At 35.6% G+C, this 72,089-nt stretch overlaps 3 protein-coding genes and 1 long non-coding RNA gene across 6 annotated transcripts; 1 reads left to right on the plus strand and 3 right to left on the minus strand.

Annotated features, from left to right (window-relative positions):
* Window positions 1-13,770: 13,770 nt before the first annotated feature.
* Window positions 13,771-14,819, minus strand: LOC110935102. The gene is made up of 4 exons (XR_002588870.2): window positions 14,792-14,819; window positions 14,656-14,717; window positions 14,300-14,372; window positions 13,771-13,965 (listed from the first exon to the last, which is right to left on the minus strand). It is a non-coding gene; the product is annotated as an uncharacterized LOC110935102 (long non-coding RNA).
* Window positions 14,820-27,100: 12,281 nt separating this feature from the next.
* Window positions 27,101-28,256, minus strand: LOC110937356 (glutathione S-transferase). Its single transcript, XM_022179764.2, has 3 exons — window positions 28,021-28,256; window positions 27,883-27,931; window positions 27,101-27,716 (listed from the first exon to the last, which is right to left on the minus strand). Exons 1-3 carry the CDS (start codon window positions 28,165-28,167, stop codon window positions 27,283-27,285), a joined length of 630 nt encoding a protein of 209 aa, XP_022035456.1. The 5' UTR covers window positions 28,168-28,256; the 3' UTR covers window positions 27,101-27,282.
* An 18,071-nt stretch (window positions 28,257-46,327) lies between these two features.
* Window positions 46,328-49,767, plus strand: LOC110937357. 3 transcript variants are annotated; one of them, XM_022179767.2, is made up of 6 exons: window positions 46,328-46,977; window positions 47,064-47,107; window positions 47,192-47,259; window positions 48,579-48,675; window positions 48,816-48,875; window positions 49,547-49,767. In XM_022179767.2, the coding sequence occupies exons 1-6, from the start codon at window positions 46,956-46,958 to the stop codon at window positions 49,556-49,558; spliced, it is 303 nt and encodes a 100-aa protein (XP_022035459.1). In that variant the 5' UTR covers window positions 46,328-46,955; the 3' UTR covers window positions 49,559-49,767. The 3 variants fall into 3 exon arrangements, with proteins under 3 accessions (XP_022035459.1, XP_022035457.1, XP_022035458.1); XM_022179765.2 differs by lacking the exon at window positions 47,064-47,107; XM_022179766.2 differs by lacking the exon at window positions 47,064-47,107 and having other exon boundaries at window positions 48,816-48,863.
* A 1,884-nt stretch (window positions 49,768-51,651) lies between these two features.
* LOC110937358 (homeobox protein LUMINIDEPENDENS) lies at window positions 51,652-59,189 on the minus strand. The gene is made up of 13 exons (XM_022179768.2): window positions 58,825-59,189; window positions 58,282-58,309; window positions 57,857-57,987; window positions 57,366-57,709; window positions 57,191-57,284; window positions 57,005-57,098; window positions 56,716-56,845; window positions 56,573-56,624; window positions 56,108-56,148; window positions 55,850-55,926; window positions 54,648-55,097; window positions 53,222-53,778; window positions 51,652-52,765 (listed from the first exon to the last, which is right to left on the minus strand). The coding sequence occupies exons 1-13, from the start codon at window positions 59,002-59,004 to the stop codon at window positions 52,016-52,018; spliced, it is 2,928 nt and encodes a 975-aa protein (XP_022035460.1). The 5' UTR covers window positions 59,005-59,189; the 3' UTR covers window positions 51,652-52,015.
* Window positions 59,190-72,089: the final 12,900 nt, after the last annotated feature.

Genomic DNA, 72,089 nt, shown 5'->3' on the forward strand with positions numbered 1-72,089 from the left:
TGTTGTTTGTTTTTGCAGACATAAATTGTCTGCAAGCTGATTTTATCTGTTTTTATGTCTGCAACTGAAGATGTGGTCTGAAGATCTGCAAGCTGAAAATATAAGACTGTTTGTTTTTATAAGTTGATACCGGTCTGAAGCGCATCAAACAAAGACGAAACATTCACATTCCGCTTCGATCCAGTGGAGTAGAAGAGGGAGGTCGGAGAAGGAGTTGGTCACCGGAGGAGGAAGGAGGTCACCGGAGAAGGAGGTAGGTTGCCGGAGGAGGAGGGAGGTCGGAGAAGAGGTAGGTCGCCAGAGGAGGTAGGTCACCGGAGGAGAAGAGGGAGGTCGCCGGAGGAGGAGGTAGGTCGCCGGAGGAGAAGAGGGATGTCGGAGAAGGAGGAGGAGCGGCGGTGGGAGGGGCTGATGTTTGAGGGAGGAGAAGAGGGAGGTGTGAAGATGTTTTAAGAAAGGGGTCCATAGCTTATTTTTTAAGATGAAAAAAGCTGAGTTCAGATCTGTTTGAAAAAAAAAATCAAACAGTCTTCAAGGGTAACGTCTGCGCGCCTGCAGACATCAGCCCCCTTGAAGATGTTTGAAGAAAAAACAAACACCCCCTAAATGTTTAACTTGTTCACAAGTTAAAGCTGAACACCAGAAACCCTCAGGATTATTGCAACAGTTAGAAATGCCAGTGTGGAAATGGGAATTGATAACAATGGATTTTGTTACCAAATTACCCAAAACAAGAAAAGGTAATGATACAATCTGGGTGATTGTAGATAGGCTAACCAAGTCAGCTCATTTCCTACCAATGAAGGAAACTTTTAGTATGGAACAATTAGCCAAATTGTATGTAAATGAAATTGTTTCATTACATGGAATACCTTTATCAATTGTTTCTGATAGGGATAGCCGTTTTACCTCTCATTTTTGGACAAGTTTCCAAAAAGCAATGGGAACCAAGTTGAATCTAAGCACAGCTTACCATCCTCAAACGGACGGACAAAGTGAAAGGACAATTCAGACAATGGAAGACATGCTTAGAGCTTGTGTAATTGATTTCGGAGGTAATTGGGATGATCACTTTCCTTTAATAGAATTTTCTTATAGTAACAGTTATCACACAAGTATCAATGTTGCACCATTCGAAGCACTTTATGGACGAAAGTGCAGAACCCCGGTCTGTTGGGCAGAAATTGGGGAAAAGCAACTATCTGGACCTGAGATAGTGCAAGAAACAACCGATAAGATCATTCAAGTCAAGGAACGAATGAAAGCAGCACGTGATCGACAAAAGAGCTACGCTGATAACAGACGTAAGCCGTTAGAATTCCAGGTAGGTGACAAGGTGTTGTTAAAAGTATCTCCTTGGAAAGGAGTGGTAAGATTCATCAAAAGAGGAAAGCTAAGTCCCAGGTATATTGGACCTTTTAAGATTATTAAAATAATAGGACCTGTAGCCTATCAGCTACAACTGCCAGAGGAAATGGCAGGAATACATGATGTATTTCATGTATCTAATCTCAAAAAGTGCCTAGCTGATGAATCACTCGTAGTACCTCTTAAGGATATAGAGGTAAATGAGCAATTAAAGTTTGTAGAGAGGCCTCTACAAATTGAAGATAGGAAAATCAAGAATCTTAAGCATAAAAGATTAGTTATGGTCAAAGTGAAGTGGGACTCAAAAAGAGGACCTGAATACACATGGGAGCTTGAATCAGAAATGCAAAAGAAATATCCACACTTGTTCCAGTAGATCTCGAGGACGATCTCTAAAACAAGGTGGGAGGATATAACAGCCCTAACGTAAACCGACACCCTTATAACTTTTCCGACACCCTAATATATCTTAAAATGTCCCAATATGTCTTACATTACATCCCGTATGTGAAAACCGAGCCCAAAATAGATCATAAATATAAAATAAATTAAAAATAAGAAAAAATGGAGTTGAGGCGGGCCGCGTAGACCCACCCCAACCATTCACGCGGGCGGTATCAGGGTTGAACCTGATATCGTTGATTTCTTTAGTTCAAGCGGGTCGTGTAAGAGTTTATGTTGGTTAACGCGGGCCGCGTGAGATCATGAAACGCGGAGGCATCCTGAGCTGACACGTGTCGACATCGTGGCGAGTCTAGGCAATGACCCGGATCACCTAAACCCTACCCGGGCTAGTACGCGGGCCGCGTAAGCCTTGTCTGTTCTTTACGCGGGCCGCATGAGGACCAGATTTCAGCACTATATAAGAAGGCCATCGGGTTTCACGTTCCGTCGTTCATTTCTTTCTCTGAATTCTGAATAGTAGAAATAATACGCGGGTATTATACCCCCTAAATAGCGAGGTTCTGCTACGATGTAAGTATTATAACACCTGGAGATGTATTAGATACTCTGCCCGATTGATCTAGGGTTCCGTAACGGCTGTCGTGGTTCTGCCCGACGTAGTCGTTGGAATGCCGTCTCGGGGAGGGTATTGCTAATGTTAAAATGGGTTATTATACTAACACACGTGCATTTGTGTAATTTATAGATTATTCCCAGGAAATCCATACTGAAAACCCTAAAACAGCAATGTGAGTTGATCCACTTTTTGTAAATCTTTTTGTTAACTGTTTTTACAAAACCTCACTAAATTAAATATATACAAAGCAGTTATTGAGTATTTGTAAGAATACAATTATAGTGGGTATGTTGGGGTTTTGTATACAAAATTTGTTACTGGCGTGGTAACATTCCACAAGTTGAGTATGACAGTACCACTGATGTTATTGTTACTTCTTGGAAACAAATGTAATTGCGGATGTGCCCTCGATACTGTAAAATGATTGGTATTTTAACTTGATTAAACTGGGATTCACTCACCAGTATTTCCCACTGACAAAATGTTTTTAAAACGCGTTTCAGGTAACAAAATGTGAAAGCCAAATAGAAGCCAGCTGGACAGCACTGAAGGCTTGGAAAAGTGGCAATAAAGTTACCTAAAAAGAAATAGATGTTTTTCTTAAATAAAATAGAGTGTATCCCTATGAAATTATGTGTACTAAAAACTTGGGGCTTTACCCATGTGTTTAATATTATAAAATGTGGTGGTTTACTCTGATAAAATATTTCCTACCTACGGTCCTGATGAAAATTTCCACTGCCAAATTGAATAATTAACGTGATACCACCGAAACTAGCTCGCGACCGCCCATTCCCGGGGATTTGGGATCGGGGGCTGCGACAGAATTGGACATTCTTCTATAAATTTCTATTTTCTAGCCAACCGAGCTTTGTTCTTTCTAATCTATCTACAAGACTCGATACAAGACGAAGTCGACAGACATATGCACTAACAGACTCCCCCTTGGATGTTGATGAAGTCTTCAGTGTCGAGTCTTCAGTATGTCAACTCTTCAGTCTTTATCAGTCTTCATGCTCTCTCCGAAATATTCTCCATTGTAAGCATCCTCAAACTCTTTCTCTTCTTCTCTCTCTCTTTTCCAGGATCTCAACCTGACTCTATCTTCTCTTGATCAGATCTCTTGATTTCTTAAGTTCTTCAGCATCAGCAACTTCTATCTTGAACATAGTTCCATGATCAGAAACTGGCTCTTTACATCTTCAGACTCCCCCTTTCGACAAGCTGGGATCGCAGTCTGGAATAGCTCTCGATCTAGTATCGAAACCTGGCTCAAACTCTGCTCATCACACTTTGCAGCTTTCACAGGTTCAGGAACGTTTCCTGGCTCTCCGTAGCAACAGGATCTGGAACCTGACTTAAATCTGCATATCCTCATGCTGAAAGTCCACAGGAATCGGAACCTGGCTTTCGCATAGCTTTCAGGAGTCGAAACCTGGCTGCTTCTACCTGCATAAACTCTACCTCAAAATAAATTTCACAAATTTAACATTTGACAAATTTAGATACCACTTGTAGATATCGTCCAAAAATAATTTCACATTTAAAATCTCTGTTTCACCACTTGTAAAAATACCATCTTTCTTATTTCTAAACAGACTCTCCCAAACCTGTTGTTCATCATGTTTAGCACTTGGAATTTTGAAAATCAGCTTTTCAACATCAGTTGTCGAAAATAAGATGAAATAAAATCTTTTTGCTTTTTCAAAATTTTATGCTAAAACACAATCTTTTTGGATTTTTGTTTTTAGTGGAAAGCAGTAAAGAAATATTTACAGACAATATTTTTTTGTGAGTTTGTGTAAGAGGATCATATCAGTTTATGAGACAAATCCCTAACACCGTTAAGATTTAAACATTTTAAGATCTAAACGATTCACTTAGACTGTCAGTATACTGATCCACTTAAATTTTCACACAAAGTTCAATTGTTTCGAGATACGAATTTAATGTTTTAAGAACTTAAACTTATTCGCGTGTCCCACCTCAGAATATACTCCCGTATCCAGACTTCTATATTCAGTCTTACAGGTGAATGTACACTCATGATATCTGTAAACGGGTAAATGCGAGACCATGAGAGCTCAGGTTAGAACTTCCGTTCAGACAAAGAGATGATGGCTCATCTTTAGGTGTGTCCCATTTGGGGATCTTTTCTTCAACAGCACATGATTAGCATTTTTCAATGTTTCATCATTTTTTATGCTGAGGGTGAGCTTTAAGATTAAAGCAGTGCAGAGCATTATACGAGGACTAGGCTATTGCTCCCGCAATATCAGAAGTCCAGGTATAATACCCCAGATATCATCACGCACAAAGACCTAGTATGTCAGAAATAGAAAGCCCTTCAAACAAGATTTCGGGGGTTACCCATATATCCGAGAGATGTTCCCCACGATATAAGTAAGTAATGATATTTAGGTTTATATCTCGAAAACAATCTACTGAATGTATAAAAACCTACTGGTATATCATCAGTGAGATTGTTTATCACATTTGACTTTCCAAATCTTTAGCATGCTGTGATAGTCCACTAATGTACTATCATTTCCTCTTTTTCACAACAAAACTCGTTTTTTGATTTTTTCGATGTTTTTGGCTTTTTAGATTTTATCATGTTTTTTAATTTTTCAAATTTTTGAAATTTCTAAAATTTTTACTTCCCCTAAAATCAAAAATATGTTTCAATTTTTGATTTTCAAGGAAAATTTGAAAACAAACTGTACAAATAAAGTGACAAACTGATTTGAATTGCTTTAATTCGCCATCCACTTGGCATAAACAATCAGAACTCCCCCTGACAACAAACTATTTTCCCATTATGATTTCAAAACACTTAAGTTTGTTTTAATCAAAATGGTTTTTCCGGAAAATAAGTTTTGTTGTTACCACTTGTAAAATCGGGGATTAATTCATCACATTGTTTTTCTTTTTCAACCACTTGTATGATAGTTAAATCAAGTTCAACTTAATGACCTTGATTAACCACTTGTAGGTGAAAACCCCCTTTTCAACCACTTGTAGGTTCACTTATCAACCATACCACATGTAAGTTGAAATATGACAATTTTCAGTTTTGAGAAAGATGCCGATTCATGCTCCATGATTACCAACTTGGGAGCTCCGGCAGGTCCGGATTTTACTCTTGATAGGTTCTATCCCATGACGATACGAACATGGGTGAACCATCTTCATCTGGTTTACTCTTTTTCAATTGAAAAAATTCCTTTACCTCTTTTACCTTCCCGTCAATCATTTTTCCAAAAATATTTTGAACTGTAGGGTTAAAGGCTTTTTCAACATCAAATTCTTTCTTTTCAGAAAAGAATTGATTTGAAATTTCAACTTTTCCAACTTTTTGTTTAAAATTTTCAGTTCGCATGGTGGAAAGTTGACGTCATCCATTGGCGGAACTGAATTTTCACTTTTTAACTCAACTTGTGGCTCCTTTGATTTTGACGAATCAGTTTCATCGCCAGAAAATAGCTCCTCTGATTTTGACGAATCAGAATCATTGCCAGAACTATCATCTGATTTCTTAACAACCCACTTTTGGTTGTTAAGCTTCACTTTTCTTTTGAAAAAACTTTTTGAACACTCACCAACCTCAAATTTTGAATTTTTGAAAACTTTAAATTGCTTGGTTGGTGGTTCATTCTCAATCATTTTTTCTTTCAGTTTCTCAGAGACTCCTTGTTTTATGTTGATTTCCTTTGGATAGTTTAAGACAATGTAACCAACTGTTTTGCATTGAAAACAGGTTCTCGTCTCCTTCTTCTTCTGAGCAGCTTCATTCTTCATTTCCTCTTGCTTCTTAGCAAGGAATTCTTTGTTTGATTGCTTCCAGAATGAGCTCTTTTCCTCTTCTTCCGAACTTGATCCTGAAACAAATACAGTTTTTGGTTTATAAGTTTTCTCATTTTTATGATTTTCTGGTGGAATAAAACCTAGACCTTTCTTTTTGAAATTACCCTTATGGTTTGGTTTCTTTTGAAAACTCGAACTAGAACTGTAACCTTTTTTCTTGTTTACCCTTTGTTGAACTCTTGAGGTGTATTCTTTAGGTTTTTCAGAAAGATTTACATCTTTTATTTCAGAAATATTAATTTCTGTTAGTTTGAAAACCTTGTTAATCATTTCAGTTTTAACACCTCTTATTGGAAATTCTTCATCAGAATATAATTTGTCGGAATCATTCAAAGTATATGCTACTTTGAATGTTTCGTCATTCAAATTATTTTGTGATAATAGAAAATCTTTATTGTAAACCCTTTTGTCCTTTTTGACTGTTGAACTTGACGTGTTGGACTCAGACTTTGACTCTGACTTTGACTCCTCCGTTTCATCTTTATCCAACACCTGATTAACCACTTTCTTTATTAACTCGGACTCATGATCAGTGTCGGATGATGTGAAAGTGACATCAACGTTGTCTGGCAAGTTATCTGAATGTTCAGATTCCCACTTTAAGTTGGTTATTTTTTTGACTCTTTCTGAATTAGGATTTCGTGAAGAATATCCATTTTTGATCGGAGGTGGACACTTGTTATAACTGACACTTTGTTTTTTACCATAATTCTTTTCTTCAGACTTCTCTTCTTCGTACGCTTTCATACCTTCAACTGTCGGATAATCCTGTCAATCACAGAAGAAGAACATGAATAACTTTTCAATAACCTATTTACTCTCTCAGTTTCTATCCTCTGAGCTTCCAATTTCTGTTCAAGCTCAGCACATATCTTAATGTAATTATTGACGACTTTCTGCTTTGTCATGTACGCTCCTTGAAGTGTATTCATAGCTGTCGTTTGTTCACTGCTTGATTCGTTGTATTGATTCATAGCACTCTTTAGAACGTCATAAGATTCTTTCAGTCTGTTCATGTTATGAATCAACGTGTTGTTTTGCTTTTTCACAGTCTCACAATTTTCACATTTCTCGGGCATCTTTGTTGCATCAGCTTCCTCATCAACCTTGAAAGCTGGAATTTCTTTTACCTGCTTCTTTATCACACGAACATCTTCAATATCACTGTCATCTTTCTCATCTCGTAATTTTTCATATTCTTTCATTCTCCTTGCATAATACAAAGTATCATCATCACTATCATCTTGTTTTGTAACATTCTTCTTTGTCACTCGAACATTTACATCATCATAATTATCTCTCTCGGCTAGAAATCTTAAGTGCTCTTTCATTCTGCTTGCATAATAATCATCATCACTATCTTCAACGATTGGTACTTTTCTTGAAACCCTTTTTACTTCCTCGGCAGTTGAATCATCAAAGATTTGAGCAACAAATGCCTTAGGCTTTAAGAAATTTTCATCTGGACAGTATTTGTCCCAGCTAAAGCCTTCTGGCAATCTCTCATCATCTTGATCTATCAAACCAAAACAAGCTCTTTTTGATGATGACTCTTCGATCATTTCCTTCTTAGCATGTGAAATTTGTGGCGATTATTGTTGATACGGCTGTTGAGCAACTTGATGATAAATCGCTTTCCAATAATAATCATTGTTGCCAAATGGATTTTGAGCTCCACTTGCTTCGCGGTTTGTGCATTCTCGCTTGAAATGCCCTTTTTCCCTGCAACGAAAACAAGTAACTTTAGATTTATCAAAGCCTAAAGTAGAAACATTAGCATCACGGAAATCATCTCTTCCAGTGATCTGTTTAAACTTCTCAGCTCTCCTCAACACACTAGCCAAACACCACTTAATATCCATTAATTCCATCTCCTCAGCATCAATCTGATCGTAATCCTCTTTTGTCAACATTGGATTTCCGATCCTTCCTGCACTAAACTCTCATAAGATTTTAACACGGTAACCAACAAAGACATATAACCTTTGGCTACTTCTTCAGAGTAATTTTGATCATTCTCAAGATTTAATGCAATGTTGCATTGTAGTACTTTGCCATTCTTTGTTACTGAAAGATTTGGATCGAATGATGGATATGAAGAGAATCCAGTTTTGCTATTTGATCCTTGAGATGACCCTCCAGACGAACTTTTTGCATTGAATGCAGTCTCAATCTTTGGTGCAATGTGGGTCTTATCCCTAGTACCTCCTTTGTAATATAGACCAATGTCTTGTTCACCATTAAAGTCCTTCATTCTTGCTATCTTTCGTTGTTCCATCTCTTGAGCTTCGAGTTGTTCAATAAACGTGCTCAGCGTTAGATTGTCAAATTCAGGTTTGTTTTTCAACATCATAAGATATGTGCACCAAACATCTTATGGCAACGCATCGGCCAATTTTTCAATCCATTCTTCATTATCTTTATTGATGTTCAATCTCTTCATGTTCATCACCAAATTGCAATATCTTTCTATAATCTGCTTGGTGTTTTCAGTTTTTAATCCACGAAATAGATCAAATTCTTTCTTCAAAAGCGTCTCTTTACTTCCAACAAACTTCGATCTTAGTTCTTTCCATATTGAATGTGCACTTCCGTTGTGTTGTAGTAAAATCAAAATTTCTTCCTTAATAGCTTGCTGCAATAAACTAACCATCATCTTTTCACTTTTGTATTTCTTTTTCTCATCAACACTTGGATCTTTAATAGCAACCTTCTCTCCGTTGTCAGTAACTGGTCTAATATATCGATATTCGATACATTCCCATGCATCTAAGTAATTTGCTTGAACCCAATTTTCAAAACGTTCCTCCCATCTACTATACTCCTCAATACTCATGAGCTTAGGCGGTTTTTGCATGGTGCCCATTTCATTTTCTAGCATCTATTCCGAGTCACAGTGATCGGAGTAGCAAACGCGTTTTAGAATTCGTTCTCCATGATACAGTATCAAAAGTTCACAAACTAAACACTTTCAAACGAACTGGATTGGTGCGAACTGGTTCAAACGAAGTGGTTTGATGCGAACTGGCCCAAATCTCAATCCGTACGAACTGAACCTAACTCAATTGAACTGAATGAACTTCAAGCGAATTGGACCTTTCAAGCGAACTGACCACACTATTCAAATGAACTGGGATCAAATTGATGCGACCTGGACAACTTGATGCGAAATGGATGAAATTCCAAGCGAACTGGAGTCCAAATCGTGCGAAATGGACCAAAGACTTATCAAACCGTGCGAATTGATCCAATTCGTGTGAGCTGGACTTTATCAATTCGTGTGAATTGATGATGATATCACACGATTGGACGAATTTTTGACAAATTGATCAACTTTTAGTTCGATTTTAGGTCAGATTATTTCAAGGGTTTGTTAAAACAGTGTTCCGCATATTATGTGAGAAAATCAAGCCATTTTATCCGTAAAATCTTGTTTAATTTTGAAAAATGTGAAGAAAGTGAGTAGAAATCAGAAATTTTGATGAAATCAAGCTGAAAATGGTAAGAACTCTTCCTCCTGAGCTCTGATATCACTTGCAGGATCGTTGTGAGACCCAAACGAGTCATTCAGAAGAGATCTCGTCCAACATGAAAGGCGAAAACAGACGTATCAGAGTTATTTCAGCTGGATACACACTAGAATCATTTTAACTATCTCTTATATTGATTTCAGATCGATTTACAGCCTGGAGATACTTCGGCAGAGCTTCGCTACCGGAATCCAAACGCTACAAATGAAATGAACAAGTTCCCTATTTATAGAAGATCCAGTTCGTGTGAAGTGGACTCACACGACCTGACCATTTTCAGTTTGTACGAACTGGCCATGCCAGTTCGTGCGAATTGGACATTCTTCTATAAATTTCTATTTTCTAGCCAACCGAGCTTTGTTCTTTCTAATCTATCTACAAGACTCGATACAAGACGAAGTCGACAGACATATGCACCAACAATGACATGTAGACTATAGTCCATACAATCTTCAATGCCAAATCAGAAAATGAACACGAATAAGCTTTATGATGTCACTCATGCGGGAATGTGGAAACTAATGAGAATTCAAGAGTCAAACATACAAACAAACCTAGGAATGTTGAGCACTAACACCAGCAGCGGTCCAATTTGGTTCTATACACACAATGGGGACATTAATGTGCCCAGTAGACATGTAGTTTGACTTTGCTATAGAATTAATAACATTGTCAATCGCCTGCAAAAGATTACCAACAGTTCAAAATCATTTTCACTTTGCCTAAAAATGTAAGAAAATTAAGTAGTTTAAGAAGTTGATGTATTTAACTTAACTTTTTCATACCATATAATAGGGATGAGCAAATGGTACCGGGTACTGTTTGGAACCGGTACCGATCCTGAATTTCCCAAACATACTTGATTTTCAGTACCGATACGGACATTTTGTGTTTTCGGTACCGGATTTTACCTTCAAATACTGGTCCGTACCTGGATCGTACCGGGTATTTTCGATATCGGTACCCATTTTTTGGGATTTTCGGTACCGGTTTGGTATCGATTGGTACCGAGCTCATCCCTACCATAGAATATTAAACATATAAATTGAAATAACTACTAATAGTATGTAAATTAAGTAATAACAAAAATTGAAGATAAACCACAACTTCAAAATTTTAAAACACTTACTTTTTCTAAATGTCACATCATTTTATTTACCTGAGAGGATAAGCATTTGGCGCCCCCAACATTTCGCATTAGAATCCTCCACGTATTTTCAGCCTATTAAACCACAGCCTAAAAATAAAATAAAAACCAACATAATAAAAAAGAGTATGAATTGAATAAAAGATAAAATCGTAATACAATCTTTATAGCCTATAATGCATACTTATTTATGTCTTTAAACAGACTACCTTCTAATGGGTTGAGTTATAATACAAATGACTTTAAAATAAGAAGTGTAAGAAGCACCATAGAGTGACAAATGTCCAAAAAAGATCCAAGTGAGAAGGGTAATTTTGTCAAAAAGAGCATAAAGATTATGCAAATGCAAGTCAGATGCTATTTTCCCCTCATTATTTAAATGTCCGTAACTTTTTTATACGTAATTTGTTTTTTAAAAAAAAAATTATACCATAAAATCGAGCATTTTTTATCTTTAATATGAGTACCTTATTGTTATACTTTAAAAAAAAATTGAAAACTCAGTTGCGTATTACACAATGGACATAATATAAAACACAATGAGAAAAACCAGTTGCGTATTACACAATGGACATACCGTAAAACACAATAAGTATCAAAGTAAAAACACCATTGATAATAGATAAAAGACACAATGGACAGCAGGCTAAACACAATGAGTATCAAACTAAAAACACAATTGATGACATCAGATAAAAGACACAATGAACAAAAGAATAAAACACAATGAACAATGACTTAAAACACAATGCACAACATAACAAAAACACAATGGACAAAAGATTAAAACACAGTCGATAACATATTAAACACAATGTCTAGAAATTATAACACAATGTATAGAAAACCCAAATATAACACTATCTTCATTGTGTCATACATTGTGTTATAGGTTCTGATAAAAACATAATGGACATAACCCAAATTAACAGTGTGTTATAAGTTTTTATAATAACACAATGTATAGAAACCTTAGTTAAAAACGTAAGGACCAAAACCCAGTTGAAAGACACAATGACCAGAACCATTAACACAATACAAAGAAAACCCAGTAAAAATGAACTTTTTATTTTATTTTTATATAACAGTATCATACTCATATTATTGGACATAACATAAAACACAATGAGAAAAACCCATTTGCATATTACACAATGTACATAACATACAACACCACGAGTATCAAACTAAAAAAAAACACAATGGAAAGTAGACCAAAAAACAATCGATGACAACATATAAAATACACAATGGATAGCAAACTAAACACAATGAGTATCAAACTAAAAACACAACTGATGACAGCAGATAAAAGACATAATGGACAACAGACTAAAACACAATGGACAACAGACTAAAACACAATGAACAACGGATTAAAACACAATGCACAACAAAAACAAAAAACACAATGGACAACAGATTAAAACACAATCGATAGCATAAGAACGCAATGGACATAACCCATATTAACATTGTGTTAGAAGTTTTGATAATAACATAATGTATAGAAACCTTAGTAAAAAAGTAAAGACCAAAACCCGGTTGAAAGACACAGTGACCAGAACTTTTAATACAATACAAAGAAAACCCAGTAAAAATGAAATTTTTTCTTTTATTTTTATATAACAATATCATACTCATATTAAAGATAAAAAAACGCTCGTTATTATGGCGAATTGTTTTTAAAAACAAATGTTGTATGAAAAAGTTATGGACGTTTTAAATTGATGGGGGGGAATTGACATGTGCCTTGCATATGGAGAGAGAAAGTCAATAAATATTAGATTCCTTTTATGTCCTGTTCGTGCTGAATTGAAAATGCTTAATCTGTAATACAGTTTAACTATCTCTTGAATAATAATAATTTATTTAACTTTGTTGAAAAATTCTTATGGTTTCTCGAGATGTTTGTTTTATAGTATACAGATTGAAGCAGTATGTTGCTGAGAAGTTGCTGAGAAGATGAGAGTTTGATTGGATGCATGGTAGAACCTCCTTTCTACATTGCAAAACAAAGTTGAAGAGTTTGAAGATTGCTATGCAAATGCTAAACTGGAGTTTACTCAAGTGCTAACGTTTTGAAGATTTGGTGATTGGATGCATCAGTTTAGGGGGAGTCTGTTGCTGACAGAAGCTGTTAAAGCTGAAGTTATCCAAAGACCAAAGATAGTGCAAGACTATATGAAGAATGCAAGATGACTGAAGACAAAGTTATTTTATGAAGCTATTGTCAAGGGGGAGTTTGTTGGTGCATAATTGTGACAACAGCTTAGATTTGGTCTTTGGATATCTTGTAATTAGTTAAACGATAAACGGTTAGCGGGTTTGGCTTTGTAATAGTTAAATAATAGAGTTTAGGCTAAACAAAACCCAGTTTGGGTCTAGGGGGGACGATTTGGGCTTTGCCCATGTAGGAAATCCTAGCCCAAGTAGCAACCTTGTGTTATATAAACAAGGCTTTGCTTTAGGGTTTAGGTTAATCAGCCAAAACGTTTTTGAGAGAGGATTTTCATGAGAGCTCTAGCTTGGACGAAATTAGGGTTTGATTGATTATAATACTTGTGTTTGATAATCAATAGAAACCCGGTTGATTGTGAATTGTTGTTTCTACTCGTTTCTGTGACATTCTGATCAAGAGGATTTCGCACTCTTGATTGGATTGACAATTCTGTGACGATCCGTACGAACAAGGGGACCTACATGTCCTTCCATTTTTTTCTTTTCCCTGAAAATAATCTCAACCCTCCAAATCTAAAATCAATGGGCTAGAAACCTTCTTACCCTTCTTATTTATGTTGTCGTTTGTTTTTTATCCTAATCCCCTTCTAATATAAGGATTGATTACTTTGTATTTTCATGTAGTTGAGGTCTTGCTACGCAGGGTGAAACAAATTCATGAATAATTTTAACTCGTCTATTTGACTCTCAGTTGGTTTCTCAACTGTTTCCTCTTGTTTGGAATCATTATTCTTAACAGTTGGTTTCTCGACTTTTGGTTTTGGCTTCGGGATTTGATTTGTGCTTGCAACCTGGAAATTATTATATGACAGTCACTTGTCAGCAAAGAAAAAGGAAAAAAGGTGGAAAAAACAAAATAATTAATATAAAAACTAAAGGTGGCCAAATAGTCGAGTTATAAAAAGTAACTTTTTGTTACGGGTCAAAAGAGGTTGGTCAGGCCAGATCACCTCTATCAATAATTTATGAGGTTTCACATTGAAAATACACTTTGGCAACTTTCGAGCGATTATTCTTTTTACGCGTACCACTTTGGAGATAAAACAGGATGTTAGTCAACTCATTTGTAAGTATACCTCTGGTTGAGAGGAAAGATAAAGAAATATTCATAATATTCAAACATACCTTGTCTTTAAGATCTAGCAGCTTGTCGATAACCTTTTGAGAAGTATAAGCCGGGGTGTTGGATGCAGATAACCTGTTAAGGGAGTTTAGATTTTAAACAATTAGGGGTGTAGAAGCACGAATAACACTGTTTATGTAATGTTCACTGATACGAATACAGGTCTTTTCAAGCATATCTTGTAAGAAGAACGCTACATTTTATATAAAAAGAGCCTGATTTTTCTTACTATTATATTTCTAAATTAACATATGTTGTACCATTTGAGTTTTTTGTATAGATTGACACATTTAAGGTCAAAAAAGGAAAAGGAAAGTAAAACATACAAATATCATGTAAAGAATCATGTTGAACTCACTTTTGTTGCTCAGCCTCCTTGTCATCTAACCACCTTTTGAGATCATCTGCCTCGCGTAATACCTGAAAATGATTTCGTTGAGAATGATTAAAAAGGTCAACAACAGCAATGTTTGAAAAGTGTAAGAAATTCTCACCTGATCAATTTTCTCTTTTGAAATTCATTGGTTTTTCGATTCACACCCACTAACAATTTGCATAAAAATCAAGTGATAGGTCATATGTTTTGCACCCAAAAGTTCATAAATTATAGACATATATGAGACATAACAATACGGGGTTCCACAACTTGAAACAATGTGATTGGATCTTATTTACCTCTTGCAGCTCACTGACAAATTGTTTAGCAGTTTGTGATGCTTCTGGCCTTGTTGTGAGCTATTTGCATCTATAATATTTTGACAAATATAAGTTTTGTAATATGAAAATAGAAATAAAACTTGCGTTCATTGCACACCTGAAGAAAATAGGGTCACCAATAGCTTTCAATTGGTCCAAGCGTTCTTGAAACTGAGTAGCTGAAGCATCTTCCCCATCAGTGTACAGCTAGTCTTGTACCTAAAAGAGTATATACATTAGTTGCTAATGACCAATGAACATTAATTTCGCCAACAAAAAAAGTCAACACATACTATATTTATAAGGGGGTTTATCTAGTTATACTTGTAGTCTAGATAAGCATATATAATTACATACACGTGTGTATAGAACATAGTTATTGATAGCGAATAGCGAATGATAGCGACAAGCTACCTATACGCTACATAGCGACAATAATGAAATAGCGACGCTATTTTATGTTTATGAAATAAAAAAACCCAAAAAAATGTTGAATCTTTAAGGCAATAAATGTTAGATGATCAATATTGTAAACACCTCATTTAAATATCTTTGTTCAAGATTCAACATCACGAAACAAAAACTGAAAAAATGTCAAAATGTGATAAGAACAGGAAGTTATGAAAAAAATAATAAATAAAGATTTGGGACCGCCTTCCTTACCCTCCAAACTTGAGGTTAGGTAGTTCAAGCGTCGGAATTCTTGGTGTCACCCCTGAGTGCGGTGGGCGGCTATCATTCTCTATAGACTATCCTGTGTTTCCAACATTAATCATAATCTTACCAAGGTAGAAACGAATAGAAAAAAAATGAAAAAAAAAAAAACCTAATTGATCAACAAAACAATGGCTAATCATAAAGTTTCAAAGATATATGCAATCGAGGTATAAACATTCCAATCCTCATCTTCATCAGATTATAACCAACACAAGAGTTTCAGGAAAACAAAAACCCCAAAGTATCAAACGTTTCAAATAAACATATTACAATTTGAAAACCAACACATAGAGTACCTTCGAGATGAAAGGCATAACTTATTTAGCAACCACCACTTACCACCGGCACTGTTAAACCACCGCCACCTAGGGTTCCAAAAGAAGCCCTAGCTTTAACGTCGACCACTTCCATCGCCACCTAGGGTTCACTTCTAACAATTTTGTGGATTCGTTTCCGGATCGATTCCGTAACTCCGATGGTTACGTAGATCTCATATCACGTTCGGAATCCGTGTACGAGAGTAGATTAGACACAAGAATGCTAATTCAAAGTTGTTTCTATTGATTGATATGACAATTACAATACCTTGAAACGATATGCTCTCAAAAGTAGGAAAAGTTCTAAATGCCCAAGACTCCTCCCCTATTTATAGGGTGAGTCCATCCATACCAACAAGCACACCCATTTCATACAAATGAACTCCTCGTACTAATGGACTTTTATCTAAAGATTGACACTTAATCAAGGACGGACTTCTAAACAAAGTATGATCCTTATCTAAATATCTATAATTCTAAACCATGTCATGAACATTTCTCGGCTACGATACGTGATTGACGGAAGCGATAGACATATTGCACTCACAAATTTTGGGGTCGATCTCTCTGGTCTTCATAGCACAAAATACAATTATGAATCATCTATTCGAGCCCTAGATCAGGTAAGGGTTCGGATGTGCGTTGTGAAAGAATCTGTTGGCAGTAATTCCCGACTCATCATAAGTCGGTGATGTGAAAAGGGTGACAAAAGGAGTTCAAGTCATAAGTCGGTGAACTTGAGGGATCAATGTTGACAAGTTGGTCATAATTGGTTAAGTTTCCTAATCATATTATAATTATATTTGGTAATGTCTTGGTCACCAAGTTAGGGTTATATGGTAATGTCTTGGTCACCAAGTTAGGGGTAGCCTATATAAACCAAGGTAGGGTAGACATTATTAAGGGTCAAGTGAAGATAAACCGAGTTATGGTTTATGAGTTATTGTAATCAAGTTTTTTGAGTTATATTTTCTTGGTTATAATAAAAGTTCTTGGAGAGTTATTCCATTCGTTCTTGTTCTTGTGTTTGATTATTCGATTGGGACTTGAATTGGTATCAGAGCCAAGTTCAAGAACCCTAACAGAATACGCCGCCGCCGTCGGAAGAAGCCGTCGTTGCCGGAAGATCTTGCCATAGTCGCTGCTGGATTGTTTAAATCAAACAAGTTGCTTTGATTGTTATTTAATCAACTAAAGGGGTAGTTGATCAGTTGTCTGCGTTAGGTGATATTTGCTACTACTGTTGAACGAAGAAAGAGGGTTCAAGTGAAAGTTGCAAAAGGTCACATCGAATTCTTGAATAAAGGAGTAGTCATTTATTTTGATTAAAGTGGTTTTATCTCTATTTACTGCGGAGTCGTTCAAGAGGGATTCAAAGGAAAAATTCAATAAGTTGAATCCTCAAACAGTTGTGGTTGTCTCGAGATTCAGAGAAGTTCAAGTTGGTATTTTCTTTTCTAATTAAACAAGTTGGTTTAATTATGTTGTCTTACGTTTGAAAGAAAAAAATATCCAAGGAAAAATAATACCAAGTTTTTGTTTTTGTTAAACAAAAAAATCAAAGAAGTATTGTTTTTCTCTTACTGAAACAACGTTTTAAAAAAACAAACAAAAAATAAACAAGTTGGTTTATCTTATTTGTTGCTTTAACTATTAAACGCTGTTTGGGTTGGACAAGCGGGTTCAATTCAGGATTCTTTTTCTTTTATCCGGGTTTTTCGAGAGGTATTCGTGACCGGGTTTCTGCGAGCAAACGCGTTCGTTTCTGAAAAGTTGTTCAGAAATCAATGACGAATGGGGATAGACCACCACCGATTGTGGTTAAGGATCAAAGTACCACAACTTTACAATGTCCAATGTTAACCGAAACAAATTACAACATCTGCGCGATTCGTATCAAGGCAGTATTCAAGGTTCATGGAATACAGCAAGCTTTAGAACCAGGCGAAAAGGAGGTAGATGCCAAAAAGGATGACATGGCAGTTGCACTTCTACTTCAAGCAATACCCGAAGAGCTCGTGTTTCAAGTAGCTCAGTTTCAGACTGCAAAGGAAATTTGGGAAACGTTGAAGACACGGTATGTTGGGGTTGAACGGGTTCGGGAGGCAAAGCTTGAGCAACTGGAAAATGAGTTCGAATCCTTGAAGATGAAAGAAACAGAGACAGTTGATTCTTTCGCGGGCAGAATAAGGCAGTTGGTTACCAAGGCAGCCAGTTTGGGAACCACCTATGAAAACAGAAAACTTACGAGAAAATTGTTAGGTTCCGTTCCAGGGAAGTATGTTCCAATTGTAGCTTCAATTGAACAATTTGCGGATTTGAAGACTATGACGTTTCAGGAAGCGATTGGTAGACTGAAGACATTCGAAGACAGGATTAAGGGTATCGAGTCTTTAGCAGAAAATCAAGGTAATCTAATGTTTGCCAATGGTGAGTCATCCTCAAAATCCAAATCCTATGAAAATACGCGTGGGCGTGGGCGTGGGCGAGGCGGTTCAAATTACCGAGGTAGACGTCAAGACTGGGATGATGAGGACCAAGATGGAAGTCAAAGCCGAGATGGTCAAGATCATGGGTCAAAGCAAACGGGTCAAAGAAGAACCAATGATCGCCAAAAAGGAAGGAAAGATAGATCACAGGTTCAGTGTTACCGTTGTGATAAATTTGGTCACTTCGCGTCAGGATGTCCAGATCGTATGAAGAAACAAGATGAAGCTAACTTAGCTAAAAACGATGATTTTGATCCATCATTATTCATGATGAGATGTGATCAAGAGACGGTTTTTCTAAATGAAGAATGGGTGAATCCAAAGCGTTTCGAGACTGAGCCAATGGAGAAAGACACTTGGTATCTCGACAATGGAGCATCGAATCACATGACGGGTAATCGAACTTATTTCTTTGAATTTAATGAGCGTGTCACGGGAAAGGTGAAGTTTGGAGATGGATCTTGTATTGATATACGGGGAAAGGGATCGGTATTACTTGAAGGGAAAACGGGGGAGAAGCGCCTGTTAACCGATGTTTACTACATACCGAGTTTGCAAAGCAATATCATAAGTCTTGGTCAAGCAACGGAAGGTGGATGCGACATTCACATGAAACGTGATTTGCTAACCATTCATGATGATACAGGAAAACGTATGATGAAGGTGACAAGGACCAAGAACCGTTTGTACAAGATCAACCTCAAGATAGCAAGTCCCGGTACACAAGCTAACATGATTGGAATAAAGAATTTTGCGGGTAGGGATCTACAGAGAGTTGAACTGAAAGATGATACAGCAAGTACGAGTCAGAATCTTCTCAAAGATCCAAGTTTAATGAAGAAACCCAAAATTCAAAGTCCAAAGAAAAATGTTCAAGAATTCAAAGAAAAGGTTAAGCAAGAGATTCAAACCTAAGGAGGTACATTTAATGATCCAAGAAAGCGGGTGTTTGCTCAAGATCACAGCCGAGTCAATGGTGGTGCGAGTTCTTATGACCAAAGGACGAGTCTTGGAAAAAAGACTAGTCGAGTACAAGGTTGCAAGAATGTTCAAGCTAGGAAGGAGCCAAAAAACACAGCTAGAGATCAAGATGAGGTCTATGAGAATCAAGACAAAGAAGACATGTTGGAACCTACCTATTTCGAGTCGGAAATTAAGGGGGTGATTGTTGGCGGTAATTCCCGACTCATCACATGTCGGTGATGTGAAAAGGGTGACAAAAGGAGTTCAAGTCACAAGTCGGTGAATTGAGGGATCAATGTTGACAAGTTGGTCATAATTGGTTAAGTTTCCTAATTATTTTATAATTATATTTGGTAATGTCTTGGTCACCAAGTTAGGGTTATATGGTAATGTCTTGGTCACCAAGTTAGGGGTAGTCTATATAAACCAAGGTAGGGTAGACATTATTTAGGGTCAAGTGAAGATAAACCGAGTTATGGTTTATGAGTTATTGTAATCAAGTTTTTTGAGTTATATTTTCTTGGTTATAATAAAAGTTCTTGGAGAGTTATTCCATTTGTTCTTGTTCTTGTTCTTGTGTTTGATTATTCGATTGGGACTTGAGAATCTGTGGCCAATGGATTGTGTAAACAGATGCCAGATCTTCAAGCGTCAACAAAGAACAATTATTTCTGGGGTTTGAAGAAAATAACTGAAGATTTATGATTGTGATATTCAATCAGGGCTTTCATCTAATCGATAAAAGAAAGGGTCGCGAAGATTATGAAGGCAACATATTTCATAGAGGAGAAAGAAAGCGGCGGAAGATGAATGTGAATAATGGCAGTAGAAAGATGATTCTAAATAAGCGCGTGTGAGAGAATAAGATAATCAGATAAAGGAGGATAGAGGAAAAGAGCAGGGCCGGCCCTAAGAATTCATGTACCCTGTTCGAGCTCGAAAAAACGTGCCCTTAGGTCTTAACTAAATAAAAAATTTAAACTAGTTTTTCATACAACTTTGAACCGGATGAAAGAGTTGCCGCCCATAATTCTTTTTTTTTATTAGTTTTTTAGAAAATATTTGGGTATTGGGCTCACTAACCTAATGGGCTAAATAGTTTAAACAATATGATTTTTTTTAAGTGGGCCTATGTTAATATTTTTTTGGTTATACCCTATTAAATTTTTTTTTTACATATATAATATCTGATTTTTTTAAAAAATTACGTGCCCTACGAAATCACGGGCCCTGTTCGGTTGTCCTCCCCGCCCTCCTTCAGGGCCGGCTCTGGAAAAGAGTTTGGCGCCCAGAGGTGAATTCTCTTGATTAAGAGGATGTCCACATCATCAAAATGGTTGGCTAAGAATATACCATGTGGCTAAGATGTATTCTTTTGGTACAGTAGATAGATAACATAGGAGTTGTAGAATTCTTAAACATTTTTGTGTGCTTCTTTCTCTATAATTTCATATTTTAAATGAAATACTCTACAAACAGCTATTGAGAGAATATGAAGATCTTATTTTATATTTAGAATATAGCTTGTGAGTAAGTTTGTACATAATTCAATATGGTGTATCCATATACTAATAATAAATTATTTCAGTAATACCCCGCAAGCCCTATCCTAACATGTTTACAAACACATCTTATTGAATTAATCACAACGTATTCAAATGATAATTTTTTCATTAGATATATGGAATTGTGATTTATAACCTGCCCAACAAAATGACATTTATCTATACTATATAATAAAAGAAACTTGTTTTGGGACACTTGTCATTCTCTCATTTAATTGATTAAAATTATTAATAATACTAATAATAATAATATTTAATCTAATCTAATCTAATACAAATAATAATAATAATATTTAATCTAATCTAATACAAATTCTTATTATTAATTCAATAACTAAAACTTCAATAGAATCTTAAATCCTAGCTAAACAAGTTTCGAAATTCATAATAATATACTAATAATAATAATAATAATAATATTTAATCTAATCTAATACAAATAATAATAATATTTAATCTAATCTAATACAAATTCTTATTATTAATTCAATAACTAAAACTTTAATAGAATCTTAAATCCTAGCTAAACAAGTTTCGAAATTCATAATAATATTAATATGTTATACTAAATATATTCAGGGGCGGACCTACATGTGAGGTTGGGTGGGCGGGCGCGCTAAAATCCGAATCGCACCCCTTAAACGTTTGCAATCGCACCCCTTAAACATTTGCAATCGCACCCCTTAATTGCAAAAACTGATATGTGACCGGAATTTTTCTACGGAAAGTGACGCCGGCCGTCGGGAGTAGCTGCAAATGAAATGAAGAATTGATGGGTTGCATTTATATTAACTCATTTATGTCAATATGGTATGTAAATGTCTATGTCTTTGTTTTGCATTTACAGAAAATATCTATACTATATAGTTTAAATTATTCAACCCGTGTAACACACGGGGAACTAATCTAGTATTACTTTAAAGAGAATGCTATTTAGATTAACGTTATATTAAATTGTTTTATATAATGGCACTTGAAATATAATTATTTTATATGTAGCTCTTTCCAAATAGTGCTTTATAGTATGATAGAATCAATTTTTAAGTTTTTTTGTTTGACAAAATAAAATAAATCTTTTCCAAATATGTGACTGTTTTGTATACTATTAATCCTTTTAATATATTTATTTAGTGTGTCATATTTTATAAATGTGTAGGGTGAAAGGAACATAACAGATTTGAAGGGTGTTTAGGAAAGAACTCTACCATGGGAAAGAATTACAAGCTCCTTGAAGATGTGCAAGTTCATCTTCTATCATCCCTGAAATTCAATTTAGACAGGTTATTTTTGTTTTCTTTTAGCTGCTTTCAAAACACATATTGTACAGTGATGATATTTTATTAGTTTTGTTCAACTATTGTAGGACAACCTTGTGTCTTGAATATTTCTCCTTTCTCCTTAAGCACATGACTGATCCACTAATGACACTTACAAAGGTTTGTATAATTATTTATTTTTACTCGTGACGAATAGTAGTTTTCAAATTATAAATTAATATTGTTATTATCTTAAGACAAGATGAAGTTTTTGAGTTTATGGATGAGTTCTTCATTAGCCAGGAGAACTTTGAGTTGCTAATGATCGTATCTAAATTTCAGGTATGACTACTATTAGGTCAAGATAATAATCATTTGTTTCTTAAGATGTAGTTATAGTTTTCATTAATAAGGTGTAATTTTATGTGTGAGTTGTGTTTTTTTTTTTTTTTTTTGAAAGTTAACTTTTATTCACAAGCAACCCTCAATCAAGGGCAACCAAACAAACAAAAAACCAATTACATCAGATTAAACGAGCATCAATCTCTCCATAGAATACCTTTATTTTTCGACCTATTACGATACCAAAGGAAACCTAACACTTTAATATCTTGAAAAATATCAACAATATCTTTTCTTTTATTGTTGAATCTTCTCTCGTTTCTGACCAACCAAATACACCAGCAAGCAACTATGATGATACCGTGGAGAGCATCACGGGCTGATTTCTCGAGGCCTGCATACTCGTGAACCATAAGCAAATCGTGTATAGAGAAAGCGAAAATAGGACCGATATTGCACCAGTGACGATCATGTTCCAGATATTAGAAGCGATAATGCACGAGCAGAAAAGATGAGCGGCCGATTCCTCACTATCTTCACAAAGAGGACATAAAGGATCTCCGTTGAAACAATGGTGTTTAATAAGAGCATCGGACGTAGCAATCCTATTCATTTCAGCTCTCCATACTAAGATATTGCACTTCTTCGGAACCCACTTTAACCATTTAAAAATAAATTTTCCATTGAAATCAATCTCGCTTCTAAGAAAAGATTTGACGTTTTTGACTGAGAATTCACCGGGATTACCGTCGGCCCACACCAAGAGTCACGAGAAGCTCCTAAAGACAAGCCGGATAGGAGAGACTCTAACGAAGACAGATCCGCAGATTCGGATCCGGAATCGGGTGATCTTGACCAATACCATTTACCATAAAAGGAATTTGAGTTGCCATTAAATCTTTCATTAACCCAGCATCTTTTGTCAACTTCTAACCGAAATAGAGAAAGATACCTGTCATTGAGAGGAAGACTGCCAGCCCATCGATCCAACCAGAAATAGATAGATTTACCGTCGCTGATCTTACCCACAAAATTCTGAGATAAAGAAGTGGATCCGACCTTAGTTTTTTCCACCAAAGAGATAATATTCTTCCATATGCCATTGATGCTATTGTTATACAGCACCGAGTTCCAGCAATATCTTTTAGAGTGAATAGAGGCGATAACTTTCCTCCACAACCCATTTTGGTCCGATTTGAACCTCCAAAACCATTTAGAAAGCAAAGCAACGTTCACCTCAGCCACTTTAGAGATGCCAATACCTCCCTTGTCAATAGGAAGCGAGATCCGGTTCCAGGTGACCCAAGGGATTTTGAAGACCTCGTTGTTACCCCCCCCCCCCACAGAAATTTCCTAATAATCTTTTCCATCCATTAACCACACCCACAGGGGCTTTGAACAAAGAAAAATAGTAGTTCGGAATACTTTCGAGCACCGATTTTATTAGAGTCAACCTTCCACCAATGGAGAGAACAGAGGCTTTCCACATTGCGAGTCTGGATTCGAAAAAATCGAACACCGCTTTCCAGCTGTCAATTTTATGCATCTTTGCTCCCACTAAATTCCCGAGGTGAATGAAATGAGGCTCTCCGGAATTACAAGAGAAAAACTCTGCCATTCTTCTAACCTCCGAAGGATCGACTCCCATGCCAAAAAGGTGGGACTTATTTAAGTTAATTTTGAGGCCAGCGCACAAATAAAAACACCTTAGAAGCTTAAGCACAACTTTCAAATTATTATCAGACCATTCTCCAAGGAAAACACAGTCATCAGCATATAATAAATGAGAAAGAATCGGGCCGTTATTCGAGATAATGATCCCTTTAAAAGCCCCAATGAGCCAGGTGCATCTTATAGCTTATTTTAGCAATTCAAGATAAAACATCACCTAAATTATTTTATTCATAGGTAAATGAGTAAAAATTACCAACTTTACAAACTACATAGTCATTATAGTAGATGATAAATAAAAAATATTTGTGGGGTTCAACATTATGCTGGTATTTGCTTTATATCTTGAGAATTGAGAGTATACTTAAATTATTGTTTGTATCTAAGCCTAGAAAATGGGTCAGTCGAGTTTCAACCGGGCCATTTTAAAAATTAATATGAACTTTGTTCAGGTCAAAACAGATTTTAACCAAAAAAAAGTGTTTGCCTTGAAATGAGTCATATTAAGTGTAGTTGTACTAATGGGCTTGTATAATTTAGTCTTTATCCAATAATATTGACTGATGTCTTATTTTTAATTTGATTTAGCGTTCGGGATGGACATGCTTAAGAGGATTCTCAAAACGAGGCATTCTACAATGCTCAACTGATTGCTTCTTGCTGCTTGCTTTTCTACAACTTATGGATGGGAAGTGGTACATGTATCCCATGTAACATGGTAGTATAATGTTATATACTAGATGTTGTTTAATTAGTAACATTTGGTAGTATGTCAAACAATGTGTAGGTTTATAAATTAAAGATACTAGATTTTAGGAGTATATAGTGTACACCAAAATGTTTTGTTTTTCAAGCGCTGAACATATTTGTTGAGTTTGAATATTGTTAAAGTCAATCAAATGTTACTAAACAGCAACATTTAGAATAAATGATAAATAATTGTAATTATACCATTAATTAACCCGTCCGTACAGGTATGGAAATACTTTATATAGTACACAAAGAGTTGCCATGTTTGACCACACATGTTTAAAAAATAATCCCATTAAAATAATAGATTTAAAAAAACAGCCTTAAAACATGCTTAAAGAAATAAGGTTAAATTACACTTTGCGTCCTTTATGTTTGTACCGGGTTGCAACGGATAGCTTTTAACTTCAATAATAATTACGGTCACAGTCCTTTATTTGTAAAACTCTTTACACTCTACGTCCTTTATCACTAACCATATTAAAATTTTCAAGTAAGTTTATTTACTTAAGGGCATTCTGGTCAATTCATGCTTTTATTTAAAGGTCTAATAAATAAAACAAAAAAAAATTGCATATACATATCATCTTCCCCAATTTCTTAAACCTAACCAACACATCTTGCACCACCACCTCATCCTGCCGCCACCACTTTATCCCGCCGCCATCACCTCATCTTGCCAAGCCACACAAATACTCCATCCACTTCATCAAAAACAAACCCTTAATGCTACTCAAATGGACAAATAAAAAACGCAAGTCCGTAACCTCCCTTCAATCCTCAACTCCCACACCAACTTTGTCCGTGTTGATCACACAACTTTGTCATCCAAATTTAGATATTTCTCTAATTTCCACCATTAATGGCGTCAATCATCATCCCTTGCTTTACATTCATCATCATCTTCTCTCTAATTTCAGGCAACTTATCTCAAAGTAAGCATACTCTCTCTCTCTCTCTCTCTCTACTTTCACTTCATTTCTGTAAATTTCTTCATAAATTCTTCTCATTTCAAGTTGTTATACTACCAGATCCGACGTACATGGCATGCCGATTGGGATCTAGATCTGATCGAACGGACGTATCAGTGGATCGAAAATCTAATCGTGTTGGTCAGAGTGGTTAATTTGTGATGGTACTGGTGGGTTTTCGTAGTGGTGTTGGGATGGTCCTAGTAGGCCATGGCAGTAGTGTTGGGATAAGAGGGATAGATGATGGGGTGGTGGTGTTGACAGTTGTATGGTGGTGGTGGGTGTTATAAATGAGGGATGGTTTTTATAATATTTTTTTGTTGCGTAAAATGACTAAATTGTCCTCATGTGCAAGACACATGTCATACTTAACTGAAAATTTTAACTTAGTTAGGGACAAAGGACGTAGAGTGTAATGGGTTTTGCAAATAAAAGATTATGACTGTAATTATTTAAGTTAAAGACTATCCGTTGCAATCCGATATAAATATAAAGTACGAAAAGTGTAATTTACCTACGAAATAAAATAGTTTGGCAACGTTAGATTCTAGTTCTAGATGCTTTCTGGAAAGATGACGCAACTCCAACGTCACCCAGCCCTAACCCACCTTTTCAGTCTTGACGGTATTTGTCAATATTCAGTGCTAGTTGAAATTAGGCTATTTTAACTACAAATTCTTTCCACACGTAAAAAGTCTATTTATTAATATAATAAATAACACCGAATTGAATTCAATTTCAAAAGATATGTTGCATTGTCATTGCCTTTAACTTAAATTTTTTTCTATACGTAATTTATAATTTACAATGTATTCGATGAGCTATCTATCTAAAATGATAGATGAAGGTGATAACTCTGACTTGACTTAGATCCTACACAAAAAAAATAGTCAGGTTTGATTTAACCGGTTTAACTCATTTAAAATATTGTTACAACCAAATTCAATCCACCGGTCCATTTTATGGTCAGAGTTTGCAAACTTGGTCACGTCTCATTTATAACTTGTCAACTAGCTATATCTGTCAATCGAATTGACCTATTTACATCGGTCGTATGCAAATTATATGACTTTAATTGTGTTCGAGTTATGATTGATGTTTTTCACAAGGATAAATATATATGTCGTGTTCAAGGTTCATCCATTTAAACTCGTCGACCCAAACCTAACAACCTGATACGTTTATCATCCGTAACTAATATAAAACCGGCTGATTCTTTAAGGATAAATTACAACAATTAAGCACAATTCACCAAGGAGACATAGCAGCAACCTTGACCCAAGCAGGCCTGGAAAGAATATCAGCGGCCCAAGCGCGCACGTGTGGCCGCCCCTGAAACCATCCCTTGGCCTTGGTGGATCGTAAGTAATGCATCCCGGGTAGGTGGTGTAGATCCGCCAGTGTGAAGCTATCTCCGCCCAAATACTTGCTCTCCTTGAGCCGTTGTTCGTACACATCAAGCACACTCTCCAGCTTCCTTTGGTACTCGCGCACATCTTTATTACCGCCTTCATTCCCCTCTATAGCAGCTTCAATTAGCTTCGAGAACGGTTGATCAAATCTCTGATTCTCCGTATCCATCCAGACTGTTTGTATCGCCAGCTTAATCGGATCCTTCATTATCAGATCCGTTCCTTTACCGTCGTATTTGTTTGCTATGTACTGTGTGATTGCTCTTGATTCTGTAACAAACAAAGAAACGGATCCTGAGCTACTATCAGAAACAAAATAAACTCTCTTAGTCTCTTGTATTTCATTTGTAATATATATATATACAAAATTACCTAATTTATACAACAAATTGTGAAATCTAAAGTAATAGATGTAGATTTTATAGTGTTGAATTACCGAAAAGTGTGACGTCACCGTCTTCTAAGGCTGGAAGTTCACCAAACGGCTGTGCATCATGTACACAACACATATAATATAAACATCAGATGTAGAGAAATTTGAATACACAATGTGTAAAATACATGTTATACGTACGTTCCGTGCGAGGAAACGAGGCGTTTTGTGTTCTCCGGCGGCTGTGTTGACTGTGATGAACTCAAAATGGACTTCTTTCTCGTAGAGACAAGCTTGAACACGTTGTGTGGTGTCTGAAGCGACGGTTCCGTACAGTTTTAGTGCCATATTGTTGTAGTGATGATTTCTTTTGAACAAAAATTAGTTGATGAAATTGTGAGATGTACAATGAAACGATGATTAACAGCTGAATTGGGGATGATGATTTTTGTAATGAAAGATGTGTTTGAAGCAGATCATATATAGATGCATTAAATTACAATACTAGTCCTTGGATTCTTTCCCATTGTTCATTTTCGGTTATTTGAGTTTTGAAGTTTCTCCTTAATTTGAACAACCAAAAGAAAACTTTTAAATTTGACACTGAAACGCTTAATTTGAACAACCAAAAGAAAACTTTTAAAAAGTCTCTTAAGTTAGTTTAATCAATTCAAATATAAACTTCAATAAATAATAGAGTAGAATTTTCGTCGCAGTGATTTACACTTATTCTCACATACTAATCCTATTTGAAAAAAAAAAAAAAAGTCATTCCAATCTCTGTGATTATCAATTGGAATCAATCACGTCCCTGTTAAGATAAAGTGTTAGTCAATGGTTAGTTGACGAGGGCAGGAATGTCTTCAACCTTATAATTTCAAGGGTAATATGGTCATTTCACTCTTTACAACCCTAAATGCACCAATAAACCCATATCTTCATCCAGATCTCCCAATCTTCTTCTCCTCTTTGCATCTACCATTTCCGTTAATTTGCATCTTTGTTTTTCTTTTGAAGACCCGTTACAAATTCAATTGCATAAGGTTTGTTATTCTTGGTAGAAGATGGTTCCCCTCTCTCTCTCTCTCTCTCTCTCTCTCTCTCTCTCTCTCTCTCTCTCTCTCTCTCTCTCTCTCTCTCTCTCTCTCTCTCTCTCTCTCTCTCTCTCTCTCTCAAGAAATTACTAAAGAGGTTTTGTATATAGCTAATTTTATTGTGAACATCGTAATTAACTTTACATATTTATTGGAGATATAAAAGTAATAGCTCAGAATGTTTGTATGGTTGTTAGAGAGTTCTAACGAGTTATAAAGAAGAAGATGAACTTTCGCACTTGCACTTTTGGTCCATGGAAGGTATTATAGTCATTTAATCAGTTCAGTAATGTTCAACTAACGGATGTTTCTAACAGAGACGTGATGGATTCCAATTGACAACCACAGGGACTGGAATGACCTTTTTTTTTCAAATAGGTTGTATGTGAGAACAAATGTAAACCATAAGGACAAAAATTGTACTTTACTCTAAATAATATTTTTCAAACAATTTTTCATAGTTATACATTTCTTACAAAAATAACTATTGTTTATATTTGTGACACTTTTTACGCATGTTTTCAAAACATTTTTTTATTCATTTTTTTACATAGTGGTGTTCTCATACTCAGTTCGTGTAAATGTTTACGCACGTTGTCAAACTTTTTTTACGCACGTTGTCAAACTTTTTTTACGCACGTTATCAAAATTGTTTCTACGCACGTTACCGGGTGTTTTTTTAAAAAGTTGTAGTGCAAAGTCATCAAACGTTAACTAATGAAATAGAAATTCTCAATAAACATATAAGACAAATGTAGCTTGCATTTTATAAAGAACATTATGTCGGAATTAGAGAAAATAGAGCAAAAAGAAATAGATACCATTTTCGATAATTTTTTATTTTCTAAGAAACATGTAAGACAAATGTAGCTTGCATTTTATAAAGAACATTATGTCATAATTAGAGAAAATAGAGCAAAAAGAAATCGATATCATTTTTGATATTTTTTTATTTTCTAAATTACGTAATACTTTTGGTGTTTGAATTTAAAACCTAAAGTATTTTTTCCCAATTTTAAATATAAAAAGTATAACAGAGATGAAAGAAGAGAGATATTGTTATGTCAGACATATAAATGATGATTTGATGTGTTTTGGAGATAAGAGAGAGATGATGTGACAGTAAGAGAAGAAGATTAAAATACTCTTTTGAATTAAATTGATTATAGGTGATGTGTTAAAATTCTATTGCATGGGAGAAGTTCTCGTGATTCTCGCAACTGGTAGTGGTTCCTCCTTGAACCGGATCCTATATATGTATATGAGAATGAGATGGGGTCCAGAGGTAATTTTATACTTTTTTTCAATAATTAAAATTAGGTGGCAAGACTCCATTATTTTTCCTTCACTGTAATAAAACATACAAATATGTTATAGACATGAGGTATAAAGCAGTTAAACGAGTCGTATTCATGTTTGATACTTGTGTTAACCACATTGTCTTTGACCTGTTAAACACGATATTTTCCAGTCAAATGAGGGATGGGTAGGACGTAGGTTAAGTACTAATGGTGATGGATAGGAAAAGATGATGATGTGGCATTGATGTAGCAGTGAATGATGACGATGGGTGATGGCTATAATGTATAGCCTTAGACTACCCGGTGTGGTAGGCAAGGAGCCAAATCCTGCCACGTGTCTGTCACCTAGGCTACTAGACAGTGGGGCTTTGCCCTCAAAAACCTCAAAACCATGAGGTAGTAGGCAAGGGCAAGGGCAAGGGGCGTGTCTTTTTTATTAAATCTTATAAAAATACAATTAAATCCCCACCAAAAATCTAGTCAAACCATACCGGTACTGTACTGTATTGTACCGAGCATATTCAGTACCTGTACCCAACTTTGACGATTTATGGGATCGGTATTTTTGATACCTTTACCGAGCTCATCCCTACTTTGAATAAAAATTACAAGTATTTGGATGGTCAACGAACCCCTAGTGTCACACCTGAACCGATGGAGGAACATTGAGGCGAGATGTAATAGATTGCTCAAAGACATCATAACACTAAAATTTGTGATATATATTAAGATTCAAAATATCATTTCCATATAATCGAATAACACACTACATTGTTCAAAAAGGAAGTACAACAATCGGGAATTTCATAACTAAAAACATTAAAATGCATAAATAAATTAGGTGAGTATCTAAATCCACCCTAAGTAGTTTCTTGTGATAGCATCATCAAACATTTCCTGCAACATGTATAAAATATCAGTCAACACAAATTATGTCGGTGAGTATACTAGTTTGTTTATATAGCATAGATAGAATAAGTCTCTAATCCACATGTTTATAGCATACTAAATCATGTAACATACTATCATGCAATAGACTAAGTATCAATCAAAAGTTTGGTACTAGCGTAACCTTATCAACGAAGAAAATAAGGCCGTAAAGAATAACTTAACAATGACCCACAAAACGGGCGGTGTGCTAATCCTATAGCGTTGTACATGTTAAGGGAGGCTTGCAAGGTTAATGCTAGATGTCTAAGCATAAGTATAATCTACCATGTAATCACAATTAGCATAACAAATAAGCATGTTTAAGGATTGAGTGTTTGCATAAGTTTGTTTGTATGTGTGTATGTGTATTTAGTATGGATACATATTGCAATCCAAATAGTGTTTAAAGCGTAAAAGGGTCTAATATGAACTCACGGTTTTGCGAAGAAATTTCCACAAAATGTGAGTGATCGAGTTTGGAGGATGGAATACCAAAGTCACCCTAAAATGGTAAACAAAGGTGTATGAGTAGAAAGATTTGGAGTTTGGAATATAAATGGAATTTACGAACATAAAAATACATAAAACATATCCCACTTAGACACTTATTTGGACGCTATTATTAATATATGTTTTTCATGAGTGCTAACACCCATTAGAATTCCAAAATAAGGAATCCAAGACTATGATATTTTCCACCTTAACACATAACACTCAACCATGGGTTGGTTGATATTATGGTTTAGTTTTGGAATGATATTATATATGAATTATACGTATATAGTCAAGTATTAGTCAAGCATTAGAGGTAGGGTAATCCACTAACCTCAAGAATTTTTGCACAAAATCACCAACATAGTTGATGATTCTGATGGTCATGAATACAAGTAAAGAAAATGCATAAGTAACTAACTATTTTGCTAAGTAACCGAGTGAGGTATGGTGGAAGTTTAGTTGTAGAACCAATGTTCTCAACAACACCATTTACACCTTAACACGAGTCTTCCAACATCACGTGATTGGAGGCTTTGTGTGGTTTCATTCACAATGTTGTTTGTAGGTTAATTTGAGACTTAGAACATGTAAAATAGAGGCATATGAACCTCAAAGTTTCTCGATTTAAACCTCAACACAAGTCCTTCAACATAGAAATTTGTTGGTGACTTGGTTTGGCATGCAAAAGTTCCAAAAAACAAGGTTAAGACAAACAAGTGTATAAGGTTTATTAAAATCCCAACTTGGACCTCAAAAATGGTTATTTGTCATCTTTGTTTACCTTGATAAACAAGTGATGATACTCCTTGAGGTGTTCCAAGTATGGGGAACAAGTAAAACAAGAAAGTGGCCAAAACTCACTATTTTGGACTTTGAGTTTTTTGCCCAAAGTTGAAGATCTTGAAGTTTAAAGAATGTTTGGGAGTGATTTAGAGGTAGTGAAATTGTTTGAAGGTGTTAGGAGTTGGTATTTATAAGTGGGATAAGTGGTTGGGGTTTTAATGGAGGTGGTTGAGAGTTAGAAGGAGATAAAGTTCAAAATTAACAAGAAATTCACGTATTCTGCAGCAGATGGACCCCTTGCAGACCGCAAGGGGGGTCATAAGGTCCACAAGGACCTCTAATCCTTCAAACAAATCCAGTTTTGGTCCTTGTGGTTATTTTGTTGTCATTTTATGCCATAAACTATAATGTTAAACATTTTAAGGTGTATGTAAGCATGTATTATAATAAAACACGTATGAATAACATTTTAAAGAAGATATAATCTCGATGTATTAACCAGCTGGGGTAGCCCAGTTGGCCACCGACACCCACCTCTTACCAAGAGGTACCGGGTTCGAACCTTGGGGCGAACAAAGTACCCTTAAAGGGTCGGCTCGGCAAGGGTATTTACTGCCAGGCTCAGGCTTGTCGGGTGGCGGCCTGGGAGGGGTTATCCCCTCCGCGGTCAGGGGTACCGTGCATTACCCCCTATAATCTCGATGTATTTCTCGATTTTGAGTTAAAAATATGTATTCGTGATTGTTTACGTATCATGCAAGAATAATTAGGCAAAAATAATATAAAAGGTGTTTTCCTTTATGATCAAGTCTCAAATTACAAGGAAATGAATGGAGAACATGAATTACATTAAAATGGAAAGAATGAAAAATACGAGACATTACACCTAGTTTTCCGGCCATATATCTATTTATTTTTTATCTTAAAAATTGTAACTTTAAAACAATTTATCAAGTTATCCAATAATTTAAGTCTAAGTTATCCCATAATTTAAGTCGGCGTTTATCTACATTTATATCTATATATTTAATAAAAAAAGATAAGAAAATTATTGAAAGAAGAAAGGACATATTGGTAAAATACTAATTCCTTTATAATTCATCACATTAATTTTTCTCTTTTCAATTAATTAGTCAACTAATCATTAATTATCCTACATATAATCTACAAAACCTACACAAATCAAAATTTTCCTACATATATCCTACACATTATAGAATTTTATCATACACACGTCAAAATTTATCTTACACACATTGTAATTTATTCTACACTTTATATTAAGTTATTTTTTAATTTGAAAAAAGTAAATATATTTTGAAAAGGAGTTACAAATTTAATTTACTTAGTTATTAAAGAGAAATAATACAAATTAATGATCTATGTAAGTTTACCAATATACCCTGAGAATAAAATTAAATACAAATATTAAATAAAGTAAAATAAAAAATTCTTATTGGTTGAAACTTCTTCTTTTTTTTCTTCTTACAAATAATTTCTTCTCATTTGACCCTTCCACTATTTAGAACTGTGGAAAACCTCATTGTAAAGGGGAAGAGCAGTAGAGGCAGACCTAAATTGACATGAGATGAGCAAATTAGGAAAGATTTGTTAGCATTGCACCTTTCTGAGGACATGGTCTAGGATAAGAGTTTGTGGATGCGTAAAACTAAGGTGAAGGACTTTTAGGAGAGGCTGCATTTGTCTCGTGCTTTGTTTTAGGAGTCTAGATTCCTTACTTTCTAGGTGGACCTTGTATGTGATTACCTTCTTTTAGTTATGTTTATATGTTTTTTATGATATATTTGTTTTTTTTTTTTTTGTGTGTGTGTATGTCATTATGTCTTTTGTTTTTGGTTGCTCTCTATATTTATTTGTCAGTTCGGCTTGTCTATGTACTTTAGTTTTTGGTAGCTCTCTACTTCAATTGTCAGTTCGGTTTGTCTTTGTACTTTTGTATTGAGATGGGGTCTCTCTGGAAGCAGTCTCTCTATTCCCATGGACAGAGGTAAGGTTCGCATACATTTCACCCTCTCCAAACCCTTTCAATAGCTTTTGCTATTGTTGGGATAGACTGTGTATGGTTGTTGTTGAACCTTCGACTATTTAATAAAGGATTCAACTAATATTATTGATATATAATCTTTATCTTTATTTTATTTTATTTTTTTTTTTGCTTATCTTTTAATTTATTTAATATTTTGTTGATCCAACCACGTGTAACACACAAACTATTAACATATTAATAAATTAAAAACACAAAGTAAAATGTTATAGCTTTTGTAATACACAGGTGTATAACCTAAAAATAAATAAATAATAAAAACAAAGTAAATGTTATAATATGTAAATAACAAATCAAAGTTCATTTTTTTCCCAAAAACGTATCTTGATGATTGTGTTTGTTAACTGATTACATTATATATATTCATGTCACACCCCAACCAATGGCGGAAACATCGGGATGAAACGAAGTGTGAAGATTGTTCGAGACATCATAACGCTAATAATTGTGACAAGTATTTAAATAATCGTTTCATTTCATTTCTAAAGAATCAAGTACAAGGTTTTGAAACAAAATACAACAACATAAATAATAAAATGATGCAATACAAATACAATTCTTTCTAAGTGTGTATCTAAGCATCCTACTAGATTCCATGCATCGTCAACATCCACCTGTAACATGTTAAAATAAAGTTCAATGCAAAAGCAAAGGCGAGTATACAAGTTTCATACGTACATAGCAAAAGATAAGTTTGAACAATTCCTCATAGCAAGCATGTGATTCAAGATGAACATTTAAATATGGTATGTGTCTAACATATCAAACCAAGGAAACGCAATGTGCTCATGACATAACCGAAGATAAAGAGGCGGGTCGTTAATCCTATAGCGCTACATATGTCACGGTTTGGCTCGTACGAAGTTAATGATAAATTCAACACATAAGATAAATCCAAGTTTAAAGCATCAAGCCATCACGTATACCAGCATGTTATAGGAATGTTCATGTGTAAGTTTGTTGATAGATAAACATGTTACACCCCAAAAGTAGTAAAAGTAAAAAGGGGAATACGAGTATACAGCGGCGGACCCAGGAATTTTTCTATGGGAGTGCGGAACATTTTTAAAAATTTTAGGCCCCTAGGTATATGAGTAAAAAATCGGTTCGTATCGGGTCGGGTCGGGTCGGGTCATGTAAAACAAACGAATATCAAAGTAAATTTATATAATAATAAAAAACATGTAAACTTTGTTACAAACATAATTAAAACGTCGACGCCCTACGGGTTTTCATTTTTTGAAATCTATCCAAAACATCTTTAAAACTAATTTTTTAAACAATTCTTTCTCTATATAACATAAGTTCATCACTCCATAACATAATGTTTCAATTTTAATTTTCAACTATTCAAGCCTAGAAATCATAACGTTAGTTGTAATCACCCTAAAAATATATAAACAACATAATAACCCTAAAAATAATCTAAACAACTATAAACAATGTCAAAACACACAAAATTTCAAACCTATTTAACAACTTTATTACCTTTTTTTCTCCTATAATATCAACCAAAATCATCAAAATAACAAAGAAACTTACCCGTGTTCGGATTCCGGTTAGATTTGGTGTCAAACGACGGTGGTATGGTGGCTGATTATGGTGGTCGCCGGCTGCTGGACTGTTGTCGCTGGGTGATGTTGTTCGTTGGCAGTGCAGGGACGCAAGAGAGGGAGAGAGCGGGAGAGAATTTCTAAAGGTTTTGAGCTTTAATTATTTTATTATAGTTTGAAATATTATTGGGTTTGGTTAATGTGCTAAGACTTAGTGGGCTAGCTAGTTAGGAATTATAAGTGGGTAAATATATGGGTATTTGAGTTTAGTTAGTTAGGTATTAAAAGTTATATAATTTAGGTAGTATTTTTTTTTAAATAAGAGTTTACTAAAAAAAAATAAAATATAAATTGATAACACTTTTTACCTAAGGGGTGCGGACGAAAAATTTCAAGGGTGCGGTTGAAAAATTCCAAGGGGTGCGGACGAAAAATTCCAAGGGGTGCGGATGGGATTTTCGACGGAATTTAACACTAAAATTTTTTTTCCCCGGGGATGCGCCCGCCCACCTTGGAGTGGGCTTGGGTCCGCCCCTGCGAGTATACTCACAAGGTTTGCATATGTTTTCCGATTATCCAATTGTTGACGAGTAGAGATTTAGAGTCCGAATGTATAAGGGTTAAAGTTCAAGTATGTTTAGAGTCGAGATTCGGTGTTTAAAACAACATAAAAATAAGATATGAGAATAACATGGAAAATAATCATTTAGTACATATGATGCTTGTTCTTGACACTAGGAAACTCGAAGGAGTTTAGATGTTTTCATGGAACAAGGTTCCATTAGAATCGTGACAAGTTATCATAGTCTAGGATGATGTAATCTAGTACCCCGACATATGAACACTAGTTCATCATCAAGGATTCGATTATTCGAATAATATGTTTAGGGTATATAATATATGTCCAATAGTTCAAGCATGAGGTAGAAGATTAAAATCTTCATTTTGGTACCTCTAAATGTCATAGAAATCATGTAGGAGGTAGGAAGATCAAGTCTTCCATTTAGGCACCTCTATGTGTTCACCACTACACTTGATATAAAAACAACCAAGGAGGGTCATGAACATACAATAAAGAATAAGAAATATACACACTAACTAAGAGAAATCATCAAATCATGTGAGGATTGTATGTTTGGACAACCCAAGTTGTTCCATAATCACTCATGTATCAAAGACAAAGTTTGACATGACTTGTGGGTTAAAAACCCTAAACAAAACACCAAGTTTATGAGGTTTAATCCTCTGATTTTTAAGTGTCTCAACCTTGTTTTTAAGCCTAACCAACCACTAAAGTGTTGTAAGCATTAGGACATAGGTTTGAGATGAGATAGACTTAAGTTTGGTAAGAAATAACAGGGATTTCATGAAAACAAAAACAATCAGTGGACTTTGGAGCCTTTTTGCCGGAGTTCCAGGGACTTATTTACTGTGAAAAACCCATGGAAACGTAGATAAGGTCAATACAAAGTAGTAGGAAAAAGAATCGAGTGAATCGGATAAGAATTGAGTGAGTTATGCTCATTTTCGTGAAGGGGTGTCAATCTGCTCGAACCCTTGCTTTCAGCTACGGTTTGGAGGATGTTTTGAGAGTTTTTAGTGTTGCAAAAGTGGTAGGGAGGCTGGTTATAAGTGATATTTATAAGGGGAAGGATTAGGGTTTCAATGGGTTGGGCTTTGTAAGTGTTTAGAAGGGGTTACACCTTGAAACTAGCCCACAAAACCCAACTATATGGGGCTGAATTTTGCTGAATTGGGGCTGCCATATTTCTTTATTTTTTTATTTTTTTAAAACATTATAATGAGTAATTTTGTTAATTAAGTTGTGTAATAATATGCAACAATGTTTCCCCTAACTTGTAACAAGGTGAAATATGAAATAAAACATGATTTAACTAGGTAAAAAGTGTAATGTACAAGTATGTAACATGTTTGTAAGTGACAAGTATATGTCACATATTAGATGATTAACCGTTGTATAAATAAGCATATTATTAGGGGTTTTTAGGTATCAACAATTTAAGGACAAGCATGGACATGCATCGTGAATAAGTATCGTATAAGTATGAATTACAAATAAGGATTCGATGTACAATGAATTCGAACGTATGAACATGTATGAATATGTAGATGGTGAATTTAAAGAAATGCGAATTTTATTTATGATCCAAGTCTCGGATTTTACAACGAAAAGACGACTACAATAATACAAGATTTCCAAAAATAGCATTACAAGGCGAGCTTTCTAATTATGGAAAGTATGAAAAAGCAGGGCTTTACAGTCTCCCCTCCTTTAGGAAATTTCGTCCCGAAATTTATTTAAGAGGTAGATTTAAAGAGTTTTGGTAACAGTTCGAGACTTGAGATTTTGAAACGTTTTGAAAAGTACGAGATTTTGGGAAGATAAAGATAAGTTTGTAAAATGATTTGTCGAGCCGAAAAGGGTTTCGGGCATAAGCAGGGGTAAACAGCTATAGGTAAAACGATTTGAAATGGCTAAAAATTAGAAAGTTCTAAGGGTAATAAGATAAGTTAGGATTTGAATGCTTAAACGAGCTTGATTGTGAACAAGGTTCGTATGAAAGGAAGGAAATAGGAGCATGGGGCGAACAATTGACACTAAATGAACGCAAGTATACGAATGATATGGGCATTAGATAGATGAAAGTAGCATGTTAAGGATGAAGTCTCGTCATGGATAATCGGACATAATGTGTTTGTGAGTTGCTTAAAGCTTGTATTAGGTCCAAGAGGTCTGTAAAACACTGAATTTCCCATGGCACGTTTTACGAAATTTTGGTAACATGGTGAAAACACTTATATATAGGAAGTACCAGCGGCGTATCCACCATGTTTTGACCATGTTACGTCCGTTTCGTCTTCGGTGTCATGTTACGTTCCGTGTATTACCATACTCAGTAGCACACTCTATGGTTCTCATACGCCTATCACTATAATCCCGTGTGCACCCGTGATTATTTTGATCGTCGCATGATCCGCATAGCTTGTACTAGTTGTGTATGAATCGGGGTATACATAAAAAAGTTTAGAATGTGTACGTACAAGAATATAGTATATAAGCAAGTCCATGTTTAAGTATGTGTGGGACCCACGCAAGCGAATCCCTCAGGTTACGCTCGCGTATAGGTACGAATGTATGAATCATGAGTAAGGATGAAAGTATGAGCATAAGTTTAAGTATGAATACGCATGTATGTATGAGCATAAACATAAAACGTGTAAGTAGTATGTGTACAAGCAGAAGCGTAAAACGTATAAGTAGTATGTGTATGAGTACAAGCATAAAACGTATGAACATAGGTGTAGGTATGAAAAATAAATATTGCGTATATGGTGTACGTTGAGGCATTGCGGATTAGAAAGGCTAAGTATGTAGATACGAACGATATAAATGGTGTTATCGCGAGATATCGACTAAAACGTGTATGACGATGTGCATGTATAGTTGTTCCAACAAAACGTTGAGTTTATCGAATCAAAATTAGATTGAGCCTGGTTTGAAAGGTAGAATATAGTTTGTATATGTAAAGGAACATAAAATACTCGTTGGTTATGCATAACGTATTTTGTAACAAATAGAAATGCTAATTTTTGTTTAAAAGGGTTTACGTAATCCGAAAAATGGTTGCTCCCTATGAAGTCTTCTTGCCCACGTGTTTTGTAAATTGGTGTAGGAAAAATGTTTTCGTTAAAAAGTAAGTTCGTTTCATCAAAGAAGAAATTATGAATTTAGGAGGTTCTTGTGAAAACTAGGATCCTTAGAAGAGAAATTTAGCAAAAGGACTTAGTGATTAAAAAATTAACAAATGATTTGTTGATGTTGAAAAGGGTATTTGGTAAAACAATCATATAACCTCTATAAGATCTTATAAGTATTTGAGAAAGGTTGGTTGGATTTTGATTAAAAGTAGAAGGTGAGCATGTTTTAGTGATTAAGTCGAATATGAAGTTCATGGGCAAGAGTTTCATTGAGCCGATTAAATTGATAGGTAGCATTTCGTAAGGTTTTGAAGTTCGAGGAATAAAACGTTTTAAGACATGATTATGAATTTCGCGTATATGAGTTGAGTGAAAATAGATTGTAGAATAAGAAGTACGTTTGATAAAACAATGCATTTTGAAATCGGCATGAGTGGGTATTTTGAATAATGATAAACAATTTGGGTATAAAATATGATCGAGTTTGCATAATAAGATATTTTGAAGAGACGTTTTGGTAACGATCACCTAGGTAAGGGAATCACCCCCAACTCGTTGGTGATGTCGTTTTTTTTTTTTTTTAGAAAAAGGGGAGTGGAGTTAGTCGTCAAGGTAAGGAAATCACTCCAATCTTAATGATATGTCTCCACTCGCGTTACAAGGAATATGAAATTATATTATATGAAATCATGCATATATATAAATGTATGGTAAAGGTTCAATATGTTGTGTGCATGAAAAGAGAATATCGAAAGTATACTCGAGTTTGAAAGATTGCATCGTATAAAATAAATATTAGAAACACATGTTGATCAAAATTTGGATGGTTCCAAAACGGAACTTTGACTAACCAAAGTGGTCGAAAAGTCTTTCGAATTTGAGGAGCATGCTTTGGCCTAATAGGTAAAATACTCTCGCCGACAAGTCGGTTAACGGTATTTACCCTTCCGGTTACTACATGTCCCAACTCAATCGAAATTTCGAGACTTGGCGGGATTTATGAAAAACAAAATATCAAGGAGTGGAACTAGTCGACAAGGTGCGGGTTTCACCCCTAACTTGACAATTTCGTATCCTAAGTGTGGTTGGTACTCGTCGGGTCAAAATTTAATTTCGACATGTTGACGAGGGTCCATTAGAATTTGAAATTTGAGATTTACCATTAAGATGTGGATTTCACTCCTAGCTTAATGGCGATATCTCGTGTAAAAAGAAGAATAGGTAGATTGTGAGTCGTTCACCAAATTGTGGGTTTCACGCCTGTTTTGGTGAATTCGTCTCGAGTGTTTACGGATTTAGAATAGTCGAGTAAAATGCATGAGGGAAAGAGTATGTTAAAGGAATAAACAACAAATATAAACGCACAATGAAGCATATTTAGAATAGCACATAATGTGTGGGATAATAAAACATGTATTAGCACATAATAAAGCAAGTATAGCATGTCAAGTGTTAACACATAAGCGCCATATATGCTTAAAAGATCAAAAGAGAATGAATAAGAGCAAATAAGGTAGCATGCAAGTAGTTTCAAGTAAAACATAAGAATAAGGCTCTAAAACTATAGACTAGGCTAAAGCATTCCTACTTTTCCTAATTCCCTATAGTTATGGCTCTGATACCAATCTGTCACACCCCAACCAATGGCGGAAACATCGGGATGAGACGAAGTGTGAAGATTGCTCGAGACATCATAACGCTAATAATTGTGACAAGTATTTAAATAATCGTTTCATTTCATTTCTAAAGAATCAAGTACAAGGTTTTGAAACAAAATACAACAACATAAATAATAAAATGATACAATACAAATACAATTCTTTCTAAGTGTGTATCTAAGCATCCTACTAGATTCCATGCATCGTCAACATCCATCTGTAACATGTTAAAATAAAGTTAAATGCAAAAGCAAAGGCGAGTATACAAGTTTGATACGTACATAGCAAAAGATAAGTTTGAACAATTCCTTATAGCAAGCATGTGATTCAAGATGAACATTTAAATATGGTATGTGTCTAACATATCAAACCAAGGAAACGCAATATGCTCATGACATAACCGAAGATAAAGAGGCGGGTCGTTAATCCTATAGCGCTACATATGTCACGGTTTGGCTCGTACGAAGTTAATGATAAATTCAACACATAAGATAAATCCAAGTTTAAAGCATCAAGCCATCACGTATACCAGCATGTTATAGGAATGTTCATGTGTTTAAGCAAAATGTTCATGTGTAAGTTTGTTGATAGATAAACATGTTACACCCCAAAAGTGGAAAAAGTAAAAAGGGGAATACGAGTATACTCACAAGGTTTGCATATGTTTTCCGATTATCCAATTGTTGACGAGTAGAGATTTAGAGTCCGAATGTATAAGGGTTAAAGTTCAAGTATGTTTAGAGTCGAGATTCGGTGTTTAAAACAACATAAAAATAAGATATGAGAATAACATGGAAAATAATCATTTAGTACATATGATGCTTGTTCTTGACACTAGGAAACTCGAAGGAGTTTAGATGTTTTCATGGAACAAGGTTCCATTAGAATCGTGACAAGTTATCATAGTCTAGGATGATGTAATCTAGTACCCCGACATATGAACACTAGTTCATCATCAAGGATTCGATTATTCGAATAATATGTTTAGGGTATATAATATATGTCCAATAGTTCAAGCATGAGGTAGAAGATTAAAATCTTCATTTTGGTACCTCTAAATGTCATAGAAATCATGTAGGAGGTAGGAAGATCAAGTCTTCCATTTAGGCACCTCTATGTGTTCACCACTACACTTGATATAAAAACAACCAAGGAGGGTCATGAACATACAATAAAGAATAAGAAATATACACACTAACTAAGAGAAATCATCAAATCATGTGAGGATTGTATGTTTGGACAACCCAAGTTGTTCCATAATCACTCATGTATCAAAGACAAAGTTTGACATGACTTGTGGGTTAAAAACCCTAAACAAAACACCAAGTTTATGAGGTTTAATCCTCTGATTTTTAAGTGTCTCAACCTTGTTTTTAAGCCTAACCAACCACTAAAGTGTTGTAAGCATTAGGACATAGGTTTGAGATGAGATAGACTCAAGTTTGGTAAGAAATAACAAGGATTTCATGAAAACAAAAACAATCAGTGGACTTTGGAGCCTTTTTGCCGGAGTTCCAAGGACTTATTTACTATGAAAAACCCATGGAAACGTAGATAAGGTCAATACAAAGTAGTAGGAAAAAGAATCGAGTGAATCGGATAAGAATTGAGTGAGTTATGCTCATTTCGTGAAGGGGTGTCAATCTGCTCGAACCCTTGCTTTCAGCTACGGTTTGGAGGATGTTTTGAGAGTTTTTAGTGTTGCAAAAGTGGTAGGGAGGCTGGTTATAAGTGATATTTATATGGGGAGGATTAGGGTTTCAATGGGTTGGGCTTTGTAAGTGTTTAGAAGGGGTTACACCTTGAAACTAGCCCACAAAACCCAACTATATGGGGCTGAATTTTGCTGAATTGGGGCTGCCATATTTCTTTATTTTTTTATTTTTTTTTAAACATTATAATGAGTAATTTTGTTAATTAAGTTGTGTAATAATATGCAACAATGTTTCCCCTAACTTGTAACAAGGTGAAATATGAAATAAAACATGATTTAACTAGGTAAAAAGTGTAATGTACAAGTATGTAACATGTTTGTAAGTGACAAGTATATGTCACATACTAGATAATTAACCGTTGTATAAATAAGCATATTATTAGGGGTTTTTAGGTATCAACAATTTAAGGACAAGCATGGACATGCATCGTGAATAAGTATCGTATAAGTATGAATTACAAATAAGGATTCGATGTACAATGAATTCGAACGTATGAACATGTATGAATATGTAGATGGTGAATTTAAGGAAATACGAATTTTATTTATGATCCAAGTCTCGGATTTTACAACGAAAAGACGACTATAATAATACAAGATTTCAAAAAATAGCATTACAAGGCGAGCTTTCTAATTATGGAAAGTATGAAAAAGCAGGGCGTTACAATTCAAGATAGGGATGTGCATGGTTCGGTTCGGTTTTTGGGCAAAACCAAAACCGAAACCGAAACCGAAATGTCGGTTTTCGGTTTTTGTAAATCGTTCGGTTTCTACAATAGTTCGGTTCGGTTTTTCGGTTATTTCGGTTTTTGAAACAAAAATATGTAAGATTCAAAAATAAAAACTATAATTTAAAATTTAAGAATTTTTCTTATATGTTTACATTTAAGTTATTATACTTAACCTTTTTAACTAATGATGTTCCCATAAACCTAACCTTCTATTTTCTTTTTATGTTTCTTCAAATATTATATTAGGACATTTTCTTTTATAATACTTTAAAGATTATTTAAATTTTATATTAAATTTTGTTATTTGTTATAGCAATAAATAAATCATCTCAATTATAAATAAACATGTTAATGTTTTTATTATAAATATTTAATATTCAAGAATAAAATTAATTATTTCTAATAATAAGAGTTAAACACTTAAACAGCTTAAACTACATAAAAATATATGTTTTCGTTTCGTTTCGTTTCGGTTTTTTTCAGTTATTGGAAACAATTATCCGAAAACCAAACCGAAATTTTCGGTTATAAAAAAAACCGAAAACCGAACCTCAATTTTTGTTTCAGTTCGGTTATTTCGGTTCTGTTTTATCGGTTATTTCAGTTTTCTGTTCACCCCTAATTTAAGGCGTGTAATACATATGTTTATTTAACTTGTAAAATAGATGAGTTTTTAAGGATATAACCTTTTTATTACTTATAACATGTATAGTACATATTCATCTAACCTAATAAACTATTTATTAAAAGAAAATTGATTGTATTAGAATAGAATTCAGGTACGTTGAACAATGTCCACGTCATGAGGACAGTGATGTTTCTAGAATAACGCTTCAAAATTTAGGAACCTTGAACAAAAAGAAATATAAGGGTGATACTATATACACCCCCCCTAATTCCTGATTACACTCCCCCCTATAAAAACATGACATCCATCAATCATTTGGTTTTTGTTTTTAGTCTTTTTTTGTCTTTTTGTTGTCTTTTTTATTTTATTTTATTGTCTTTTTTATATTTTTGTTATTATTATTATTATTATTATTTATTATTAGTAATGAATTATTATTATTATTATTATTATTAAAATTGATAAAAAAAACGTGGTGGTTTCAAATTATTACTTCCTTTTACTTTTTTTATATTAAATCCAAACATGGTCAAACATGGTCATTTTTTTTTTACCTTTTTAGTGCTCAAACATGGTCACATTGTCGTTTCTGCTATGTGGTGATATTAAATATTTGAGATTTTACACATTGAACACTTATAGTTGATATTTGGTTATTTATCCGGAGATCACTGATGGAAGAGCTACTCGAGTTTAGAAATAAGTACACTAAGGCTTTCTTAGGCTCATTCAAAGATGTGTTCACGTCCTTGGCTTGGTCAGGATCGGGGTTTGCACCTGAAAAACACCGGATGATTATGCCAGAGGCAGGATCGGGGTTTGCGAACAAGTTTAATGTGATCGTTCATTTTTTATCTCAAGAAAAAAGAAACAGTTCTACTTGTTTTTCGCTTTGGAGAGGCCCTCACGAATTCCCAGAAAAAAAAATAATTACAATTGCACACGTGAATGGTAACCATTTTATAATGGTAGAATTGCAAGGAGAGTATCCAATTGCCAGCACAAACAACCTATGGAAATTAATGAGAGAAAATGATGCAGCTGGCTGGGAGAATATATTTGAATCACGTCAAAATATGTATAAGTCTTGGATAGCACAACCTGCTACATTTGGGGGGAGTATAGATTAAACCTCGGTATGTAAATTATTAAATGATAATAATTTTGTAAAAAAGTACTTATTTTTATATAGCTTTTGTTACATCTATAAATATAATTTGATAAATTATAACAATAAAAACTAATAATAAATACTATATCATAAAAACAATAATAATAATAATAATAATAATAATAATAATAATAATAATAATAATAACTAATTAATAAACAAATACAAACAAATACTAAATAACTAATCCTTAAATAAATGAATAAAAAAAAAGACAACAAAAAGACAAAATAGGCTAAAAACAAAAACCAAATGATTGATGGATGTGATGTTTTTAATAGGGGGGGTGTAATCAGGAATTAGGGGGTGGGAATAGAATGAGCCAAATATAAATGTTTAAAGTCATCTTTTAGATAAAAACAAACTTTGGGTAAGTACAAATTAATAATTTAAGACTTAAGGGTGAGGGAAATTTTCACCAATCCAATCATATATTTTCATATTATTTCTCCTCTCTAACTTCTTTCTTGGTAAAAAATTATAAGGGGTGCACCCCTCATGAGATGAAGGGAAAGCATTTTTTTCCTTTTTTTTAACTATCTATAATACTATATAAAGCATCTTAAATGGACAAAATGGTAAATATACACCATAATTTTAAGATGGCATATAAAAAGTCAGTTAAAATATCTATTTTTTATCAATTTTTCTTCCATTTCTGCCCTCTGCCCTCACACACTGGCCTCTCTCTTTTCCCCTGAAAACCCTATCGCCTGCCGACGGTTTCACTCGCCCCCTCAGCCCCTCTACTCTTTAATATCTATAAAGATTAGAGAAAAATACGGAGTTGGAGAGAGAGAGAGATGGAGCTACAGATGCAGAAAGAGAGAAGATGACGGATCCTATCGGTGGTTCCGACGACTGGTCTACAGTGTCATAGCCACCACAACGACGACATCAGCGACATACAGAGTAGTCTTTCGTCACCACGCTTGGTTTCAAACCCTAATTTTTCTTTTCATCATATGATCTGTTTATTTTGGGTTTTTGTTTTACGGTGGGAGATGAAGAGTCCTGGCTTGTTCCTAATCTTTCATCCCTTTCTCTCAATTTTGCCCCGAATTCAATGTATGTTCACCCACAAACAAATCATCAGCAGAAACGACGGATGTTTAGATGATTAAAATTGAATACGACGGTTCATTTACTGAGAATTTGGCGAATGAACCTCCGTCCTCGGTTATTAAGACGTGCCATTTACTCTAGACGCTTCAGATCTGCTCATTTACAAACCCTATCTCCAATGGAATCTTCATTCGGCATCCCGTTCCTCTCCATCACCTGCAACACACGATGTCAACTGCTTTATCTCCAGGTTTGATTTTGTTCATCATAGTCTGAAAGTACTTCTTTAGTTCTATGTTGCTTCAATAATCCAATTCTTCTGTTTCCTTCTTTCAGTTTTAGGGAAGTTGATTGGAAACCTTAAAATACTATGCACCCATGTAAATTACTATGCATCAATCTGTAAGTTAATTTTAATTTAAGTTTTGATGAAGCTAATTTTATTCTATGTTGACTTCTTCCAGTTCTTGGAAAGTCCATATTGGTGCCCTAAAAGTTCTTGGGTTGCGTTTGACTTCCCATGCAGTTCGTGGTAAGATTCTATCGGTTCCTTAGTTTAATTGCTGTAAATTTGAATGATTTAAACAGTTTAGCGTGTTTATTTGTGTGAAGCTACTTGGATTATTTAATTAGTTATATAGCACGGTCTGTGATTCGAGTTCAAAACTGATTCTAAAGGGGATTAAGAAATGGAACTTTACAGGTTATGATTATAATTATGATGGTCATTTTGTTGGTCATGTGTTCTTAATTGGGGACTAAAGATTAGGGCCGTTCTTTTTTATCCGAACCCGACCCGATAAACTACTAGGACCGATAAACCCAAACCCGATCTACGGTAAAACCCGAACCCGGTTGCCCTTAATCGGATTGGTATTTGGATGAAGTTTGTTGAATTCTGGTCGAGCCGAACAACCCGAGAAAGTTTGAAACTTCAAAATCCAGAATTTTCCTAGGAGATATTTGTGAAAGTTTCAAAATGATAGTTTAAAATTATTACTTACCTATTATGAATCATTTTTTGATTGAAGTTAATTTATAAATATATTATATTGGCATTCTTGTTTCTTTGATCACATTCACCAGCAACTTTCATTCATTCGAGACTTCTTAGTATCAATAGTAAAGTTATTCAGGCATTTTTAACTTGAAATCAATATTAAAATGAGTTTTGGTATTTATCAATAGTATCTTCTTATCGAGTTTCAAACACTCAGCCATAACAATATTAAAGTTATTCAGGCATTTTAACTTGAAATCAATTTTTGGATTGATCTTTATGAGTAACAATGTCACCTATAACCGAGATGCACCGTGGCGACAAGGTCTAAAACCGAGATGCAAAGCGCAAAGGCGCACCGCTTTTTGTACACGAGGCGCAAAGTGCTTGTTTAATTTTTTTATATATATATTTCATAGGTTTTTTTACAACCAAAAAGCCTGTTGTACAACACCCTAATGCACATAAGTCAGCATGTACATGAGGCACGTACCTCACTTGTGCCAAAAGGACATTTTTGGTGCGCCTCAACTGCGCCAAGAAGACATTTTTTTGGTGTGCCTTAACTGTGTTTTTGTACAGACGTTGCATTAGCTACACAAAAGCAATGGACCTGCGCTTGATGTCGCAATGCACCTCAGTCCACCTTAGGCATGCCTTTTATATATCAAGCTTAAAATGACTTGAAACCAGTCTAAACCAGCCTGAAACAAGTCTAAAATAATTTTTGTGCAAGACAAAAGGCTTTAAATAGCATGATTTAGCAGCAATCATGTCGGGCTGAATTGATGAACCCGAACACAACCCATATATTTAATCTTTCTTTTTTTATAATAATTTTTGTATTTCAGCACAAAATGCAAGCAATGTAAAATAAGGGCTGTTAAGGTGAAGGATGATCTACAGAGTGTTATATCTGGCATTAATGTGCTTGTCAACCCAGAAAAGGTACATATTTATATGTTTTTATTTAATCGATATATGTATTCTTTTTTATTTTACAACTTTTTTTTTGAAAAAAAGTACGTAAAGACATAATTTCTTTTTCTACTGATGATGACTAATAGACTAAATTAATTTCATTGCAGCCAAGAAGAGGATGCTTTGAAGTGCGTGAAGAAGGCGGGAAGAAGTTTGTAAGTCTTCTGGTAATCTCATCACCGTATTTAAGCTTTTGCTTATTTAAAATTTAAAATTAGACTAAGTCGTACAAGTGTACAACAAATATTATTTCATCATCAATAGAAAAAAGTCATGTTTTCAGTATCACACATAATTGTCAATACATGTGGTAGTTTCGGCCGTTTACTTAAGGAGTTGATTTGGGCGGTATTTTATCTTGAATGAGTCAATACATGTGGTAGTTTTAGCCCGTTTACTTTAGAGGAATTGGTCAAACGGGTTGAGAGTTGTCTCACACACAATGTTCTTAACAAGCTTTACATAATGATTCAGCTTAATAACGAATGTGTTAATTTGGGCTGCGTTGTTATCTCAAACGGGTCAAATCAAAATATTTAGCTAAAAGAGAATTGGTCAAACGAGTTGAGAGTTGTCTCACACACAATCTCTTAAGTAGCTTTATAATGATCAAGATTAATAATATTGTTTTAGAATTTATAGTTATAACACGTGATTTATCTATTGAATTGTTTTAAAATCGGACAAAAGTGATTTAATATGCCCTATTTGTTCATTACACAGTCATTTGCATTTTAAAATGTTGATTATAACCCTGTTATATATTTAAACTTGTGAACTTATAGTAGACAGTTGTTGCAACATGGAAAAGTAACGTTACCTTGTTTATTATGTACAGGATATGAAATGACCATTTGGACCGATGAAGGCGTTGGACATGGAGGCTGTCATATCTGACATCATTGACCAGATCAAAATGAGCTAATAAGTCAACTATGCATGTATCCTGTATGATCTGTTGTAGCTGCAACTAATGGGTCTATTTTGATCAATGTTTTTTTGGGAAACAATGGTGATTTTGAATAAAACTTTGAAGTTTATAGTAACTTTTTCCATGTATTTTGCGAGCTCTGTTATTTTTTTTCATTTTACATATTATGTTTGCTCAAATGTGGGGAAAACTTACAACCCAATCATAATGCCAATGTTTCCACCACGTGTTTTCGACTCCGCCGCAACGCGCGGGTTTCCCACTAGTTTAATTAATAAATAAAACATATTTTTACCAAAATAAAAGTATAATAAATTAAAACAACGTTACATTAAATTAAAAATAAAATAAAATAAAACATTACATTAATTAAAAATACTTAAATTAAACTAGATTAAACCAACTAAAATTACTACTCTTCGTCGGATTCCACCACTAGGGAACTTATGACGAAAAATATCTTCATTGTATTTCGGGTCCTTGACAAAATAATCCGCCATAAGGGTTTCGTGGCCACTCTCACGAATCACGACAAACAAAACATTTCTTACTAAACGTGAACGTGTCTTGTAGTTCGGCTTCATCGATGAGATTTTGGGAAAAAAAATATAATACTATCGGATGAATAACTGCTATTGGGTGGGAAAAACAATGGTATTTCTTCTACCATTTTTTTAATTAAAATAGGGGTAGAGATTTTTAGTTTTAGGAGAAATGAAGGAATGGATTGGTGTGAATTTGTTTAAAAGGGGTTGGGTTTATATAGTTTTAATGTATAGAAAAAAAAAACCTTTTTTTAAATAACGGCTATATAGCCGTTGAACATCAAACGGCTCCTTCCAACGTTCATATTCCCAAGTGGTGAATATCCACCGAATTCATCTCACCCCGCGCAGTGAATATGATGGTGGCGGTGTGCCCCCCGCAGCAAACCTCTTCAAAGCACCACTCCTCGCATGCGCCCCGTATAGCCTTATATCATGTTTTTATTGTTTTTATTATTATTATTATTATTATTATTATTATTATTATTATTATTATTATTATTATTATTATTATTATTATTATTATTATTACTACTATTACTATAAGTCCAGACGGCATACTAGCGTGAGTATGCCATACTGGCACATGATCACCGGCACACTACATGGTCGTGTGGGGGATGAAAAGCTTCCCCATAAGTGTGGCAATTGGCGTGGAGAATGTTTAAAAACCTAAATTGGTTGTTGGGCTGGTTGTTGAATGAATAAAAAGCTCGATTATAATTACCTCACAAATCCATATAGGATATTAAATAAATGGAAATGAGATATAGAAGGAATATAATGAAATAGAGCCACTATGAGGTTTTTAGCATACACATCAAAAAAATCTCTCTAGTTTATATTTATAATCCAAATATATTTTTCATCTATATTGGCATAATCATCCGTATCATCTTCATTGCCCTCGCCATCCGAGTCCGATGATATTTTCTACCAAACACGTACTCACGACCCAAATATTACTGCAACAAAACGAGAGTTCACGTCCAGTTATAACAAAAAAATTGAAAAAAATAAGTTACTTTAGACCAGCATCGTCAAGCTGCCCATGAATGTTTGGTATGTGGTTCTTTTTCTCATGACAACTATTCATACGAATGGTCGCAGAGTGTGCCTCACTCAATCAGGAAAGTAACCATACGTGCATATTTCTAATTTCCTATGTATTGTATCATGTATTTATTGTTTAATTATATATGTGCATTTTAACTCATTTCTAATTCACAAGAAGCAGTCAGATGACATGCACAATTATAACCGAAATGCCTAGGCAAAATGTTTACATAAATTTACATTTTTTGTACACTTTGATGTCACTAGGCTAAAAGCCATCAAGAGAAGTCCAACTGAATTGGGCATGGTGGTGATTAGAGTGAGCGAAGGCAAAAAGAACATACACAAACACTATGTACTTTTTTTAAATGATTCGGTGAATCACTTATACATATACATAATCAATCTAACTTGCAACATGAAAATACTACAAGTATCATTTGTGTAATCGACTTGGATAACCATTTAGTTAGTTCAATACAATTGAGATCTTTAATACTTTCGTGGAATTTTACATGTTTGGTCAAATTCTTTCTAACCAATTTAACTTAATGATGCCCAAACTTGTGTTTATTTTCTTTTGGCCTTAGAAATCAATCAAGAGATGAGAATTTTTTTAGTGGTCTAGCCGAAATGCCTACCTACAAACTTAATAGTTTTCAATTGTTTTTCTCTCTTTTTTTTTTTTTTTTTGGCAGCAAAAATATCTCAGGTGGTTAATGACTGGAAACCAATCACCGGCGTGAGAACCTACCATCGAAACATAATACCCAAGTCATCTCCTCCTATCCCGCCAGTGTGATCCACCATTCCTACCACCCTGATCTCGATACCGAGAAATATCATGTTGCATTCTAGACATCTCTGGTCTATGATTGTAAATTCGGCCATGTGGGTCTGAATATTCCCAACCATCAACATATTCGTGAGACCTAACCGGACTATTGTTGGGGCTCCAAGATTCAAACCCAGGCCCGTCTCGGTATCCTCCGTTTCTCACACGAGATGGACCCGCAAGTGACGGGCCTGTTTGTGCAAATTCTCTTGTACCATATGTATTGCCATATGTATTGTATGTCGTACTAGGCTCCACAGTAGAGTACGGACTCGACGCTAAACTTTCCTGGCCCGCCCAAGACTGAATCGTTGATAACCGGGGCTCGGGCACCACTTGCCGTTGAGGCTGTATTTGGGACCCACCGTGTTCCGGCAAGTAGTAGGCGTTTGAAAATGCACGGCCAGCTGCCGGAATGTTCCTCTGGTCAGGGACCATATCGGGAAACCTCTGATGTACCACCGGAGAGATGGCTTGTTGGGTCAAATTAGCTGTCGGCAGCCCATTGATGGCCGCCGGAACGCTTCCACGGTCAGGGACCAAATTGGAAAATCTCTGGTGTGTAATCGGAGCAACCGTAGGTTGGGTTGTTTCTTGATAATAAACTCCTGGAATGGCATAAGGGTCACCGTTAACCGTCACACTTTGTCGAGAAAATGGATTTTTAGCACTTTCCGTCCGCCATCCACTCTGAATCAAAATGAGAAAGATCAGAACCCAAAATTTATTTGAATAAAACGTTTATACATAAAATCTCATTTTGATTTCCATTTTATTTATGTTATTACTACTTTTACACATGCCTTACAATTTAATGCTTTTAGAGCAATTACCAATCTTTTATATTAGAAACTTTTTTTAACGACAAATTTCTTTTAAATTTCTTTTATTCATGTCGTCTGTGGGACTTGAACCCCCAAGACCTCCCCCTCCCAAGGTGTTTAAAGGCTTTGCCTTTGCCAATGGACCACCACCCCATTGGTTTATGTTAGAAACTTTTAACCGATCCACAGGCATTATGCATTTCTTGTTGATTAAAAAAGTCATCATAAAGGCAGAAAAAATAAGAATAAAATCTTTGAAAATTTCACGAAACAATATGATTTCGTACAAAACATGATGACGTGCATATAATTGACGACGCACCGTTACAGGGTTGCTGGAGGGAGTTGGAGATGGTAGTGAAACTTCAACTTTTTCCTCTGCTTTCCTTTCAACTAACCCATTAACAAGAGTATTAATCGAGCCACCACTTGCCGCGTTAGCCTTGACTGCATCAAGAAGCTTAACCATTTGTTCATTGGTCAAACTCCCACCTTGACCAGCAGTGAGTGCGAATACAATTTGCGGATTTTTAAGCAACACTGCTAGTAATTCGAGATCAGGTCCAGGCATGTTCCTATTGTTATTTTCGGCCAGTGTACTTGTACTCGCTGCATAATTGCTTGTATGGTCACCGGCCATTTCTGCGGGCTGGGCCACCATACTGTCATCCTCGTCGGGAAGTTGGTCGGTAGGGATTTCGGGTGTTAGTGAATCGTCATAGTCCATTTCTCGGTCCCATGGTTCTTTGGGATTTGGTGGGATTTCAAGAGGTGTGGTGTAGAAAACTTCTTTTTCACGTTTGATTCGGTTGTTTTGGACGTCGATTTCTTTGCTGTTTTCACCAGAACACACACTCCACTCTTTATTGATTTTCATTTCTGCATAGAATTGGAGAGAAACATAAATAATCGTTCTAAAGTAGAATGCGACTTGAGTCGACCTACACACTATCTTGTAATACTGGTTCAGAATCACTCTTTGATATCAAAATATTATAGGCAAACTCTTAAGTCAACATGATCAAACAACCAATTTATCGTATTGAATATCACAAACATGTGACAATTAGATAAAATACTAGCCAATATCCACAACCCGTTTCGGACTCATATACTCAGTAGGTTTACAGCCAGCCAAAACACCAAAAGCATCACCACGGTAATTTCACCAGCTCATAAACAACCATGACATAAAAGAACACCCAAACGATCAACAAGGAAACAAATTGCATCCCGATTATATAATCAAAAATCTATTACTTCCATTAAATTATAACTTGATCCCAGGAACGCTAAACATGACATGACGGATCATGCACGGGTATATTGTATATAATGATGGTTCAAGCGAGTACTTGCAATATTAAAAGAAATATATATAAATGCTTTTAAAAGATATACTTTTCATTTATTATCGTTATTCACAGTACTTGCAATCAACTCAAAGAGAGGTAAGCGATTGAACATTGAAGACACACTTTGAACAATTTTTGAACTTTGACTTGTTAGACACGTTTCCTTTTTAGCTATTTTTATTTTACCGGATAAAGATAAAGCATGACATTAATGATTCAGTCATTCATAATGCTTATTTAAAGGGGTTTTTAACTAGACGGTAAAAGAAAGTAATTTTTAGCATGAGCAGAACCACCTATACAACACTGCATAATCCATCAAACCTGTAACAGTCAGCATCATAAAAGAAAACGAAAAAGAAAAAACTGAGATTTAATAACAAGTGAATGTACCCGGTGGGACCGCCCATGATATCTGCAACCTCTTGCACTTCTTCCACACAGGTTCCTCTGAGTCCATTATTTCCTTACAGTGCACCAGAAGCGCCTGTATTTCATCACCTGACCCGCGCTTCACAGGTGACTTGTGTTCCGCTACTTTGGGCTGAACATGAGGTTTAGCGGTTACAGATGTCATGCTAGAAGATGAAGTAAGATCTTCCTCAACTTTAGGATGAACATGAGCTTTAGCCCGCGAGACTTCAGTTTTCACATGAGGGCTTTTGTAGCTTTCCCCGTATTTATTCCTCATGAACTGGGCCCGCATTTTGGCTTTCTGTATATCATCGGCTGAAAGTGGACGCCCCTGGTTTGCATTAACAATCCTGGTAACTTGTGGACCACGATTAGCTGGTTTTTGGCCTGGTTGCTCCACGAGCTGTACTTTTCTACGTTCCCTGGTATCTGATATCTAGTCAAGGTAATAACTATGCAATCTAAATCTTTAGTTAAGCGCATGTTGTATTACACAAACACCTAAATCTTTAGTGACTTGCAACCTTCATGCCTTCATGGATGTCTACATTCCACATTGTCAGAACTCTGTCCTGCTTAAACATTTTCTCCTGATTCAAAGTAACTTGATTGCCATATTTTTGTGTGTTTTCCATTAATCACTAATTAAGCATGTTCATTGAATAAAGTTTTATTTTAAAATCATCTTTTGCTATAACTATAGCATCAGCTTTTATACAGTCGAATGCAAGCTTCTCTGTTAGAATAAAGTGAAGCTGCATCGATAATGCACTAAACCTCTAATACACATACACACAACAGCTATAAGTTAATGTCAAATAGTTAAACAAATGGCACCGAAGTTCCACACTCTTCAAATCTTAGTACTATTTGAATCACCAGTTAATAACTCGGTCAATATTACAAACTTATCTATTTCTAACAAAATCATATGTTAAATTTAAAGCGACATATGCTGGGAAAGACATTGTATTCTAAGATGTCAGGTGTGTGTGTGTGTTCAATTGTACAAGGGTTTTTAATATTAGTCACCAGTAACAAGCGCATTCATGGAGTTGAGTAATCATTTACGAACCAACAGTTAATACTCACACTTTTTTATCACAAATCTGTTAGATTTTATGCCATTTTTGCTAATACTACCAGTTCCCATGGGAAAACACATAAAATCCCAAGGATACGAGATGAAGATACACCTCTTAGGAGCTTCATATTTGAATCATCCGAAGGCCCTGTGAGCAATTTGATGGACTGTGACCTGTGAGAAAATAGCAAAATCAAGAATTAGGGTTAAGCGCCCTTTAACCAAAAAGCTCTCGTAATTGCATCTGAACTTCTTCAGTAAACTCTTGGTTTTAGAAAGCGCAAGGCGCTTTGGGGCAATTATACTTGCTTGATGTTGCACACTTTTTGAAACATGTATTATACTTGCTTTATACCTGGAGTTTTCAGGGTTCTCTTGCAATGAATATATAGCTCCCTGTTTAACAAAGAAAACTTTGAACAACATTAGCAAACAATTCATTCAAAGTTTTTAATAGTAATAGTAATTACTTCCAAGAAAGTGGATATTTTTTAACTTGAATTGTCAAATGAGTCATTTCTAACTATGAAGTGTGATCACAACTATTATAAACTTTGGTAAAAATTTCTAGTTACAAATGGCTATGTAGATAGTGAGAAAAAAATAAATGAGAAACATGTTGCTGATGTAACAATAATTGGACTCGAGAACTTGAGAGCTGTAACTTTCATATCTCTTAATCAAAAAGTGTGTTTCTTAGGGAAGAAGCAACTCAAACTGAAGAAACTTGTGTGGGATGGAGGATGGGATAAACACACACGCAGCCGCACAGCCGCGCGCACACACACACACATATAGAGAGAGAGAGAGAATGACTCACAGGGTTGTCAATTCTTGACTCCAGTGATTCATTTTCCATAATTTCACCAATGCTATACACAATGATAAAGCAACAATGAATATAAAATTATAGAACAATTGATAGTAATTTCAGCCAAAGCATAAACACGAAGATAGACTTGCCTTTGCTTCAGTAGCATCTCATTCTGAGCATCAACGGAGGATATGTTACCATTAGGTTTTCTCATAGCTTGACTTCTTGCAAACATTTTGCTCCATCTAGACAATAGACTTTTTGCCCTGTTTGAGATATCTGATCTTCAAATCAGATTATGAGATTCAAATATGAAAAAAAAACTACAAAATACATGAATTACACTCCACAAAAAGGGTTTTACCATACAATAAAAGGACATGCAAATATAAAAGACAGGTTTCAACAATTTGATGATACCAACAAAAGAAAACACACCTGATTTTCGGTAAAACCGAAGTTTATTGACACTTTGCAATGTTGCTGACATGTGTGCTGGGAGAGCTTTATGTAATGGCAGGTGACAAAGGACCTAAAGGTGGCGCCATTTAGTAGATAAAATACATTTCGAAATATTTAAAAAAACTACATATGCATCAATAATATTTCGAACAGTCTATGTACCCGGAGAATGACATGAAGAACAGTTGTTTGCTCTTCCGTTGCTGCTTGACTCAACCATGAAGCTAAGATCATCACACCTCCATTCGTCAAAAACCTGCAATTTCCTTGAAGAATGATTGGACCGTTGACATATAACATATTACACCAATGGATAATAATGATAATATAATAATACCAATAGAGCACTGAAGCATTTTGTATTTGCAAGATCCATTCCATCAATTTGACTTGTCCAGAAAATGTTTCTTCTTTCCGCAGAAGATCAAATATATGAGCAATAAAATACTTCTCTGACTCGTCTGTATCAGGTAAAACCTCATCTTGTGCAGAACAAGAAGGTGCTTCGATACTTGATGGGCCCACAGCGTTCAAAGGAACTGGATTATTAGGTGGGTCCACATTAGAGCTCATTGACTCGTCATGCTGTTGCACACTTTCTGCTGACTGGACCGCTTTCTCCCTAGATAATCGAATAAATCTCCGAACTCTTGCGCGTTGAGCATTAAAGAAGTCCCTCACCTTCGGATTATTATAATTAAACATATTACTACTAATAACTTAGAGACATAGAATTACAAATTGCTTTTAATAAACTAAACAATGCAAACGCTTGAGTTACTCCGTAATATAAACAGTGAAAGCAGAAGAGGGAAAATAAATAGAAACCTGCGTCGCTGTCAAGCCAAAAAGAGCACTAATTGCTCGCATTTCCTTCTTGCTTATTTCATCTTTAACAGAAAAAATTGATTGCATGTATTTTATTGCTTTGGGATTCAATAGATCTCTGGGTCTTTTCCCTGAAAGTAAAGCAAATTGTAAGGCACAAAAATTATAAATGCACACTAATGCAGACCTTCCCATGTACTTATACACTAAACCTTTAATAAAGCTATGCCTCGAAAACATAAAACATTGTAAAATGAAACTCTTCCTGTTTAGAAGAACGATAGGCATGTTATACAACTAAAATTAGGTGTTAAAGAACTATGAGATATTATTAATCAGGACTATGACACTATAACTACGTAAAGAATTTGACGCTGTTTTACATAACTGTTCAATAACAAATCTGTAGCAACTACGAAACTTACCGATTTTAATTGAAAGAGCCCCTGCTGCCTGCACAACAGCAAAACATAAGATCAATACAGTATACAAAAACAATATGAATTTATAATTTAGTGTTTGCAAAGGTCATACAACAAAGTAAATAATATACAACAACCGGTTGCCAGTATGTATGTTAAGCTACAAAGTCGAGTAACAGTTGAAACTCGTAATACAACTGTATCGTGCACACCACCCTTATATAACTAAGAAACTAACTACGCAACAAATATGATCTATCTAGTCCAGCTCGGTCCACCTGCATCCCTATTGCTGACCGAACTACATGTCAAATCTTACAGAAGCAATCACTTAAAATTTCCTCCAACAATAATACTACCAATATATTTTCTCTCCGGTTTAACATCTAACAGAACTCACCAATTGACACTATGAATAAATAAATTAAACAAACTCCTGTTTATAAAATAATAATATTCAAATTGCGATATAGTATTCCTTAAACAATAAATGTATGTATGTACGAATGTAACGTCTAATTAGAACCAATTGCAGCTAAAACGCACCATTTCTTGGGATAACGGATTGACACCGGTAAGCTTGCATTGTTTGGAAACGATGTTTTGCAGCTCACAGATCTGGTTGCTTATCAGTTCTTTCTGAGACTCCAACAACTCCTCATACGACGTCGTAGTGTTGGAGGATACTACCAGCGCGAGCTGCTGATTTGTGTTCGATGTCGCCATATCTGAATGAATCCACGAGCTAAATCGGCATGATTGTTATGAGATCAAGTGCGAATTGAAGCTGATTGATACGGATAATCGTTGATTTTGGTTGGTTAGGGTTAGGGTTTGGAAGAGAATAGTTTGTTTAGATGAATGGGAATTGGGGACATGCCGTGGAAGAACAAACTAGGGGCCGTATTATACAATTAATTAATTGTCGTTTGTTTTAAAATCTAAAACATTGTGGTTACAAAAGAAAAAGAAAGGAATTAAACTATTTCGTTTAGTAAGCGTGCCGCCTAACCACTACTACACCATCCCTGACTTTGCATCAATCAAGACATAGTGGCGTTAGAATGTACAATAACTCGAATTTGTACTGTCAAAGGAAAACATATGATATTTTACTGACTCGTTTCCGAACACAGTAAACGTCAAAACATAGACCAACCGAAAATGTACGCAAAAATATGCATGAAAACGTATTATATTTGACTATACTCGTGTCCGGAAAAAATAATGTTGAAACGTGAATTATGTCAGTTACGTTAAAACGAGAATTTTTACTGACACGTACATTAAAATGTTAAAATGTATACCAACTGAAACCATACAAAAAAATAAGCATGAAAACACATTATATTTTATCTGACTCGTTTTCCAAAAAAAAATACATCGAAACGTGAATTTATAACAACACTTATCTATAATAACTACGTGATAAAGTATTTTTTAAGCTAAATAATGAAATTACGATGGGTAAATTTGAAAAGTTATAACTCAATGGTGTTAAAATGACATTTTATAAAGTTTTTAGAAAGTGTAAGGGTGTAAATGTCAATTTCGAAAGTCCCGTCCCCTAACTACCCGGCAACGGGCGGCCGCGGCCAGTTTCATTAGTATCGGTGTTTATCAGTTTGGCAGCGTAATTTACATCAGAACCGTAGTTAGGAAATATTTTATCAAAGTAAAATACCACACTTTTATAATATTAAACACGTGGGAAAATCCTAAGTTTTCAGTACACACGTTTTATAGGGATAAACCCTATTTTATTTAAATAAAAACATCTCTTTATTTAGGTAACTTTTATAGCCACTTTTCCAAGCATTCAGTGTTGTTCAGCTGGCTTCTATTTGGCTTTCACATTTTGTTACCTGAAACGCGTTTAAAAACATTTTGTCAGTGGGAAATACTGGTGAGTGAATCCAAGTTTAATCAAGACAGGTAAAACCGTTTACAGCATTGAGGGCGGTCCCGCAATTACATTTGTTTATTTTCTACTTTAATTACCACCCACGGTACTGTCAACCCGACTTGTGGTCATGTTACTACTCGCAGTGTAGTAACAAATTTTGTACACAAAACCCCAACATACCGACGAATACTCAATCACAGTTTAATATAATGTAAATCATTTGAGATTTTGTAAAAACAGTTTACAAAAAGGAGAATTACTCACATTGCTATCTTAGGGTTTTACTTTGTGATTTCCTGGTGATTATCTATTAATTATACAATGCACACGCGTTAGTATAATAACCCAATATTTACATTAGTAATACCCTCCCCGAGACAGAATTCCAACGACTACGTTGAGCAGAACCTCGACAGCCGTTACGGAATCCTAAATCAATCGGGCAGCGTATCTAATACGTAACCGGGGGTTATGATACTTACAACGAGGCAGAACTTCGTTATATTAGTGGGTAAAATGCCCGGTTATAGCTTCTACTATTCAGAATTTTGAGAGAGAAAGTTGTGTGTGAGCGATCGGAATGAACAGCCGATGCTCCTAATTTATAGGAGCTGATCATGACTTCCTCGCGGCCCGCGTAAGCCGAAGGTAAGTCCTTCGCGGCCCGCGACATAGGGTACGTATGGTCTAGCTTGGTCGACTCAGCTTACTAGCTCCAACACGTTGCTGACACGTGGCAGCTCAGGGTGTCGCCATGACTTTGAGCTGCCGCGCCCCGCGTAGAAGACCATGAAGGTCTTCGCGGCCCGCGAGCGACCCCAATTTCTTTTTTTATTTAATTATTAATTATATAAGGTATATTTTGGGCCTGGTTTTCGTATACGGGGTGTATTTTAGGACCTTTAGGGATATTCTAAATATATTAGGGGTGTTGGAAATAATTTTGGAGGGTTGTTATATCTTCCCCATCTTGTTTTAGAACTCGTCCTCGAGGTCTACTGAAACAAGTGTGGATATTTCTTTTGCATTTCTGATTCAAGTTCCCAAGTGTATTATGGTCCTCTTTTAGAGTCCCATTTGACTTTGACTAGAATCAATCTCCTGTGTTTGAGATTCTTGACTTTCCTGTCTTTAATTTGCAGAGGCCTTTCCACAAACTTAAGCTTCTCATTTACCTCTATATCCTTAAGAGGCACTACCAATGATTTATCAGCTAAGCACTTTTTGAGATTACATACATGAAATACATCATGTATTCCTGCCATTTCCTCTGACAGTTGTAGCTGATAGACTATAGGTCCTATTCTTCTAATAATCTCAAAAGGTCCAACATACCTGGTGCTTAGCTTTCCCCTTTTGATGAATCTTACCACTCCTTTCCAAGGAGAGACTTTCAATAACACCTTGTCTCCTACTTGAAATTCCAACGGCTTTCGCCTGTTATCCGCATAACTTTTCTGTCGATCGCGTGCAGCTTTCAGTCGTTCCTTGACTTGAATAATCTTGTTTGTTGTTTCTTGTACTATTTCTGGTCCAGATAGTTGCTTTTCTCCAGTTTCTGCCCAACAGACTGGGGTGCGGCACTTTCGTCCATTAAGTGCTTCGAATGGCGCAGCATTGATACTTGTGTGATAGCTGTTATTATAAGAAAATTCTATTAATGGTAAATGATCGTCCCAATTACCTCCGAAATCAATTACACAAGCTCTAAGCATATCCTCTATTGTCTGAATTGTCCTTTCGCTTTGTCCGTTCGTTTGAGGATGATAAGCGGTGCTTAAATTTAGCTTGGTTCCCATTGCATTTTGGAAACTTGTCAAAAAATGAGAGGTAAAACGGCTATCTCTATCAGAAACAATTGATAAAGGAATTCCATGCATGAAACTATTTTATTTACATACAACTTAGCTAACTGTTCCATACTGAAAGTTTCCTTCATTGGTAGAAAATGAGCTGACTTCGTTAGCCTGTCTACAATCAGCCAGATTGTATCATTACCTTTTCTTGTGTCACACCCCGATTTCCACATGTTTCACCGGTGGGCCCGGTAGGGGATTACCATGACGTAGTTGGCAACAATACAGTCAAACAACACAATATATAAATGCACAGCGGAAGCAAAAGATAGATATATTTCAACTGAATGTTATTGTAATATCATGTATCACAAATAGTTGAAAATAATCCACAGGGGATCAAAAATAAATAGGAACATTGTTCAACAGTTTGACGTCCAAGCTTGTGAGACTTATTGTGGACTCTAGAAGAAAGCCAGCCTAGTTCGTTTAGTACATGCAGTTAACCTGTTGGGAAAATACGTCAGTTTACACTGGTAAATACATTCAACCGACACTTTTGTAAAAGGTTTAATAAAAATGATTTGAATGCACGTGGCACAAACTTTTATAACTTGGGTTAATTATTTTAACATAATACTTGTAAACGAATTACATGTTTCTTTGTGTTCAGTAGCCCGTTCCATAGACCGGGTTAAAGACTAATAGACACACCACAGGTATAATACCCACAAGGTTAATCCTTAAGTGAGATACCATTTTTCATATGCAGCTGTCAGGTGTACGCCTACACCCCGTGCTTAGGTCGTGGCCATCTCGTAAGATGATGCCAGGGATATCCGGGACATGGTCATTAACCCCCCCAAAGGCTTTAAGCAAACAAATCAAATTTTTAACGGGTCATCTTGACAATACTTAACCACTAATCGATTAAGGTCAAATGCCCGACCAAGCGGTATTCTATATACCGTACCCCAAGCCCGTATAGGGAAATAAGTTAAAAGTATTTACCTTTGCAAGTATAATTCACAAACAGCTAATGCAAGTAGCTTTTACAGGGCCTCCTATTCGGGAACGAAGGTTGATAATAACCTATTAGAATCCTAACGGGTCTTTGATTAAGCTTAAACTTAGACCGGTTAGTTTTAACGAAAGATACGGTTCGAACGCACGATTAAGCGAAGACCGGAATAAAATGTGATTTAGACCCGACAAGTTTGAAGACTTGTTTAATATGGGTAATCCAATCACATTCTGGATTTTGAGATAAAAACGACAAGGTTTGACCCGTTTCGGCTAATTTATGTAAACTAGTTACATAAACCGAACCGAACGCGTAAATGGCGTAACGGGTAACCGTAAGAGTCCTACACAGGTTTCCTAAGTTAATATGCTCTAAAGAGGTTGTGATATCAGTAGGATACCTTCCATTATTGTAACAACTCTTATTAAAATTAATAACTAGGATAATAATTAGTCAATAAGAAAACCCTAATTGAGACACCCAAGTAATTCCGCACTAACCCTAAAATTTTCAGAACAATCGGAATCAGGATCAGGGCCCCTAAAACTCAGGGGGGTAAAACCTAGTTGATAATTATCTAATTAAACTGCTGTCACAAGTGAAATTCGATTTTTTGTTGAGTCACCTAAGCTAGTCCCGAACTCAGCTAGTCTAGGTAAATAGACTGCACCCTTTACGGACCGTAAAGGAAAATGCCTTACGGACCGTAAGCATGTGTGCTTCCCTTACGGACCGTAAGGATTGAAGCATACGGTCCGTAAGCGAGGCTATTTTCTGGCTATAAATAGCCGACTTCGGGACTTGAAATTGAGAATTAAAACGTTGGCCAAAAGCCTTCTGTACGTCGTCTTACAGTCGTTATACTACAATTAAACACACACACTGCACTCGAATCGCTGCCGCAAAACAGGGTAATTACTCGATCGCTATTACGATTCATTTTCCGAGATCAATATATCCAAAGAATGTTTAAGTGCCGCCCACATTAGGGTTATACTTTGTCGTTCGTCGTTAAATCGATGAATGTTTAAGTATTGCACTTTGTCGTTCATTGTGAGAATTTGATCTCGTGAGTTATCGTGACTACTGTATTGATCACTAACCCAGTTTTGTGTGCATTATTATTACTATTAGGTTAACGAGGCTAAATCATATTCTGTCCGTATTAAATCTGCAATGTGAGTCATTCTCTTTTTATCAATTGTTTTACAATACTCCAAATTATTTTCAGAATTATAATTACAGTGATTAAGTTGATGTAATCACCAAAATACAGCCAGTATGTGGGGTATTGTGCACATTACTACGGTTTAAATCATTTTAGGTGGGCGAACCTAATTTTAATTGATTTACGTCATTCATTGGGGCAGCCAATGGTGATATGACCACTGTCACAGATCCGGTCGAGTGACAAATACTGTGGGTAGTTGGTTGATATCAGAAACATGCGTAAAAGATCTTAACACTGTGTATTAAAATAAATGTGTCATTTTCAGTAAAATGAATGATTCACTCAGTATTTCCCTGCTGACAAAATTCTTTTTCAAACATGTTTCAGGTGATCTACTGTAATTCAGGAAAAGTGCTGAGGAGCATTTCAAGCTTACGATAGTGGCTCAATATAAAATAAAGAATATGTTTTGAAATAAAGATTATCAGAAAAAAATCTTATTATTGTAAATTATCGGGGTTTTGTCCCGAGTTATGAAATAAAATAATCGGGAAAAGTTTTTAGCTTTAAAACGATCCTGATGTTAAAATTCCGCTGCTAAACTCAATTAAATAAATATCACGGGATTTCTGTCCCGCGGCTCCTGAAACGGGTTAAACCGGGTCGAGGGCCGTGACAGAAATAAGGTGGTATCAGAGCCACTGAGTTAAGCTAATTAAGTATTTAACAAATACTTAATTTTTCCTGATTACTATTATGTGATTATGTGTTTTATTAAACTGACTATTTGTTAGTTACAGTATGGGTAAGCAAAAGTTGCAAGATATCTATCTTAAATTAGATAGGTCAGTCTACGAAGAGGAAAGTTCATCCAAAACTAAATTTTCAAAGCTCCCTACAATTCCTGAAGAAGGAATATTTGTGCGAAAAGCACAATATGAGAAACCGCTTTCTCCTAGAAAAAGGAGTATGATTATTAAGAAAAGTAAGGAGCAAATACGGGAAAAGAGAATTAAAAAGGAAACCCAGGAGTTAATTAATAAATCACCTTGGGAAGACAAGCTAGATGAGAAATGGACAAATTTGTATATGCTAGCCACTGTAGCAGAACATGCAAATCTTTAAATACCCTAAGTCTAGTAATAACACTTCTCAGCAAGTAAATAAATAAATCTGAGTGTGTTCTTTTCTGTTATTTTGTACAAATAGTGTGCAATAAAACTTCGATGTTTATTTGTTAAACTTTGTTCCAAAGTCTTAACTTAGCATTTCTGTGCATTTTGCATATATGCTACACAGCATGAGCAAGATATCTGAAGCTTTTCAGAACCTCAATCTGTACCCGGTGAATATAGAAGTTTCCCAAGAATTTACTGGATACTTTGCTGATGTGGACCAACCTGTAGAATTCCATGCTCCACCTTTGACAAAGCCAAAACGAAAGAAAAAGAAGAATTGCGTGTGGGGACATCGTATCCGTAGGAAAAAGCCAGTTCCGAAACTTCCTAAAATAAACAATCCTTTAGAAATAGCAAGAGAAACTGGTAAACAGCCGGAAATGGAAACTGAAGTCGAGAAAGATTCTAGGCAAATGGAGATACAGTTTGAGGAATATTCTAAAGATATAGAAATGGAAGTAGGACAAGGTTATAGACCAACTCAGATAGAAATCGGAGAGAGCTCCAATCAATACCAAAACCAGGGAATAACTTTTCAGGATGAAATAGATTTTCTATTGGCAAACTGTGAAACTATTCAGCTTGTCAATACGAATGTTTTTACCTATCCTAGTGAAAATCCAATCCCTATGAATTTTGCACCAGCAATCCCAGAACCAATAGTCCACGCTCAACCTATAGAAATGGAAGAATGGTGGACGAATGATTGACAATTTCAAAATATTGTCAACGACCCTTATTCCTTCCTTCCGTAATTCGATCCAGAACCCCTACCTAATCCACCAATGAGCACTGAGAATATGGCTGAACTTCGCCATTTCGGTGAAGAGTTGATGGATGCAGGGAATAGAATCAGGGAAATAGGGGGACAGATTGCTTGGAAGTATGATGAAAGGGAAATGCGTTTTTAGAGCAACAAATGGTGAGGGATAGAAAGGTGGTAAAACTATAGTTGTGTAATAGTATAGTAAATAGTGAAATCAGTCTGTAACATAACTCCAAATAAAACTTTGTAAAATATCTGTGTGTAGTGATGCATACTATAACGAATATGAAATGGAATCGAGAAATCGATAGTTTTGACTTTATGTGTATTATGAATTGTCTGATTGTTTGTGTATAAATTGCTATTTATCAAGATACTAATAAAAAATTATTATATATTATCAGATGGCCAATAGTGGTAATGAACCGGTAAATGAAGCTAATCAGTCAGAGCAACATCCAGGGGATCAATATATGACTAGACAAGATATTAAAAATATTGTTGCTCAAGGGATAGCTAATGCTATTCCAGCATTTGTTGTTGCTGTGAAAAATCCAATCGAACCGCAACATATTATTCCTAGTAAACATACTATTGAGGATAACTTCAGTAATAGTATAAACGGGGGTAATAATCATGCTAATCATGATAATGAAACCCAGCACACGCCGCTCCCTAAGAAACGAAAGGCTGCAACACCTGGTTGCACTTTCAAAGAATTCCTTGCTTGTAAACCCACTGAATTTGCAGGCAATGAAGGGGCGACTACATCACTGCGTTGGTTAGAGAAAACCGAAGCAGTAATTGCAATAAGTAAGTGTGCCAGAGATGATCAGGCCATGTACGCATCGAATCTGTTTAAAGAAGGAGCACTCGAATGGTGGAACACTGTGTTACAAGCTAAAGGAAGAAATAGGGCTTATGCCATGACTTGGGAAGAATTCAAGAATCTGGTTGAAAGAAAATTCTGTCCTGAGTATGAAAAGGAACAAATGGCAAATAGGTTCCTAACTCATCGGATGTTAGGTGTGGATTGTCGTGGTTATACTTCGACATTCTTCGAATATGCTAGAGTGGTACCTAACCTGGCTTCGCCAGAACCGGTACTCATTTCTCGCTATATTTGGGGATTAATTAGCGAAATTCGAAATATCGTTAAGGCTGCGAGACCTCGCACTATTGATGATGCAGTAGAATTAGCTAACACCCTAACTGATGAATTGATACGCACAAGAGATGAAGATAGAAAGAAGGAACTTGCTCAGAAAATTACCCAAGGATTCAGGATGGGTAACAGTAGTAATTTCAAAAGGAGAGGAACAGGGCAATCTTCAACTGTGCCATTCTGCAAAATTTGCAAAAATAACCATTTTGGAAAATGTAATAGAATTTGCAATTTTTGCAAGACCACACGACATCGTGAAGAAAACTGCAGAAAGAAATCCATAATTTGCTATCATTGTGGAGAAGCCGGACACTTCAAAACCGAATGTCCTAAGTTAGCCAACCCAGTAGACAACAAACCTAAGGCAGCCGAAGGAGCTACTAAAAAGAATGCCAGAGCATTCCAGCTAACTACTCAAGAAGCAACCAACTGGGGTGTCCCAGTTGGCCAGTCCCACCTCTACTCTTCATAGAGACCCGGGTTCGAGTCCAGGCAGGGGGTATTCTGCCACCTTCTTCCCAGAGGGAAACGGACTCAGCTCGGGATGGGGTATTCACCGCCAGGCAGCATTGGGACGTTGCTAGCTTGTGGAGTGGGATCACTCCAGCGGCCGGGAGGTCCGTGCAATAACCCCCCCCCCCCTAACTACTCAAGAAGCAGAGCTCATTCCGGATGTCATAGCCGGTACGTTTTTGGTTCACAACGTTTATGCAAAAGTATTATTTGACTCTGGTGCAAACCAAAGTTTTATAAATACTTCATTCTGTCAAACTCTTAAGTTACCATTAACTACCGTTAGGCAGATTTTTACAGTCGAAACCGCAGATGGGAATTCCGTAAAAATCAATCAGGTTTTGCAAAAAGTAGAAATAGAACTCTCAGGTCATAAATTTGTTGCAAACCTATTACCTATGAAATTAGCTGAATTTGATGTTGTGTTAGGAATGGATTGGTTAATAGCCAACCATGCTCAAATCATTTGTGATAGAAATTCTATAGAAATTCAAGCACCTACTGGAGAAGTAATCATGATTACAGGAGATAAACCTCGAAAGCCGCTAAAGTTCATATCAGTAATGAAAGTTGCTAATTATGAACGAAAACAAGGAATAGTATATATGATTTCAGTAATCATTTGTACTAAAGGAAAAGAACTTAAGGAAATTCCTGTAGTCTCAGAATACCCAGATGTATTTCCAGAAGATTTACCTGGGTTACCACCAGATAGGGAGGTAGAATTTAGGATTCAGCTAATTCCAGGAACTACACCGATAGCCAAGGCATCCTATCGATTAGCTCCTACCGAAATGTTAGAATTAAAGAAGCAATTAGATGAATTACTAAGCAAAGGATTTATACAACCTAGTTCATCCCCTTGGGGTGCACCAGTGTTGTTTGTGAAAAAGAAAGATGGGTCGATGAGAATGTGTATCGATTATAGAGAGTTGAATAAGGTTACAATTAAGAATCGATACCCATTACCTAGGATTGATGATCTTTTCGATCAATTACAAGGCGCTAAATATTTTTCTAAGGTAGATTTGCGCTCCGGATATCATCAATTAAAGGTTCAAGAAGAAGACATACCTAAAACTGCTTTTAGAACTAGGTATGGACATTATGAGTTTACAGTCATGCCCTTTGGATTAACTAATGCACCTGCAGCATTTATGGACATGATGAACAGGATCTGTAAACCATATTTGGATAAATTTGTAATTGTTTTCAAAGACGATATACTTATTTATTCAAAAAGTCAGGTCGAACATTGTCAGCACTTGCATGCACTCTTAACTTTGTTAAGAAAAGAAAAGTTGTACGCTAAATTCTCGAAGTGTGAATTTTGGCTACAAGAAGTGCAATTCTTAGGACACATGGTGAATCACGAAGGTATTCACGTAGATCCTGCTAAGATAGAAGCAATTACCAATTGGAAGGTTCCGCAAACTGCAATGGAAATTAGAAGTTTTATAGGATTAGCTGGATATTATAGACGGTTTATTAAGGATTTTTCCAAGATAGCTATACCATTAACTAAGCTAACCTGTAAAGCCACTAAGTTTGAGTGGGGACCTAAACAAGAAGAAGCCTTCAGAATCTTAAAACAGAAATTAACCAATGCTCCAATCTTAGCCTTACCCGAAGGAACAGAAGATTTTGAAGTATATTGTGATGCTTCAAAATTAGGATATGGATGTGTGTTGATGCAACGCAAGAAGGTAATTGCGTATGCTTCCAGACAATTGAAAAAGCACGAAGAAAACTATACGACTCATGATTTAGAATTAGGAGCTATAGTTTTTGCCCTTAAAATATGGAGACATTATCTGTATGGAAGTAAGTTTACTGTTTATACAGATCATAAGAGTTTAAGGCCTTATGCTAAGTGCGTCGTTTAATTAACAAAGTTTTTCTTAATTGCGCTATTTAGCATAACTCCTATTCTAGACCTCGGATTGACATGAAATTTTAGGGACATGTTTAGAAATCAGTAACTAAGGTTATTGTCCTTTCACATATCCAAAATTCTCGTTTTATGGTTAAAAGGGCATTATGGTCAACTTTAAGCATATAACGGAAAATGTGCAAACGACTCGGATAAACAACGAACCAGCGACAGAGGGTTATACCATCATGTAACCTGCTCCTAAGAGAGTCCTAAGGCATATCTAAATCATACCAAAACGGGTCAGAACTGAAGTCAAAGCAAAAGTCAAAGTTTTGTGACTTTCGGTTCCGAACCGGGTCAAAACAGTAAATGGTCGGATCAAACAAGCTTAGACCAGTTATAATACTTATTATCAAGTTATATGAGTGATAAAACAGGTTACATGCCATCTACATTGTTAATTATGCGTTATATTGAAAATTAGCATTCTGTTGACTTTTTCTAAGCAACTTTGACCCGACATTTGGACTAGTTAGAGTGGGAATCAGAGGGTGCCCTTTTAAGGGTTTAATGCCCACACAATTACCAACATATAACTACATTTGATTCGACTAATCACTGGACCATTAGTGATTAATCGTTAGGTCAACCGTTAATTACGACGGTTTGACTTCTAAGCTATAACTAAGCAAAAACTTAACTAAGAAGGGTTAAGCACACTTACTGAAGTCCTATGCACGACCAGGGATGCTTAGTGAAGACACTTGAGCTCCAGAAATGATCAGAGGTGTTGAATGAAGGTGTGGTTACAATGTTTGCATACAATGGCCTTTTATAGTGTTCATGGATGCATTAGATCATGACACACAAGTCTACAAGTGTAACCAGATCATCAACAAGTGTCTCTGAGGCCTAGGGGTCATTTAGGGGGCGCCCACGCTGTTTAATAATGGCTCAAAGTCGGTTAAAACACCAAACAGTGCTTCTGTCCGCATTTTCTGTATCTGGGAGGCTGACGCGGCCCGCGTCAAAGGTCCTTCAACCTTTACGCGGCCCACCTGAATCTTCCTGTCAGAACCCATATCTTTTACTGTCCACGCGGCCCGCATAAGCTTGGGATAACTCTTACGCGGCCCGCCTGAGGCCTGCTGTACGATTTTTCAAATCTTTTTACATTATTGCAGCTGGCCCTTGGCGTTTTGAAGGGGTAACTTTGCACTTTGGGCCTTTCTTATTTACGTATAAGGGCCTCATGACTTTTACCCAACTTATAAATCCTCGGTTAGTTTATTACTACCCGAAAAGTCATAACTTTCAATGTTGACGCTTTTAACCCCTCATGTACGAATTCGATCATAACTTTCTCATTTTATAACGGGACTTGATGAAATTTATATCGTGCATTCTAGTGAGCATAATTTACCGTTACAAAGCCTCAGGTTTGCTAAAGGGTCACTCAGAGGTATAACTTAAACATGTTGACACATTTAACCCCTGCAGTTTGTAATCTCCCACTTTCTTCCACTTTTAGTTCCGTACGATCCATGACTCATTCGTTTGATGGTACGAGCATCATGTAGGGTTACTGTAAAGTATGTTTATCCCTTGTTGACATTTTGAACCCTTGAATTCACATATTTTCTATGTTTGTCAACTTTAGTCCCTCTATAGTATTTATTATCACGTTCAAACTTATTACACGTGTCGATACATTATAGGACGCAAATTTTCGAGGTGTTACATCTTGTTTGGGTAATTTGGTAACAAAGTCCATTGTTATCAATTCCCATTTCCAAACTGGCATTTCTAACTGCTGCAACAAACCTGAGGGTTTCTGATGTTCAGCTTTAACTTGTGAACATGTTAAACACTTAGAAACATAAGCTGCTGCATCTTTCTTCATTCCTATCCACCAAATTTTTTTCTTAAATCCTGATACATCTTAACACTTCCACACTTCCAGGATGCATCGTATACTTAGAATTATGAGCTTCTTCTAATATACAGTGGCGTAGGTTTCCTAATTTAGGTATCCACATTCTTTTCTTATGGAATCTCCAAATTCCATCTGTTCCTTGTTCTAATTCCTTAATCATTCCTTTCAGTTTCTCAGTATCGTCCTTGCTTACTGATTCTTATGCCTTTCTAATATGTTCATTTAAATCTACTTGTAGATTTAATTTAAGAGAACGTACTCTTTTCGGCTTTTCGTGATACTTTCGACTTAAAGCATCAGCAACAACATTAGCCTTTCCTGCATGATACTGCATATTACAATCGTAATCACTAAGAATTTCCATCCAGCGTCTCTGTCTCATATTCAACTCATTTTGCCCGAAAACATACCTTAAACTCTTATGATCTGTGAAAATGGTAAACTTACTACCGTAAAGGTAATGTCTCCAAATCTTAAGGG

Source organism: Helianthus annuus, chromosome 4 (assembly GCF_002127325.2).
Source record: "Helianthus annuus cultivar XRQ/B chromosome 4, HanXRQr2.0-SUNRISE, whole genome shotgun sequence".
Classification (NCBI taxonomy): Eukaryota; Viridiplantae; Streptophyta; class Magnoliopsida; order Asterales; family Asteraceae; genus Helianthus; species Helianthus annuus.

Excerpts from the sequence above, each read along its gene's own strand:
- LOC110937356 (XM_022179764.2), bottom strand. The coding sequence starts at position 28,167 with ATGGCACTAAAACTGTACGGAACCGTCGCTTCAGACACCACACAACGT. Across the intron at positions 27,932-28,020 it reads CTCGTTTCCTCGCACGGAAC|CCGTTTGGTGAACTTCCAGC; the intron begins GTACGTATAACA and ends CATGATGCACAG. Across the intron at positions 27,717-27,882 it reads CGGTGACGTCACACTTTTCG|AATCAAGAGCAATCACACAG; the intron begins GTAATTCAACAC and ends TGTTTGTTACAG.
- LOC110937358 (XM_022179768.2), bottom strand. The coding sequence starts at position 59,004 with ATGGCGACATCGAACACAAATCAGCAGCTCGCGCTGGTAGTATCCTCC. Across the intron at positions 56,625-56,715 it reads GAGATGCTACTGAAGCAAAG|CATTGGTGAAATTATGGAAA; the intron begins GCAAGTCTATCT and ends CATTGTGTATAG. Across the intron at positions 55,927-56,107 it reads GAGAACCCTGAAAACTCCAG|GTCACAGTCCATCAAATTGC; the intron begins GTATAAAGCAAG and ends ATTTTCTCACAG.
- LOC110937357 (XM_022179765.2), top strand. The coding sequence starts at position 46,825 with ATGAACCTCCGTCCTCGGTTATTAAGACGTGCCATTTACTCTAGACGC. Across the intron at positions 46,978-47,191 it reads GTCAACTGCTTTATCTCCAG|TTCTTGGAAAGTCCATATTG; the intron begins GTTTGATTTTGT and ends GACTTCTTCCAG. Across the intron at positions 48,676-48,815 it reads TGCTTGTCAACCCAGAAAAG|CCAAGAAGAGGATGCTTTGA; the intron begins GTACATATTTAT and ends ATTTCATTGCAG.